The sequence below is a fragment of the Aegilops tauschii genome, chromosome 7 (genome assembly GCF_002575655.3).
Source record: "Aegilops tauschii subsp. strangulata cultivar AL8/78 chromosome 7, Aet v6.0, whole genome shotgun sequence".
Taxonomy (NCBI): domain Eukaryota; kingdom Viridiplantae; phylum Streptophyta; class Magnoliopsida; order Poales; family Poaceae; genus Aegilops; species Aegilops tauschii.
This window is the reverse complement of record NC_053041.3, coordinates 187,375,338-187,447,426: the sequence shown is the minus strand read 5'-3', so window position 1 is coordinate 187,447,426 and position 72,089 is coordinate 187,375,338. Positions and strand designations below refer to the sequence as shown.

Below are 72,089 nucleotides of genomic sequence, written 5' to 3'. Positions count from 1 at the left end.
TTGCAGAGAATACCTTGCTGAAAACCGCTTATCATTTCCTTCTGCTCCTCGTTGGGTTCGACACTCTTACTTATCGAAAGGACTACAATAGATCCCCTATACTTGTGGGTCATCAGGCCCCTCGCAGCTCCACCGACCTACTTCTTTCGCCTATATATACTCATATACCCTGAAAACATCGAGGAGCACCACGAAACCCTATTTCCACCGCCGCAACCTTCTGTACCCGTGAGATCCCATCTTGGGGCCTTTTCCGGCGCTCCGCCGGAGGGGGAATCGATCACGGAGGGCTTCTACATCAACACCATAGCATCTCCGATGATGTGTGAGTAGTTTACCACAGACCTTCGGGTCCATAGTTATTAGCTAGATGGCTTCTTCTCTCTCTTTGGATCTCAATACAAAGTTCTCCTCGATCTTCTTGGAGATCTATTCGATGTAATACTTTTTGTGGTGTGTTTGTCGAGATCTGATGAATTGTGGGTTTATGATCAAGTTTATCTATGAACAATATTTGAATCTTCTCTGAATTCTTATATGCATGATTTGATATCTTTGCAAGTCTCTTCGAATTATCGGTTTGGTTTGGCCTACTAGATTGATCTTTCTTGCAATGGGAGAAGTGGTTAGCTGTGGGTTCAATCTTGCGGTGTCCTTTCCCAGTGATAGTAGGGGCAACAAGGCACATATTGTATTGTTGCCATCGAGGATAAAAAGATGGGGTTTATATCATATTGCTTGAGATTATCCCTCTACATCATGTCATCTTGCCTAATGCGTTACTCTGTTCTTATGAACTTAATACTCTAGATGCATGTTGGATAGCGGTCGATGTGTGGAGTAATAATAGTAGATGCAGAATCGTTTCGGTCTACTTGACACGGACGTGGTGCCTATATACACGATCATGCCTAGATATTCTCATAACTATGCACTTTTCTATCAATTGCTCGACAGTAATTTGTTCACCCACCGTAAAATATGCTATCTTGAGAGAAGCCACTACTGAAACCTATGGCCCCCGGGTCTATCTTCCATTATATTAGTTTCCCGTCAACTAGCTATTTCTATCGCCATTTATTTTGCAATCTTTACTTTTCAATCTATACAACAAAAATACCAAAAATATTTATCTTAGTATCTCTATCAGATCTCACTTTTGCAAGTGGCCGTGAAGGGATTGACAACCCCTTTATCGCGTTGGTTGCAAGGTTCTTAATTGCTTGTGCAGGTACTAGGGACTTGCGTGTAGTCTCCTACTGGATTGATACCTTGGTTCTCAAAACCTGAGGGAAATACTTACGCTACTTTGCTGCATCACCCTTTCCTCTTCAAGGGAAAACCAACGCATGCTCAAGAGGTAGCAAGAAGGATTTCTCGCGCCGTTGTCGGGGAGGCTTACGCCAAGTCAAGTCAAGATTTGATCTCCCGACAACTAGCCATTTCTAGCGCCGTTGCCGGGGAGATTTACGCACAAGTCAAGACATACCAATTACCCATCACAAACTCTTATCCCTCGCATTACATTATTTGCCATTTGCCTCTCGTTTTCCACTCCCCCACTTCACCTTTGCCTTTTCTTCGCCCTCCTTCCGCTCGATCTTGTGTTACCATGTGCCTTCTTTTTTCTTGCATCTTCGCTTGATAAAAGTTTATGGATCCTCATCCCCTTGCTAATATTTTTAAGAGATCCAATTATGATGAACCAATTTCTAGTGATTTGAGTGCACTAGATTATCTTTATGAGGTTTTACTTGAAATTCGTGAATCTTGTGATGAAGAAATTTATGAAGAGAATCACGATAGCCCCCCTCTCTTTCCTTCTCCCTCTCCTACTCCTTCCCTATATCCCCTCTTGGAAAAGGAAGGGGACTCCAACTAGGATTGGGAATCCTAGTTGGACTCCCCTTATAGGCGTGTGACAACCCACAAGTATAGGGGATCGCAATAGTTTCTGAGGGTAGAGTATTCAACCCAAATTTATTGATTCGACACAAGGGGAGCCAAAGAATATTCTCAAGTATTAGCAGTTGAGTTGTCAATTCAACCACACCTGGATAACTTAGTATTTGCAGCAAAGTATTTAGTAGCAAAGTAGTATGGAAGTAACGGTAACGGTAGCAAAAGTAATATTTTTGGGTTTTGTAGTGATTGTAACAGTAGCAACGGAAAAGTAAATAAGTGAAGAACAATATGTGAAAAGCTCGTAGGCGTTGGATCGGTGATGGAGAATTATGCCGGATGTGGTTCATCATGTAACAGTCATAACATAGGGTGACACAGAACTAGCTCCAATTCATCAATGTAATGTAGGCATGTATTCCGAATATAGTCATACATGCTTATGGAAAAGAACTTGCATGACATCTTTTGTCCTACCCTCCCGTGGCAGCGGGGTCCTAATGGAAACTAAGGGATATTAAGGCCTCCTTTTAATAGAGTACCGGAACAAAGCATTAACACATAGTGAATACATGAACTCCTCAAACTACGGTCATCACCGGGAGTGGTCCCGATTATTGTCACTTCGGGGTTGCCGGATCATAACACGTCGTAGGTGACTATAGACTTGCAAGATAGGATCAAGAACTCACATATATTCATGTAAACATAATAGGTTCAGATCTGAAATCATGGCACTCGGGCCCTAGTGACAAGCATTAAGCATAGCAAAGTCATAGCAACATCAATCTCAGAACATGGTGGATACTAGGGATCAAACCCTAACAAAACTAACTCGAATACATGATAGATCTCATCCAACCCATCACCGTCCAGCAAGCCTACGATGGAATTACTCACGCACGGTGGTGAGCATCATGAAATTGGTGATGGAGGATGGTTGATGATGACGATGGCGACGGATTCCCCTCTCCGGAGCCCCGAACGGACTCCAGATCAGCCCTCCTGAGAGGTTTTAGGGCTTGGCGGCGGCTCCGTATCATAAAACGCGATGAATCCTTCTCTCTGATTTTTTCTCCCCGAAAGTGAATATATGGAGTTGGAGTTGAGGTCGGTGGAGCGTCAGGGGGCCCACGAGGCAGGGGGCGCGCCCCTACCCTCGTGGACAGGGTGTGGGCCCCCTGGCGTGGATTCTTCTTCCAGTATTTTTAATATTTTCCAAAAATATGTTCCGTGGAGTTTCAGGTCATTCCGAGAACTTTTGTTTCTGCACATAAATAACACCATGGAAAGTCTGCTAAAAACAGCGTCAGTCCGGGTTAGTTCCATTCAAATCATGCAAGTTAGAGTCCAAAACAAGGGCAAAAGTGTTTGGAAAAGTAGATACGATGGAGACGTATCAACTCCCCCAAGCTTAAACCTTTGCTTGTCCTCAAGCAATTCAGTTGATAAACTGAAAGTGATAAAGAAAAACTTTTACAAACTCTGTTTGCTCATGTTGTTGTAAATATGTAAAGCCAGCATTCAAGTTTTCAGCAAAGATTATGACTAACCACATTCACAATAACTCATAGGTCTCATGTTTACTCATATCAATGGCATAATCAACTAGCGAGCAATAATAATAAATCTTGGATGACAACACTTTCTCAAAACAATCATGATATGATATAATAAGATGGTATCTCGCTAGCCCTTTCTGAGACCGTAAAACATAAATGCAGTGCACCTTTAAAGATCAAGGACTGACTAGACATTGTAATTCATGGTAAAAGAGATCCAGTCATACCCAATATAAATTAACAATAATGGATGCAAATGACAGCAGTGCTCTCCAGCTGGTGCTTTTTAATAAGAGGGTGATGACTCAACATAAAATTAAATAGATAGGCCCTTCGCAGAGGGAAGCAGGGATTTGTAGAGGTGCCAGAGCTCAATTTTAAAGCAGAGATAAATAATATTTTGAGTGGCATACTTTCATTGTCAACATAACAACAAAGAGATGGCGATACCTCCATGCTACACACATATTATAGGCGGTTCCCAAACAGAATGGTAAAGTTATGCTCCCCCTCCACCAACAAGCATCAATCCATGGCTTGCTCGAAACAAAGAGTTCCTCCAACTAGCAACAGTCCCAGGGGGAGTTTTGTTTGCAATTAGTTTGATTTAGTTTGCATAAAGCATGGGACTGGGCATCCCGGTGACCAGCCATTTTCTCGTGAGTGAGGATCGGAGTCCACTCCTCTTGAGAATAACCCGCCTAGCATAGAAGATACGGACAGCCCTAGTTGATACATGAGATATTCGAGCATACAAAACAGAATTTCATTTGAAGGTTTAGAGTTTGGCACATAAAAATTTACTTGGAACGGCAGGTAGATACCGCATATAGGAAGGTATAGTGGACTCATATGGAATAACTTTGGGGTTTAAGGAATTGGATGCACAAGCAGTATTCCCGCTTACTACGAGTGAAGGCTAGCAAAAGACTGGGAAGCGACCAACTAGAGAGCGACAACAGTCATGAACATGCATTGAAATTAATAGACATTGAGTACGAGCATGAGTAGGATATAATCCACCATGAACATAAATATCGTGAAGGCTATGTTGATTTGTTTCAACTACATGTGTGAACATGTGCCAAGTCGAGTCACTTAAATCATTCAAAGGAGGATACCACCCCACTATACCACATCACAACCATTTTAATAGCATGTTGGCACGCAAGGTAAACCATTATAACTCATAGCTAATCAAGCATGGCATAAGCGACTATGATCTCTAATTGTCATTGCAAACATGTTTATTCATAATAGGCTGAATCAGGAACGATGAACTAATCATATTTACAAAAACAAGAGAGGTCGAGTTCATACCAGCTTCTCTCATCTCAATCAGTCCATCATATATCGTCATAATTGCCTTTCACTTGCACGGCCGAACGATGTGAAAATAATAAGAGTGCACGTGCATTGGACTAAGCAGGAATCTGCGAGCATTCAATAAACAGGAGAAGACAAGGCAATATGGGCTCTTGGTTAAATCAACAATAATGCATATAAGAGCCACTTTAACAATTTAATCATGGTCTTCTCCTATCGACCCCCAAAGAAAAGAAAAGAAATAAAACTATTTACACGGGAAAGCTCCCAACAAGCAAAAGAAGAACGGGAAATCTTTTTGGGTTTTCTTTTTAATTATTACTACTACAGCAAGAAAGTAAACTAGCTAAAAGCTACAACTAATTTTTTTCTTAAGGTTTATCAAACACACAAGAAGAAAGCAAGAAAAAAGATAAATAAACTAGCATGGATATTACAGTGAAAAAGTATGAGCACCGACATCTAGCAATGAGTGTGTGAACATGAATGTAATGTCGGTGGGAAATACGTACTCCCCCAAGCTTAGGCTTTTGGCCTAAGTTGGTTTATTGCCACGGATGGCCTGGTGGATATCCATAGTTGTAGTTGGGGTCGTACTGCGATGCGGCAGTTATTGCCTCCTGGGCTGCAGCGTGGCGGCGAGCTGCCTCCGCCCTACTACAAAAACGGCTATAGCTAATATGGACATTAATGGCGCACCATGTATGTGGTGCGCCGTGCGCCATTAGTGGCCATATTACTAATGGCGCACCTGGTGTGTGGTACGCCATTACAAGTTTTGTCCTGGCCCCACACCCCTCCCCAGACTTAGCAGTGGTGCACCAGGGGAAAGTGCGCCATTACTAGTTTTAACTAGTAATGGCGCACCAGTAAAAGATGCGACATTGCTATCTATACGTATGGAGCACCCCTACCAGTGCGCCATTGCTATCACCCCTTATCCCCTCCCTCTCGTCACGGTCTCTCCCATCCCCTTCCTCCTGACACACCCACCCACCTCCCTCGACTTCGATCTAGATCGGGAAGCCCCGGCCGCCCGCCTCTTCCTCTCCCTCCCGACCACGGCGAGCCCCCTTCCCCCTCCCTCACACCAGATCCAGGGTATGGAGCCGTGTTGAGCTCCTTCCCCAACCCTCCTCACCGGATCCAGAGGAGAGCTGGTGACCACGTCCTCCGGTGAGGGCGTTGCTCCGGGGTGTGGAGGCCGCCGAGCTACATGAGGAGGAGCTCCCCGCCACCCCAAGGCCCCAGATCCAGCCGCCACGGCCATAGCCGTGGTCGGGCTGCGGCAACCAGTAGAGGAACGCCACCTTCTCCACCACGAAGCACACCTCCTTCCACCCCTCGCCGCTGTGTCCAACCTGAATCCAGCAGCAGCACGGGATCCCCTCCAAATCTGAGGAGCATCTGACGCACGCGTGAGTGCCTTGTCTTCTTCCTCCTCCTCTGCTGCTGCTTCTTCTTCTTCTTCCCCTGATCTGATGCGTTCGTGCGTGCGTGTGGTTGTGTGCAGGCAATGCAGTTGAAGGAAGGGGGCGGGCCATGAAGAAGCTGCTCCGACACTGACCAGGTAGATTGGTCTCACACGGCCAGGCCCGCCAGAGGAGCCTCTCCAGCGATGGGGATCCAACAAGGAAGGATTCCTTCCGCCTGCAACTATACAGCCAGGCCACATGAACTGCAAGTAAAACTGCACGGTCGAACCTAATAATTTGATTAAAACTGCAGCAGCAGCATAAAGCAATCCCTTTTCTATCTTCAGTTTATATTGTATGACGAGTACTAATGAACAAGTTTTGTTCACCCACTCATTCTTGCTTCAGCTTCACCACTTTTGTTGGTGGTGCATAATCACAACCACCACCAGCAGACACTTGTTGGACCTACCCTCAAACTAGTTCCCCAAATATGCCTCACTGTACCAACCTTGTACAGCAGTGCCAAATTAGTCCAGTCATGCCAATTTAAGTATCATACAGAAGATACTGATTTCTATATGATTTAGCCAATCGAAATTCACATTAGACTGTGCCTGTCTCGCTGAAGCTGTCAGTCTGAAAAATAGTTTACTGAAGTGCAGTTGATTGGCTTTAGTTAGGACTTAGGACTTGATAATAACTTTAGCCAATCTGCTTCATCAGTTACGAATGGTTTCATTAGATAATAATGAGTAAGTGAAGAACTTGAATGGAAATAGTCGATATTTGCATTGTGGCTGTTGGATTAATCAGCCTATGTAGTATGTACAGATGCTTAGAAGGTGATCCGAAGTTTAGTTGGTTGTCGAAGAAGAATAAATTCATAAATCAAATGTGCAAAATTAGTCCAGTCATCTCAGTTTCAGGTTCATAGAGAAGATACTGATTTCTATATATGATTTAGCCAATTGAAATTCACACTGCACTGTGCCTGTCTCACTGAAGTTGTTTGTTACTTGGTTTGAAAAACTGTGTACTGAAATTGTTGGTCTGGAAACACTTTACTGAAATTGCAGCGAATCTACTTCAGTTAGGACTTAGGATTTGACAATAAGTAAGCATGCAAACTGACGGCTTTAATTTGATGCTAACGTGCTTTCATTCAGATGATTCGGTTCTTCAGTTTAATACAATATGCTACTAATGGAAAACTTTGGAACTTATAAAAATCTAAATAAATTCAGTCTGCCTCATAGAGAAGATAATTTCTACTGATTTTTTTAGCCTACCATAATATTGTTTTCCAGTAGCTTTTTTCTGCACCTTTTTCTTTCAGTTCTTAGTGCTGCTGCCCCATGAACACATTTTTTTTAAATTTGACTATACATTCAAATGAAGCCTTTGTTAAGTATACACTCCAAAATTCAGTTAACAGTAGCCTAACTGAATTTTCTGTTTCTGAATTTATAAACTCACTTTATATTCAGTTTATAAATTAACAGTAGCTTCAAAATTAAGTATCATTCGCATGGATCAACTGTTATTTTATTTTGTGGAGGATGAAGTTCAGATCATGAATAATGGCATTACAAGTGAACTTGGCACAATTACACATGTCCTGAACCTCATAGAATCTGACACTAGCAAGTCTTCATTGGCATGCAAGTACTACTTTTACATTGTCATGACATGAACAATTAATTTGACATGTATCATTGGTACTGCTAAAAAATTCCGTTCATGTTTCAACAAATTTGGTGAAGACCACTTCATATGTATTTTGCATATATGAATTATCTCCTGTTGCTTTCTAAGATGTTAGTTCTTTCAGTTCTAGCCCTCATAACTTTAATTCCTGGCTATTGGACTACCTGCAGGACAACGAGTTCATCTGCGGCAGCTATCGCTGTGAGCAGTCCGTCCGCGACGCGCTCTGCAGCGTCTTCGCCGGGCACAACGAGATCCTCAACGTCTGGAAGTAAGTCGCCGGCCATCTGTTTCCTGATGAATTTTCTTTCTAGCTCAATGTGATCGGATCTGACTAGTACATTCAGATTTGCTCTTGTTTTCTTTTCAAATAGTACTAGTAGTCTATATTCCAGCTGTGCGACTACCTATAGCCACTTGAACCGATGAGAATTCTTCAAGCCTACCTATAGCCACTTGAACAGATGTCTATCTCAGATCTGCTCATCTAAAAAATCCAAGTGCAGTAGTATACTAGTAGTATAGTATAATAATATTATCAAAAGGTAAATGCCCTGATTATTTAGCTCTGTCAGATAAATACTCGTCGAAAGTGGGCTCCTATCAAAATTCATTTCCATTAGAATCTTACTCATACAATATTCACACCATGTAATTCTGGAAATATATGCTCATATCTAGTTCTGCATAAAAAATGACAGTATTGACATGTTATAAATAGTTTGTTTGTCTTTCTGTTTTTTTGTTACATTTTGCAGGGATAAAGTGAAGAAAAAGAAGAAAAGATTAGTTTTAGGATTTTCTTTTATTTCCTTGCAATTTTCCTTTTTATTGGATACTTGTAAAGACATTGTAATATTCTTACTATAATAAAAATTATGATTCTATTTCATTTTTTGTTTTTAAATTACTTTTCCTTATAGGTTGTTTTCTGTAAATTTGGACTTTTTTGTTTTCCAAATACATTACTAGTGGCGCATTTAAGCCCTTATTAGTGGCGCACCTTCCTTTATTACTAGTGGCGCACCTATAAGGCTATTAGTGGCGCACCTGGAGGGAATACCAGTGGAGCACCTAAGGGTTAGTAGTGGCGCACCATGTGGTGCGCCACTGGTATTTGGATTACCAATGGCGCATCAAAGGTGCGCCATTACTAACAATTACTAATGGCGTGTTAATAATGGCGCACCCATAGTGCGCCATTAATAGCAATATGTGGTGCGCCACTAATAGCCTTTTTTCTAGTAGGCCTCCTCTCGTGCTCATATGCCTCCTCTCTGGTAATAAAATGTCTTCCTTTTGCCTGATAATCAAAGAAGGCAGGAGCAGGGAGAGTAATACGGACAGCACGACGTCTGTCAAAGATTAAGCGATACCGGAGAGGTGATTCATTCCTCTCGACAAACTGGTGGTGAACCATAGCATTAAAGTCTAAATAAGTAGGAGGCAATTCAATATCATCATTACGTATGGTTATACCAAGAAAATCAGCTAAGCGGGTTGCATAAATTCCGCCAAAGAAATCTCCATTAAATCTATTATGATGCAACCTACGTGCAACAATGGCTCCCAAATTATAAGATTTGTCTCCTAACACAGCACTCCTAAGAATACTGAGGTCAGGGACACACATATGACATGCTTCATCTTTACCATTTATGCACCTACCTATGAAGAGAGCAAAATAATGTATAACAGGAAATGAATGCTCTATGGTAGCTTGTGCTATATCTCTAGATTCCCCCACAGTTATACTAGCAAGAAAATCTCTAAATTCAGATTTGCGAGGTTCACTAGCACTACCCCATTGTGGAAGTTTGCAAGCAGCGGTAAAATCCTCTAAGTCCATCATATAAGATTTTTCATAAAGATCAAATAGGACAGTTGGAGAATTGCGTGAAGATGAAAATTCAAACCTCCTCACAAAGGAACTAGTGAGATAGTGGTACTGGCGGCACTTTTTCCTCCTCGAAGCTCACAAGATCAGCATTACGCAAATATGCGTTAAATTCTTCCTTGATTCCCGCTCGATCCATAAAGTTTTCTGAAGGCCATTCACAAGGCCGCACTGGAGTGTCCCTTGGTGGCTCATCGTCAGCATCACGCATTGCAAGCCTGGGTCCTTGCTTCCTTGAAGAACCACCTTGGTACATTTTCCTAAGCATATTTCTTCCTCTGAAAATTTTCTGAAATTTTTAGGAACTTCAAATAAAAGTGAACCAAGCTCAACAAAATTGATAGCAACTACTCCTACAAGTGCCTAGAGACTATATCATGCATTAGAACTACTTGGAACCATATAAATTTGACATGCAAGCTCAAGAACATGGTCACCTAGGCAGCACAAATTTGCAATGAATAAAGCACTAGAACAAAAACTAATTGGACCAATGGAGGAGTCACATACCAAGGAACAATCTCCCCAAGCAGTTTTGTGAGAGGTGCTTTGAGCAAGGAGATCGAAAATCGCAGCAAAATGAGCTAGAACTCGTGCTTGAGCTGGATAGTGATTTTTTTTGGGAGGAAGAAGAAGTGTGTGGATGCAGGAATAAGTGGAGGGGAGCCACCGTGGGCCCACGAGGCAGGGGGCGCGCCCTGGACCTACATGGCCAGGTGCTTGCTCCCCCTGCTGTGTTCTCAGTGCCAGATATTCTCAAATATTCCAGAAAAAATCATATTCCATTTTCAGGGCATTTGGAGAACTTTTATTTTGGGGGTATTCTTATATTGCACGGATAATTCAGGAAACAGACAGAAAAAATACTATTTTTACTTTATTTCAACTAAATAACAGAAAGTAAAGAGAGGGTACAGAAGGTTGTGCTTCTAGTTTCATCCATCTCATGCTCATCAAAAGGAATCCACTAACAAGGTTGATCAAGTCTTGTTAACAAACTCATTCCGAATAACATGGAACCGGAGAAATTTCGAATAACACTATCTTACCTCAACGGGGATATGCACATCCCCAATAATAAGAATATCATATTTCTTCTTGACAGTAGGAAGAGGAAATTCAAAACCTCCAAAAATAATTGATGGAATTTTTCCAATAGAATTGATACTGTGGACTTGAGGTTGTTTCCTCGGAAAGTGTATCGTATGCTCATTACCATTAACATGAAAAGTGACATTGCCTTTGTTGCAATCAATAACAGCCCCTGCAGTATTCAAAAAGGGTCTTCCAGGAATAATAGACATACTATCGTCCTCGGGAATATCAAGAATAACAAAGTCCGTTAAAATAGTAACGTTTACAACCACAACAGGCACATCCTCACAAATACCGACAGGTATAGCAGTTGATTTATCAGCCATTTGCAAAGATATTTCAGTAGGTGTCAACTTATTCAAGTCAAGTCTACGATATAAAGAGAGAGGCATAACACTAACACCGGCTCCAAGATCACATAAAGCAGTTTTAACATATAGTTGGTACTCCTGGATCTCCAAGTTTCTTAGGTATTCCACCCTTAAAAGTATAATTAGCAAGCATGGTGGAAATTTCAGCTTCCGGTATCTTTCTCTTATTTGTAACAATTTCTTTCATATACTTAGCATAAGGATTCATTTTGAGCATATCAGTTAATCGCATACGCAAAAAGATAGGTCTAATCATTTCAGCAAAGCGCTCAAAATCCTCCTCATCCTTTTTCTTGGATGGTTTGGGAGGAAAAGGCATGGGTTTCTGAACCCATGGTTCTCTTTCTTTACCATGTTTCCTAGCAACAAAGTCTCTTTTATCATAACGTTGATTCTTTGATTGTGGGTTATCAAGATCAACAGCAGGTTCAATCTCTACATCATTATGATTACTAGGTTGAGCATCATCATGAACATTATCATTAACATTTTCATTAGGTTCATGTTCATTACCATGTTGTGTTTCAGCATCAGAAATAGAGATATCATTTGGATTCTCAGGTGGTTCAGCAATAGGTTCACTAGAAGCATGCAAAGTCCTATCATTTTTCTTTTTCTTCCTTTTAGAAGGACTAGGTGCATCTATATTATTTCTCTGAGAATCTTGTTCAATTCTCTTAGGGTGGCCTTCAGGATACAAAGGTTCCTAAGTCATTTTACCGGTTCAAGTAGCCACTCTAACAGCATAATCATTATTCTTACTATTTAATTCATTGAGCAAATTATTTTGAGCTTTAAGTACTTGTTCTACTTGAGTGGTAACCATAGAAGCATGTTTACTAATGAGTTTAAGTTCACCTTTAACTCTAGACATATAATCACCCAAGTATTCAAGCGTATCGGAATTATATTTCAATTGTCTACCAAAATAAGCATTGAAGTTTTCTTGTTTGACAATAAAATTATCAAACTCTTCTAAGCATTGTCTAGCAGACTTATAGTGAGGAATATCACCTTCATCAAATCTATAGAGAGAATTTACCTTTACTACCTGTGTCGGGTTATCAAAACCATGTGTTTCTTCAATAGGTGAAGGATTAAGATCATATGTTTCTTCAACAGGTGGTAAATTAAGACCATGTATTTCTTCAATAGGAGGTAAATTCTTAACATCTTCAGCTTTAATACCTTTTTCTTTCATAGATTTCTTTGACTCTTGCATATCTTTGGGACTGAGAAATAGAACACCTCTTTTCTTCGGAGTTGGTTTAGGAATAGGCTCAGGAACTGGCTCAGGAAGTGTCCAATTATTTTCATTTGTCAACATATTATTCAGTAGAATTTCAGCTTCGTCCGGTGTTCTTTCCCTGAAAACAGAACCAGCACAACTATCCAGGTAATCTCTGGAAGCATCGGTTAGTCCATTATAAAAGATATCAAGTATTTCATTTTTCTTAAGAGGATGATCAGGCAAAGCATTAAGTAATTGGAGAAGCCTCCCCCAAGCTTGTGGGAGACTCTCTTCTTCAATTTGCACAAAAATTATATATATCCCTTAAAGCAGCTTGTTTCTTATGAGCAGGGAAATATTTAGCAGAGAAGTAATAAATCAGTACCTGGGGACTACGCACACAACCAGGATCAAGAGAATTAAACCATATCTTAGCATCACCCTTTAATGAGAACGGAAATATTTTAAGGATATAAAAGTAACGAGCTTTCTCATCATTAGTGAACAGGGTGGCTATATCATTTAATTTAGTAAGATGTGCCACAACAGTTTCAGATTCATAGCCATAAAAAGGATCAGATTCAACCAAAGTAATTATATCAGGATCAACAGAGAATTCATAATCCTTATCAGTAACATAGATAGGTGAAGTGGCAAAAGCAGGGTCAGGTTTCATTCTAGCATTAAGAGATCGCTGCTTCCATTTAGCTAATAATTTCTTAAGATCACTTCTATCATTGCAAGCAAGAATGGCTCTAGCAGATTCTTCATCCAGAACATAACCCTCAGGTACAACAGGTAATTCATATTTATTAGGGGGAGAGTCTTCATCATCACTATCTTCAATATTATCAGTTTCAATAATTTCATTCTCTCTAGCCCTAGCAAGTTGTTCATCAAGAAATTCACCAAGTGGCACAGTAGTATCAAGCATAGAAGTGGTTTCATCATAAGTATCATGCATAGCAGAAGTGGCATCATCAATAACATGCAACATATCAAAATTAATAGCAGAAGCAGGTTTAGGTGTCGCAATCTTACTCAAAACACAAGGTGAATCAAGTGCAGAGCTAGATGGCAGTTCCTTACCTCCCCTCGTAGTTGAGGGATAGATTTTTGTCTTAGCGTCTTTCAAGTTCTTCATAGTGACCAGCAGATATAAATCCCAAGTGACTCAAAGAATAGAGCTATGCTCCCCGGCAACGGCGCCAGAAAATAATCTTGATAACCCACAAGTATAGGGGATCGCAACAGTTTTCGAGGGTAGAGTATTCAACCTAAATTTATTGATTCGACACAAGGGGAGCCAAAGAATATTCACAAGTATTAGCAGGTGAGTTGTCAATTCAACCACACCTGGATAACTTAATGTCTACAGCAAAGTATTTAGTAGCAAAGTAATATGATGGTAGTGGTAACGGTAGCAAAAGTAACAGTAGCAAAAGTAATATTTTTGGTGTTTTGTAGTGATTGTAACAGTAGAAACGGAAAAGTAAATAAGCGAAGAACAATATATGAAAAGCTCGTAGGCATTGGATCGGTGATGGAGAATTATGCCGGATGCGGTTCATCATGTAACAGTCATAACATAGGGTGACACAGAACTAGCTCCAATTCATCAATGTAATGTAGGCATGTATTCCGAATATAGTCATACATGCTTATGGAAAAGAACTTGCATGACATCTTTTGTCCTACCCTCCCGTGGCAGCGGGGTCCTAATGGAAACTAAGGGATATTAAGGCCTCCTTTTAATAGAGTACCGGAACAAAGCATTAACACATAGTGAATACAAGAACTCCTTAAACTATGGTCATCACCGGGAGTGGTCCCGATTATTGTCACTTCGGGGTTGCTGGATCATAACACATAGTAGGTGACTATAGACTTGCAAGATAGGATCAAGAACTCACATATATTCATGAAAACATAATAGGTTCAGATCTGAAATCATGGCACTCGGGCCCTAGTGAAAAGCATTAAGCATAGCAAAGTCATAAGAACATCAATCTCAGAACATGGTGGATACTAGGGATCAAACCCTAACAAAACTAACTCGAATACATGATAGATCTCATCCAACCCATCACCGTCCAGCAAGCCTATGATGGAATTACTCATGCACGGCGGTGAGCATCATGAAATTGGTGATGGAGGATGGTTGATGATGACGACGGTGACGGATTCCCCTCTCCGGAGCCCCGAACGGACTCCAGATCAGCCCTCCCGAGAGGTTTTAGGGCTTGGCGGCGGCTCCGTATCGTAAAACGCAATGAATCCTTCTCTCTGATTTTTTCCCCCGAAAGTGAATATATGGAGTTGGAGTTGAGGTCGGTGGAGCGTCAGGGGCCCACGAGGCAGGGGGCGCGCCCCCCACCCTCGTGGACAGGGTGTGGGCCCCCTGACATGGATTCTTCTTCCAGTATTTTTAATATTTTCCAAAAATATGTTCCGTGGAGTTTCAGGTCATTCCGAGAACTTTTGTTTCTGCACATAAATAACACCATGGAAAGTCTGCTGAAAACAGCGTCAGTCCGGGTTAGTTCCATTCAAATCATGCAAGTTAGAGTCCAAAACAAGGGCAAAAGTGTTTGGAAAAGTAGATACGACGGAGACGTATCAAAGGCCACTAGTTTCAAGATAAAGGTCAAGGGAAAGAAAGGGAAACTTCAAAAGGAATGACAAAAAAAGTTGCCACTCCCATGAAGAAACCCAAAGCTAGACCCAAGCCTGGAACTGAGTGCTTCTACTGCAAAGGAAATGGTCACTGGAAGTGGAACTGCCCTAGATACTTGGCGGATAAGAAGGATGGCAAAGTGAACAAAGGTATATAGGATATACATGTTATTGATGTGTACTTTACTAGTGTTTATAGCAACACCTCGATATTTGATACTGGTTCAGTTGCTAAGAGTAGTAACTCGAAACGGGAGTTGCATAATAAACAGAGACTAGTTAAGGGCGAGGTGATGATGAGTGTTGGAAGAGATTCCAAGGTTGATAAGATCACCATCGCACACTCCCTTTACCGTCGGGATTAGTGTTGAACCTAAAATAAATTTTATTTGGTGTTTGCGTTGAGCAAGAATATGATTGGATCATGTTTATTGCAATACAATTATTCATTTAAGTCAAAGAATAATTATTGTTCTATTTACATGAATAAAACCTTCTATGGTCATACAATCAATATAAATGGTTTATTGAATCTCGATCGTAGTGATACACATATTCATAATATTGATGCCAAAAGGTGCAAAGTTAATAATGATAGTGCACCTTATTTGTGGCACCACCATTTAGGTCATATTGGTGTAAAGCGCATGAAGAAACTCCATGCTGATGGGCTTTTGGAACCACTTGATTATGAATTACTTGATGCTTGCGAACTATGCCTCATGGGCAAGATGACTAAAACTCCGTTCTCCGGAACAATGGAGCGGGCAACTAACTTATTGGAAATAATACATACTAATGTATGCGGTCCAATGAGTGTTGAGGCTCGCGGTGGGTATCGTTATTTTCTGACCTTCACAGATGATGTGAGCAGATATGTGTATATCTACTTAATGAAACATAAGTCCGAAACATTTGAAAAGTTCAAAGAATTTCAGAGTGAAGTGGAAAATCATCATAACAAGAAAATAAATTTTCTACGATCTGATCATGGAGGTGAATATTTGAGTTACGAGTTTGGTCTTCATTTGAAACAATGCGGAATAGTTTCGCAACTCATGCCACCCGGAACACCACAGCATAATGGTGTGTCTGAACGTCGTAACCGCACTTTATTAGATATAATGCGATTTATGATGTCTCTTACTGATTTACCGCTATCATTTTGGGGTTATGCATTAGAGATAACTGCATTCACGTTCAATAGGGCACCATCTAAATCCGTTGAGATGACACCATATGAACTGTGGTTTGGCAAGAAACCTAAGCTGTCATTTCTTAAAGTTTGGGGCTGCGATGCTTATGTGAAAAAGCTTCAACCTGATAAGCTCGAACCCAAATCGGAGAACGTCTTCATAGGATACCCAAAAGTAACTGTTGGGTACACCTTCTATCATAGATCCGATGGCAAGATATTTGTTGCTAAGAATGGATCCTTTCTAGGGAAGGAGTTTCTCTCAAAAGCAGTGAGTGGGAGGAAAGTAGAACTTGATGAGGTAATTGTACCTACTCCCGAATTGGAAAGTGGTTCATCACATAAATCAGTTCTAGTGATGCCTACACCAATTAGTGAGGAAGCTAATGATAATGATCATGAAACTTCAAATCAAGTTACTACCAAACCTCGTAGGTCAACCAGAGTACGGTCCGCACCAGAGTGGTACGGTAATCCGGTTCTAGAAGTCATGTTACTAGACCATGACGAACCTACGAACTATGAGGAAGCGATGATGAGCCCAGATTCCGCGAAATGGCTTGAGGCCATGAAATATGAGATGGGATCCATGTATAAGAACAAAGTGTGGACTTTGGTGGACTTGCCCGATGATCGGCGAGCCATAGAGAATAAATGGATCTTCAAGAGGAAGACGGACGCTGATGGTAGTGATACTATCTACAAAGCTCGAATTGTCGAAAAAGGTTTTTGACAAGTTCAAGGTGTTGACTATGATGAGATTTTCTCACTCGTATCGATGCTTAAGTCTATCCGAATCATGTTAGCAATTGCCACATTTTATGAAATCTGGCAAAATGGATATCAAAATTGTATTCCTTAATGGATTTATTAAAGAAGAGTTGTATATGATGCAACCAGAAGGTTTTGTCGATCCTAAAGGTGCTAACAAAGTGTGCAAAGCTCCAGCGATCCATCTATGGACTGGTGCAAGCATCTCGGAGTTGGAATTGACGCTTTGATGAGTTGATCAAAGCATATAGTTTTATACAGACTTGTGGTGAAGCCTGTATTTATAAGAAAGTGACTGGGAGCACTACAACCTTTCTGATAAGTATATGTGAATGACATATTGTTAATCGGAAATGATGCAGAATTTTCTGGAAAGCATAAAGGAGTGTTTGAAAGGAGTTTTTCAATGAAAGACCTCGGTGAAGCTGCTTAAATATTGAGCATCAAGATCTATAGAAATAGATCAAGACGCTTGATAAGTTTTTTCAATGAGTACATACCTTGACAAGTTTTTGAAGTAGTTCAAAATGGAACAGTCAAAGAAGGAGTTCTTGCCTGTGTTGCAAGGTATGAAGTTGAGTAAGACTCAAAGACCGACCACGGCAGGAGATAGAGAGAGAATGAAAGTCATTCCCTATGCCTCAGCCATAGGTTCTATAAAGTATGCCATGCTGTGTACCAGACCTATTGTATACCCTGCCCTAAGTTTGGCAAAGGAGTACAATAGTGATCTAGGAGTAGATGACTGGACATTGGTCAAAATTATCCTTAGAGGACTAAGGAAATATTTCTCGGTTATGGAGATGATAAAGAGTTCGTCGTAAAGAGTTACGTCGATGCAAGCTTTGACACCGATCTGGATGACTCTGAGTCTCGATCTGGATACATATTGAAAGTGGGAGCATTTAGCTAGAGTAACTCCGTGCAGAGCATTGTAGATATAGAAATTTGCAAAATACATACGGATTTGAATGTTCCGATGACGATTTGTATTATGAGTTATATGATTTGATGACTGAAGTTTGTTCGGAGTCCCGGATGAGATCATGGACATGACGAGGAGTCTCGAAATGGTCGACAGGTAAAGATCGATATATTGGAAGGCTATATTCGGACATCGGAAAGGTTCCGAGTGATTCGGGTATTTTTCGGAGTACCGGAGAGTTACGGGAATTCGTGGGGGAATTAGTGGGCCTTAATGGGCCATACGGGAAAGGAGAGAAGGGCCTCAAGGGGTGGCCGCGCGCCCCCCATGGCAAGTCCGAATTGGACTAGGGAGGGGGCGACGCCCCCCTCTCTTTCCTTCCCCCTCTCCTACTCCTTCCCTCTCTCCTCTCTTGGAAAAGGAAGGGGACTCCAACTAGGATTGGGAATCCTAGTTGGACTCCCCCTATAGGCGCGCCCCTCCTAGGCCGGCCTCCTCCTCCTCCCTCCTTTATATACGTGGCCAAGGGGGCACCCTAAAACACACAAGATAATCTCTTAGCCGTGTGCGGTGCCCCCTCCACAGTTTTACACCTTGATCATATCGTCATAGTGCTTAGGCGAAGCCTTGCGCCGGTAACTCCATCATCACCGTCACCACGCCGTCCTGCTGACAGAACTCTCCCTCGGCCTCAGCTGGATCTAGAGTTCGAGGGACGTCACCGAGCTGAACGTGTGCAGATCGCGGAGGTGTCGTGCGTTCGGTACTTGATCGGTTGGATCACGAAGACGTTCGACTACATCAACCGTGTTACTAAACGCTTCCGCTTTCGGTCTACGAGGGTACGTGGACACATACTCCCCGCTCGTTGCTATGCTTCTCCTAGATAGATCTTGCGTGATCGTAGGCAATTTTTTGAAATACTACGTTCCCCAACAACAATTGTATTTGTTTCTCATGCATTTAGTACAGCCAAATTCGATTTATTTCTCACATGGTATGCAACAACAAAATGCACCCACAACAATTCAACATCGCATTGCAGAATCGAACCAAACAGTTAAAAATATCGGCTCGGTTCAATGGGCTTGAATTTCATCACATCGCTCGAGAGAGTAACCAGGCAGCGGACATACTCGCTCGCATGGGCGCCAAGCGCGACCCCGTCCCGCCTAATACCTTTGTGGAAAGGCTCTTCAAGCTATCCGTGGTATGGCAGGACGAGAGCAGAGACGCCAGTACGAACCTGATCACGCCCCCAGCAGCCGAACACAATACAGATATCATCGGAGGTCTGGATACTGAAATAACACCCTCTGCTCATGAGATCATGGCCGTTATTGCTCCTTGGACCGAACCCTTCCTGGCCCACCTTAATAGGCAGGAGCTTCCTGATGATCAAAATGAGGCACATCGCATAGTTCGGCGTTCTAAAGCCTACAAAGTTCACGAAGGTGAGTTGTACAAGAAAAGCACTACCGGAGTTCTCCAAAGGTGCATCTCCGAAGAGGAGGGACGACAACTATTGGCCGAAATACATGCTGGTCTGGGCGGCCACCACGCCGCAGCTCGGGCCCTCGTAAGAAAAGCCTTCCGGACGGGATTTTTCTGGCCAACGGGCCGAGCATACGCACAAGCAGCCCTTGTCCAACGTTGTGTGGGATGTCAGCTTTTCGTCAATCAAAGTCATATGCCTCCCACTGCCTTAAGAACAATCCCCATCACTTGGCCCTTCGCGGTCTGGGGGCTTGATATGGTCGGACCCCTTAAAGGGGGAAGCCACAAAAAGAAATTTTTACTGGTTATTGTGGATAAATTCACTAAGTGGATAAAGGCCAAACTAGTAAGAACGGGTGAAGCAGGACCAGTGAGACTTTATATCCGGCGTGGTACACCGCTACGGTGTCCCGCATAGCATCATCACTGATAATGGCTCCAATTTTACGACCGGTGAGGTAAAAAACTGGTGTGCTAAATTGGGCATTGAGCTCGACTATGCATCTATCTACCATCCTCAAACAAAGGGTCAGGTCGAATGGGCCAATGGCCTGATAATGAGCGGCATTAAACTCTGACTGGTGCGCTCCCTACGGGAGTCAGACAAGCACTAGGTTGAGGAACTCGATTCCGTGCTCTGGGGGCTTCGGACTACACCTAACCGAACAACCGGATACACACCTTTCTTCATGGTTTACGACACAGAAGTTGTCCTGCCCTGCGACATTATTCACGACGCACCTCGAGTGCGCATGTACGAAGAGCGAGAAGCAAAGCTCGATCGGCAGGATGACCTAGACGGCCTCGAAGAGGAGCGCGATATTGCACAAGCTCGTTCCGCATTTTACCAACAACATGCCATGTGATATCAAAGCAGAGAAGTGCGGGCCAAGACATATAACGTTGGTGATCTCGTCTTGCGTCTCCCTGAGAAGAAAAAGGATAAGCTCAAACCACGATGGGAGGGCCCCTTCATTGTCGATGAAGTTCTCACAGGAGGAGCCTATCGCCTTCGTAATGCATTGGATAATCGCCTTGAGCCGAATCCATGGAATGCTGCTCAGCTCCGACGATTCTATGGATAGTTCGGTAGCACCTTTTTTTTACTTTGACTAGGTTCCTTCTTCTCCTCTCCTTTTTATTTTTTCCTTTTAATATCACATGGTGCGTTCGGATCTACCGAAATGTTAGGGCTACACATCTTTAAATGTACACACCCCACCGTAACCGGGGGCTTCTTTGACAAAGCTTATTACTAAAAGCTTGTGGCTTACATTGTTTACGTCGTTTGTTCTATACACTTTTTGCCATTATATGCACCTCTATGATTTATGTTTTTTGCCAAGCTAGGTTGCCTTGCTCCTGTGTTTATACCCTACGTTCCCGATTGTTCGGCTAGGGTGTAAAGGGAGCACCTCTGCAATTGTTACAACCGGGTAATCCGGATTTGTACCTCAGACGGGTGAAGCCGAAAGCTAGCGTTCTTAAGGGAATAATTGGTTGGCAAGCAACGACAGATTATTTACGTTTATGTAATTCTCCTAACAAATAAGAGATAGGCTTCCCGTAATTCTATCTTTCGGATCAAAGCCTAGGCATGCATAATTAAGCATGCCGACCCAAGGAAAGGAACCCTTAACGGAACTATTTTCCTTGGAAGATGTTTCTTACGTTAAATAGTAATATAACATAACTCCCCGAACAATTTTTGTCTTCTCGAGCAATATGACCGGATTGCCTGGTTCCCGGACATAATGAATGTTTATTACATTTAGCACATGGTATCCGGAAACACTCCAACTTCTTGGTTCGGAGGTTGAAGCCGAAGGCCTGCGATGAAATTTTTTGACAAGTTTAGTTGGAGATAAGTTCAATGATAAAGTACATTGATACATCGAATCGAACGCCTACTCTTTATCTATGTCATCTATAAGTCTGTTTAAGCTACAGTCTTCTTGCGAATATTTCGTAGCTATCATCACTTGGTCATATACCAAGTTCACGGGAATTTCTTTTCCTTCCGGTCCCCGAGGTCCAACTCGGGCCATACGATTCGGATCGAGCCCAGTGTAGCATGTTTTCACCATCGCCCATGCCTCTCGTGCACCTTCCTGGAATGCTGACGCCTTCCACAGTTCAAAACGGCCCCGGGCACCTTTGAACAGGTTCGCCAACTCCTCCATACTTCTGGAGGGGCATCGGATGGCCATAAGGCTTTGACCATACTCCTCATGGCTTTCCGGGCCCGCTCATGCACTACGGATAGCTCTTTTAGAACATCGCCTCGGAATCCGGATACTTCTTCTTCATGACGCCCGGTTAACAGACCTGCAAGAACAACACTATAACACTCCGAATTACGGGATAATATGAGTCCCCTGGATGGTTCAATGGTCATACTGAATACGCCGCCTTTCAGCCTTTTATTCTCTTTTTGTGCGTCCGTAATTGAGCCTTTAAGCTCTTTATCTCTTCGGCTTGCTTGTCCTTTTCCTCCTCCAGTTTGTTCTTTTGATTAATGGTCATCGTGAATTTCTTCATTTCCCCTAGCTCTGTGGTGGCGGCATTGAGCTCTTTCCGGCTAGTTTCAAGCTCCTGGGACAGCGCGTTGTTCTTCTCTCTGAGAACCTGCGGTCATAACGATCCTTAAATCGGTTGGTCCAATCGCTTCAAGTCTCGGGGGCTACTGGCATATATCTATTAAATTTACACAAATTATTACTTGCATATCTTTTGAAAACAGGTAAGCAACTCCAGCAAGTCCGTCCTGGGCGGCTCGGATATATGCATCCACGGAGCTTAGGGCAGTGAATTCCTGCTCAGTAAAAACTGGAGCACGCATGGTATCTTTTAGTCGTTGTTGATTCATCACGCTCTCCACTTCGGAATTTGTGACGGATACATCATCTGAATCCTCACGAGGTGGATGATTTGGCGTTGTATCCGTATTAGCTCTCGTCCTGGTTGATGAGCCCGGTGTCGGATTAGCCGATGCTCGGCTAACTGGGCATTTGGACACGGTTCGCCGTGTGCTCCTTCTGAAATAAGACGGGAGGAGAAATATGGCAATCTGGTTTTATGCCTAGGCACATGTCAAAGGTTATACCTCTTTGATGAAGGAGGGGGCTCGACGGCGCTCCCGGTTTCCTTTCGTTTTGAAGGCTCGCCCTGCGTAGATGCTACCTTCCTATAAGCCCCCCTCGATGGAGTGCGGCTCGCTGAGCGCCGATCCTGTGAAGAACGATTCAGTGTGATGGGTGAGACGCAAGTGGGGGGCTTCATTTTTAAGGATGATTTCCGAGTACTTACAATAGAGAAAGGGAGAAGGCCGGAGTAGTCGGCCATAATAGCCACTTCCGAGCCGTCAAGGCTTGCTTGATAAAAGACTCCATCATCAAACTCTATAAATATATCCGGATCGTCGCGGAAGCCGGGGTCTTCATTGCGAGCATAATCCTCTGGCTATGGGGAGGGGCAATAAACATTTTTGACCACCTTCCTCCATGTCTGTTTTAAGACGACCAGAACAATTTGATTAGCGCACCTCGATAATGAGGTAGGACAATGCTGATAATCAAAAATTTACCCATTCAATGGGGTTATACATGGAGAAACCTACCCGACAATTTAAACGGGTGAATTCTTCTTTCTCTCCCTTATAAAGATCGGCCAGAATGGCGGCCAGAGCGGCCGGGGTATCCGGGCCCTCGCGCTTATAACGAGATGCGTCGTCCTTTCCATTGTAAAACCATAAACTGAAGGGGTTGGATGCATCGCTTTATCGCGACGGCCATGACTTCGATTGTCGAGGGTTCGGAATGGGCAAGAAACCTGGCCTTGCTGACCAACCTCTTTACTTCCGCACTGTCTTCTTGCTTGGGGCTTCGGGGGCGCCAATTGAGGCGTTTCTTCAAAGGAGCACTGGAGAATTCGGGAAGTCCACGTCGAACTGGGTCCGGAAGGGGAACGTCCTCAATATAAAACCATTCCGAAGTCCATTCTTCGGATCCCTTTTTGGGAGTTCCGACGAGGTAACCTGATCCGGCTATGCGCCATACTTCGGCGCCGGACACTACGAATATAGAACCCCCTTGATGACGAGGGACGAGGCAAAAGAACTTTCTCCACAGTTCAAAATGAGCCTCGCAGCCTAGAAACAGTTCGCAGAGAGCGACAAAACCTGAAATGTGCAGGACGGAACCTGGTGTGAGGTTGTGTAGCTGGATCCCGTAGAATTCCAATAGACCTATGAGGAAAGGATGGATTGGGAATCCTAAGCCCCTCAGAAGAAACGAGACGAAGCACACCCTCTCCTCCTTATTGGGGTTGGGAAAATTCTCTGCTAGCACATCATTGCCAATCGAGGCCAATCCCGCCCGCACGGATACTAGATCTGCGGGAGGGAGATATCCCTGCGTCTGAAGTCGATTCAACTGGAGGTGAAAACTAAATAAAAATAAAAGAAATAAAAAAACCCAGTTAAATCAGGAATAAAATAAAGAAAAACCATGACAAAAACAAAGGGAAAAAAATAAAAAATACCGATGAAACCCATGAAGAAAAAAATAGAAAGAATAAACAACAAAAAATCAAGCGAAGGACGCATCATACAGCAGCAGCAAAGGAGCGAGGATGCACAACAACAGACTGGCCAGTACTGTACATACTCTCGCTTTAAGCAAGATATAGAGGTTCCTGTCAAGGTTATTCTTCTTTAGACCTCTAGAGGCTTGTCCTATTTGGCGCGTACTGCACTGGATACATCGATACAAATCCAGTCTATACCCCCTCCTGCGCTTTACCGCTAGGCACACTTTAGGCCAATCCAATCAGTCCCCGTCCGGTTTTGGGAAGGTTCTATATATTGATCGGCGTTTTGTTGTTGTTTCTTTTCATCTTTGTTTTGTCCATTAATTTTTCATTTCGTTTTTTATTCTTTTTTGCTTTCATTTTTTTCATCTTCGTTTTTCTTTCTTTTTAATTTATTTATTCTTTATTTTTGCAAACATCTATCAAATTCGTGAGAATTTCTCAAATCGGGAATATTTGTTCGAATTATGAAATCTTTTGAATTCATGAATATTGTTCATAAATTTTTTTGAACATTTTTTGATTCGCAAACATATTTTAAAAACTCGCAAACATTTTTTAAATCATAACATTTTTAAAATTTGTGGGCAGTTTTTGAAACCATGAACAACTTTTGAAATCCTCAATACTTTCTGAATTAGTGAATAATCTTGAACATTTTTCTAATTCACAAACACTTTATAAAATCATATACATTTTTCAAGTTAGTAAACATTTTATTTAAATTGTGAACATTGTTGTGAAACTCTGTACATCTTTTTGAAACGTCTTGAACATTTGTTTGAACCAGTTAACATTTTTTGAATTTGTGTAACAATTTTTGAAATTCACCATCCTTTTTTTATTTTCACAAACATTTCTTTTGAAATGCATGATTTTTATCGAATTCATGAACATTTTTTGAATCAACGAATTATATTGAATCAAAGAAATTTTTCGTGAACATTTTTATGCAAGAATTTTTTTTGAGTTTGCAAACATTTGGTCAAATTCACGAACATTGTGTAAGTACGCAATCATTATTTCAAAGGCAGGAATAGTTTTTGATTTTCAGAACATTTAAAAAAACCATGAACAGTTTTTGAACATGCATTTTTTTGAAAAAATATCACGATTGTATTGTATACGCAAACATTTTATTATTTTTTAATATTTTTTCTTCAAATTAAGATTTTTTTGAAATTTAAAACTTTTCTGTAATCTTGAATTATTTAAAGAAGAAAAAAGAGAAAAATATAAAAAGCAAAAAGGAAGCAAAATAAAAAACAAAAATAATAATGAAAAGGGGCGTACTGCGCCGCATGGGGTGGTATTACTTCCCGTCGACATTTTTCTCAAAAAAAAACTTTCTATTGACATATGTATGGGTTTCCTCCTGCTCTATTTTATTTTTTGAGGTGACCCTCCTGCTCTATTTTCGTTGACCTGGATGGTTTTTGTGTTGGTTCGGTTTTGCCTACACTTATGTGTTGTACGTGTTTCTAAAACTCATGATCATTTTTTTAACCGATGAAGATTTTTAATATTTGGGGAACAAATTTTGAAATTCATGATCATTTTTTTGTTTTGAAGAACTTTTTTTGAAATGCATTATTTTTTGTTCGAATTCATGAACATTTTCTGAATGAACGAGTTTATTGAATCAACGAACTTTTCTTGTGAACATTTTTAATATTCATAAACTTTTTTTGAGTTCGCAAACATTTGGTCAAATTCTTGAACATTGTGTAAATACGCGACCATTTTTTTCAAAATCATGAACTTTTTTTATTTTTGGAACATTAAAAAATCGTGAACAGTTTTTGAATATGCATTTTAAAAAAATCACAAATTTTGAATCCGCGATTTATGAATTTTTTTTCAAAATTCACAATTTCCTTGAAATTTTAAATTTGTCTGTAATCTCGAATTATTTAAAGAAGAAAAAAACAAAAGCAGAAAATCTAAAAAGCAAAATAAAAAGAAACGAAAAAAACTCCGAGATGACAAAAGGGTTAATCCCGCCCCGCATGGGGTCGTATTCACTTCATGTCGACATTTTTCTCTAAAAAAAACTTTCTATCGACATATGTATGGGTTTCCTCCTGCTCTAATTTTGTTGATAGGATGGTTTTTGTGCTGGTTCGGTTTGCCTACATTTGTTGTGTGTGTGTGTGTGGGGTGGGGGGGGGGGGGGCTTAATACTCCTAGATAGTCATAAGATAGGTATAATTCTTTTGCTAAAAAAGGCATAATTCTTTCCACCGATGCATCGAGACGCAAGCTTTGCGTTTTATATCAGCAAAAAATCCTCTGAGATTCCAAGCCGCCGCTGTCTGCCACTGCCACCATGCGCATATGCAGAAGGTAGGGCTTGAGCATTCACACCCAAGTGGTTGTATCGGGAGCCAGATTTCAAAGCGACCAAAGAGGCAGGCCGTGCGTGCCAACATTTTCCTTTATTTTTTGACCGGCTGTGCCAACATCTTTTCTTAATCAAGGGAATACGAACACTTTAAGCTGGCGAAATGTTAAAAACAAACATATTAATCTCACCCAGGGTAGATGTGCTATGCAGAGCAGAGCAGACATGCCCAATTGCCAACTGTGCTCGGCCTGGCCTTTGGTCTGTAAAATATGTTCCCCACTGGTTGACTAATCCTCCTATCGCCATCAAACCATCGGGTGATGGATTCCCAATCAGTGAGCTCAGCCAACGGGTTTAAAAAAGAAAATGTAGTACAAGAAGAAACACTATAATCTACGTTTGAAATTGGAGACTTGCACAAGTTTTATAACTTGACAGCAATTAGTTTAGCTTCTATGGAAATCGGCAAATATTCATGCACCCAAACAAGTATCTGCTTCGACAAGGGCCCACGCCGCCCTCTTTGGCATAGCGAGAGAAACGCAGGTGCCAGGTGTATAACCATCTGACCCGATTACCATGTACCCCTACAAAGCCACAAAATGAGTAATGTTTTCTGCATTACATGATTTCATCAGTGATACCATCAATATATGTAGGACATATCACATACTTTGCCAGATGTATACTATGGAAACACGACTTATTTCTTGTTTTCCAAACAGTCAAAACAGAGGTGCCACCAATTGGTACGAACTTTGTCTCTTTCGCAGTATAGCCCAACTCTGACAAAGATCAACAAGAGATGAAGGCACGTTAATTGTTATAGCCCTCAATGCACAACCCACAGAACTTACTGAGTATCTATCTAAGGGTCAAGCAAATAATAAAAGATCAGTGGATTCATTAACTCCACAGAAGACATAATTCACATATTTCTGAGCCTTGGCAACCCCTGCTGTTAAGGTTGTGTTTAGTCCAACTCTTATTCATCCTTAATTACCAGCCAAACACACAATTTGATTACCAGCCAAACACTGGCCGGGACAGGAAAAACATAAAAACTATACAGGGGGAACTTGGAGGGGAAAATAGATCAATCGCTCGAGAACTCCTGCTATCTTCCAGATTTTGATCTTGTCTTGAATCTGATTGGAAATCGAGAGCGCAGTTGCACATCTCCCAGTGGAGAGAGAATCAATGTTTTGGATTGAGAAATATCAGGGCAAAGTAGGAAACAGATCAAAGGCCAGGTAAAAAATGCTTCAAACTTGTATTGGTTCACCAAACCAAGCATGTCACTTAACTCAAACAACAGGGCAAACATGGGTACATTTTCAAGGGGACTCGTTGGCAAGGTCGTCGTCAAGCTAATCCAGAGCAGATGGAACATGCATGCTACATCAACAAGGGTTAGTATAATCTCTAACGCAAGTTGAACAGTATAAAACCTCCAAGTCACGTCTTCCAAAATATTCATGAGTCATATTCACGCTCGTTTTAGCGGCTCGTTTTAGCATCGGTCTATTGACTATGCATATCCCGTCAAATTTAAAAGCTTATGTCACAATTATCATTATGGAAGCTGATGCCTAAACAGTTTTTTTCTCAGTATCATTACGTTTTGCCTTGTCGCCATGCTGATGAGGAGCTGCGCAGCTAGCATTTTCTAGGACAGGCTCAACCGTTCAACCTCCGAGTTCCACTGTCGTCAGATAAAACCGCTAGCGCTATATATCTGAGGGGGCTACAGACCATGTCTTTCACCGGAGAGTTGAGCCTTGAGGTGCGATTTCCTGTAGACAACGAGCAAATGGTGCCTCCAGTTCCTACCACTGAGCCAAGCAAGAGTGATGGCCTGCGCAAGTACCTCCTGGTGATGGCTATCCTCGCGGCAACGGTGACCTACGTCGCCGGGCTCAACCCGCCTGGAGGATTTTGGCTGAGCAGCAAGGACGGCTACCTCACCGGCAACCAGATCCTCGTGGTGACGGACCACCCCCGGTACAACGCCTTCTTCTACAGCAACGCGGCCGCATTCATGGCGTCGGTCGTGGTAATCCTCCTCCTCCTCCTCGTGGAGCGGAGGGAGAATGCCGAAAAAGACGCCTCGCCCCGCTTTATAGATAAAGCAACAACCACGAGGTGGAGGAAGAATCCCAAGCCGCTCATCCTCCTCGCGCTGAGGGTGGTCATGGCGCTGGACATGCTCGCGCTCATGGTGGCATACGCCGCAGGGGCCAGCCGTGGAATGGTCACAACTGTCTTCTCCTCCGTGCTGGTATCTGTTGTGTCCATCTATGCTGTGTTTCATATGATCAAGTATATCAGCTCAGAAAAACTGGAGGAAAATTCTGAAGCCGGTGGCGAGGATAAAAAACATGAGCGGGCACGTCAGATTATGATGTTGTTCGCAATTTTTGCCGCAACAACCACCTACACGGCGGGGATGAGCCCACCAGGTGGCTACTGGCCGGACACCCAGGACAGCCACCGTGCCGGTGATCCAGTCCTGCTAGACGACCACTCAAGCCGGTTTGTGGCCTTCTTTGTCTGCAACACTTTTGCATTCGTCGCATCCCTGGCTGCCATCATGCTACTTACAACCGTCGCCAGCAAGCTCAAGAAGGGCTCTTTCAAGAGGTGGTGCCACCATGCGCCATACGTGTGCGTCAACGTGGCGTTGCTTGGCCTTTTCGTGGCCTACGCCATTGGGAGCTGCAGGAAGACTCGCTCTACCGTCTACTTATTCAGTCTGGTTCTCCCAGTTCTCATATACACCATCGTCCAGTTCATGATCCAGAAATTCCTCTGGGAGGGAATAGAAAGGTATGTAGCTGAACCAATTACTAGTATTACTATGTGTGCGTGTTCTGTTGGCTTATTTATCTCATGGTAAGCATTTCTAATCTGCGCTGCAGTCTTGTAAGATCCTGCCCGATTATCAGCAATGCTTTAAGATCATGCTGGGGGAATGATGATGGCCGTGCGACAGAAAACCGGCTGAAGAAGGCTCATTCTCTCGTACTGCTACTTGCAACTCTTGCCACGACCATCACCTACCAAGCGGGGATGAACCCACCAGGTGGGTTCTGGCCTGACGAGCGCGACGGGCACAAGGGAGGTGACCCGGTGCTTGTAACCACACATGCTAGACGCTACAGGGTGTTCTTCTACTGCAACTCGGTCGCCCTCGTGACTTCCATAGTTGTCATCGTCATGGTCCTGAGCAAGCATGTGACATCAAGCGTCGTCCACAAGCGACATGCCCTGGAGGCTGTCATGATACTAGACCTGCTCAGCCTCATGGCTGCGTATGCAGTCGGCTGTTGCCGGGATGTGACCACCTCCCTCCACGTCATCGCTCTGGCTGGTGCAGTCTTGGTCTACGTGGTGATCCACATCGTCTTCTTCACGCTAGATCCTAAGGTCAGGCCGGAGGAGGAGATGAACAAGAAACGCAAGCTGTTGCTGCTGCTAGCCATCTTGGCCGCAACCATCACTTACCAAGCTGGGTTGACCCCACCTGGCGGCTTTTGGGGTGAGGACGACGAGTTTGGTCATAGAGCAGGTTATCCTGTCCTCTTGAGTAACTACCCTCGCCGTTACACGACGTTCTTCTACTGCAACGCCACGAGCTTTATGGCATCCATAGCCATGATCATCCTCCTTGTGAATCCGAACCTCTACACACCCGGCATAAATTGCTATGCACTCTATGTGTGTGCTCTGGCGGGCTTATTTGGCCTCGTGGGTGCCTACGTCGCAGGAAGCTCCCGGCATGTGCGCACATCCATCATTGTGGTTGCGTTGGTTGCTGTGGTCTTCTTGTTCGTGATCTTAGTGCTTATAGCGTTGAACACGGCAGACAAGCACCAAAGCACGGAGTCTCAGAATGAAGATACCGAGCCTGAGATCCAGGAAGACGAAGAGCATCCAGAAAAAGAAGAATACACCACGGGAAAGTATTTGATGCTGGTGGGCATCTTGGTGGCGAGTGTCACCTATCAGGCTGGCCTTACTCCACCAGGCGGAGTGTGGCCAGACAGCAGCAATGGGCACGTGGCCGGCGACTCAGTCCTGCACGACAGCAACAAGCACCGGTACCGTTTGTTTTTCTACAGCAACTCCATTGCCTTCCTAGAGTCGACTGTCGTCATCCTCCTTCTGCTGCTGGGCAAGTCACTGTTTGACAGACCAGAGGAGAAACTACTAGGCATGAAGAGTAAGGAGCTGCTCCGGGTGGCCCAGTCTTCGATTGTGCTGGCCCTGCTTGGCCTCCTTTGGGCGTATGCCTCCGGCTGCAGCCGGGAGTGGGAGACATCTGGTTACATCGGTGCACTCGTCATCGCCGCACTGCTCTACATTGCCATCCATGTGGTACTATCGTGCCGTGACAAGAAAGGTGAATCTCCTGCCATGCAATGCAATTGCAAATGCACATGTAAAGCCGGTGGAGGAGCGCTGGAGGGAACTAAAGTTGGGGCTAACACTGTTTAGGGATCTTCTGCTCACATGCGTATCTCCTTTGTATGTACCTATATGTTGAGTTGTTAATTGTTACTTCACACAAGGTTCTATGTAACATTTTGGATTTGATCTTCTTGTTCAGATCCAAAATTCAGAATTTCTATCCTTGGGAAAAAGAGGACAAAAGAACACTCTAAACTAACAACACGAAAGACACATGCGATTGTAATATGTTCTTTGAGTTAATCAAAAAATTCCCATCAGTAGTGCAAACCGCCTGTAGTGCCCACATGCTGTACACAAGACAACTGGAGCAAATATATTTGGTGCTTCATCAAGTCCAGTCTATACTGTAGGGTTACCCATAACAGTGGTGTATCTTTGAAATAACGATGGACTTGCATTCTTGTTAACCATAAATTCTTAAAATTAGAATGAACATGTTCATGCAAATTCTTCACCAGCATTTGTGACAAAAGGTAACTAGACACGCACCTGGAGCCTTTCTTAGGCATCATTCCAACCAAACCAATCCAAAACTCACCAGGTTGCCTTTCCCATGGCACCTGACCCTGCAAACATAGCGTTACAACCTATGTAGTATCACAAGGGCAATTCAGCGATCACCAACCTTGCAGTCGCACAAGGCAATTTTGTTGAAAATGATCTGGACAACCTCCACAGGGGTGCTATCTCAATTCATAGACCAGCCTGCATCCAAGTGCTCCTGAACATATAATTATACATTAGCATGAATGCATGATGTAACATTGCACTGCAACTTAGACAAGGCAGTTAAATCATAAGCATCGGAATAATTTTTGGAGTCACCTTATATTCAGAGGGGAAATGTTAACATCCAGTAGCTGGTGCAAGTTGCACTTGAAAAAAAAAATATTAGTAAGAGATGTGCCCACATATTTAGTTGACTTGAGAATCATATCACAAATTCTATATTACATGTTTACAAACTAGTCCTCTGTCTTATGGACACCAAGTCAAGTCTTCATAGAAAAAAATATCAAGCCCACTATCTTTCTGTTCACGCGGCCAGTACACCACTTGCAAGTCTCCAGTTCACGCTGACATATAAACCACTATGCAAGTCCATCTCTGATCTTACATAATCCCTCCGTCCGGATTCCAGAATTACTTGTCGCGGAATCCAGACGTATTTTAGTTCTAGATACATTCATTTTTATCCATTTCTGCGACAAGTAATTCAGGACGGAGGGAGTACTATGTTAGGCACTAAACCCTTGCACATTACTTGGTTCATTGTCCGATGCCTGTTAGTTACAAACAACTTGAAAGGAGGTGTATGAAGAGAAGATACGATCTCAATTTTTAATCAACATAATTCAACAAAGTCTGTCAGAGATCCACTTATTCTGCCATGCCAATATCCAGAACTGCAATGGCCAAGCAGGGCAACTATATAGGAACGGGAAAGAGATAAAACCGCTAAACATTAATTACATCCTTGACAGTGTAAGGAGACTCTTTCCCTGCACTGTCAAGCAAATGGAGCCTGAGAATCCAGTTGACAAGCCATTGGAGTGTAACTTTGGGAAGTACCTCCTGATGCTAGCCATTTTGGTGGCCGCTGTAACGCCTGTTGGAGAGTTCAACCTGCCAGGGGGAGTACGCCATCGGAAGCTGCAGAGAAGCTGACAATACCATCTAAGTGTGCAGTCTGGGTGGTATCATTCTTGCATAAATTTTCTTCCACGTGGTGTTTCATGGATGTGTCATGGAAGTTGAAGCGACTCAGACCAACAGCGGGTACTGAACACATAATTCTTCTGCTTCCTAAGATTTCCTTTTCATCCTTCATGACTCAACTGATCAAACATGTTTATCTGAAAAACATAATGCAGCTTCTGTACTGCCCTTGGAAACTCCGAGCCTGATATCCTTTTCATCCTCCTATCGTTCCTTTGAAGGACGTAAACTCTAAGAAGTTGACCAAGTGATTTACGTTTGGAATTACAGTCTTGCAGATACACTTAATGGCATCGAAATTTGAGTTATAGCTGGGGACCGGGTTCCTGTAATGGGCTCATGACTTTGTGCCTACCTATCCTAGGTAAGAGTGGGCGGCCCAAACAGGTGGAAGATCCTCAGGTGGAATGGAAACCGACATAGAATATGGTCCTAGTGCAGTTTACATATTCACGGTGTTTACTAGTAAAATGTAGGAACACACATGAGGTTCAGGCAACACACCCAATCTGGCATCATAAGGTCCATAGTATAACATACTATAAAGTGGGAGCCATAGAACAGGAGGCACACCTGGAATTACGTCTGTCCATTGCAGAGAACTTCAGAGAAAGCATCGCCCCAGCTGCAGCGCCTGGCGAGCTGGGCGGGAGAAAAAAGACAGATCACAGGATTTGCCGGTTTCTTGCAGGCATTTCGTCGAGCACCAGTCCTGCATCCGTACGGGGGCATTTAGTCGAGCAGCGTCCGGGCATTCCGACGGGGGCATCTCGTCAACCATCATTGGTGCGCTCTTTGAGCCGAGCTCGGCCTGCTTCAGTCACCTCCTGCGGCTTCTCGCAGCCCGGCCGCCGCTTGTCTCCCATAATATAGTGCATCAGCACCGGCGGACTTGGCGCTGCGATATGGCAAGGAACTCCGATCTTGATTCAGGCAGTAAATTACGCCATGAGAGCGAGCAGGTCGAACGCGGGAATCCACTCCTCATGATCGCAAGCTGCATGTCGGCATGTGGCAGATTGGGTTCGCGATTGCTGCGGCAACTCCAACTGTACTAGACTCTGCAAGCGGACGAGACATATATGACACCCATAGGGCTGCAGAGTCTACCGTTCCACTCTTATACAGTTACGATGCAACAGGATAGAAATATTTGGCTTGTGATTTATCTGTCAATAATATGCGATTGTGTAAAAAAATATTCATCTTTTTTTTTTTTTTAGAAATGGAGGAGGACCACCGGCCTCTGCATCTGGACGATGCATGCAGCCACTTTATTAATTATTCACACAAAATCTTATAAAGTCATACAATAGTAAGACTAAAGCCACCGTCTAGGCAAAAGAAATAATATAAGGAAACTCTTAGATGAATCGGGAAACTGGGTAGAAGAAAAGGAGTTGACGGATCACATCACTAAATATTTTTCAAAGCTTTTCACTTCGGAAGTTCAGCATCCGAATCAAGAGGTTTTATCACTTGTCCGTAGGAGAGTGTCAAATGAAATGAACAGTGCTCTACTTGCCCCTTATACCGCGAAAGATGTTCGCAAGGCTTTATTCGATATTGGGGACTTAAAAGCTCCAGGGCCAGATGGTCTCCATGCTATTTTCTACAAAAGGTTCTGGCCTATGCTGGGGGAGGACCTAATTGAGGAGGTTCTGAAAGCAGTCAATACATATATTATCTTGACCGGTTGGAATGATACGGCGATCGTGATGATTCCTAAGATTAATACACCAGAAAAGGTAACACAAATTAGATCGATCAGCTTATGTAATGTGGTATACAAAACAATTGCAAAAATGGTGACTACCCGTTTGAAGGTTTTTTTTATCAGAAATCATTAGCCCAACACAGAGTGCATTCGTACTGGGAAGACTGATAACGTATAATATTTTAGTGGCCTATGAATGTATTCACACAATTAAGAACAGAAGAGAAGGTAGAGAGGGCATGTGTGCCATAAAACTTGACATGCACAAAGCATACGATAGAGTCGAGTGGCCTTTTTTTGAAAGAGATTATCTTGAGATTAGGTTTTCGTCAAGAATGGGTGAATTTGATTATGCAATGTGTCTTAACTGTCGAATACAGAGTAAGGATCGGTGCAGAGGAAAGTGAGAGCTTCAAGCCTACTAGAGGGTTGAGGCAGGGTGATCCGCTTTCACCATACCTCTTCTTGCTATGCACCGAGGGGTTGAATGCATTGCTGACACATGCCGAGGAAAACGAAAACATATCAGGAGTTAAAGTATGTAGGGACGCCCCGCCAGTCACAAATCTTCTCTTTGCGGATGATCCATTGATCTTGATGAAAGCCAATCAGCATAGTGCAGCGGCGTTGAAATCAGCATTAGATTTATATTGTGTGGCGTCGGGACAACTGGTAAGTGTGGAAAAGTCTAGCATTTTCTTTAGTCCTAATACAACGGTTGAGATCAGAGAACAAATGTGTACAACGCTGAATATAATGACAGAGGCAATGAATGATAAATACCTGGGTTTACCAGCCAACGTGGGTGCTGACAAATCAGACTGCTTTAAAATTCTGATTGAACGAATTGTTAAGAAAATTAATGGTTGGAAGGAAAAATTACTGTCCGCCGGGGGGAAGGAGATCCTACTCAAGGCTGTGATCCAAGCCATACTTACCTATGCAATATCGGTCTTTAAAATTCCTAAAAAAATTGTAAAGGAATCATTGACGCGATAGCGCATTTCTGGTGGGGTGACAAGGAGAACCAGAGGAGGATGCACTGGATGGCCTGGTGGAAAATGTGTGTACCAAAAAACCAAGGTGGAATGGGATTCCGTGATATCCACTGTTTCAACCTGGCTTTGCTCGCCAAACAAGCATGGCGTCTTATTGATAATCCTGATTCCTTGTGTGCCACTATTCTGAGGGCCAAGTACTACCCTGATGACGATTTGCTGAAGTCTAACCCAAAGTGTGGAGCTTCTTTAACCTGGCAGAGCATTATGGCATGTATAACTACTCTGAAACGTGGCTATATTTGACGAGTGGGTAATGGACATAACATCAATATCTGGGAAGATGCCTGGATCCTGAACAGTGTCACTAGGAAGATTGTGACCCCTAGGGGGAGCCATTTGCTATCAAAAGTGAGTGACCTGATTGACCCTGCTTCCAACAATTGGGACGAGGAACTGATTAGACAAACTATGTGGCCCATTGACGCACAACGAATTCTTTCAATCCCACTTTCGCAATATGATATGACATATTTCATTGCCTGGAGTTACACAAAAAATGGTATGTTCTCGGTAAGGTCTGCTTACTCGGTGGAATGGAATTATCAGTATGGGAGTAGACTCAAATATTCTAATGGGATGGGGCGAAGCATACCAAATCCTATTTGGTGTCAGATATGGAAGTTATCCTGCCCAGCAAAAGTAAAAAAAATTATATGGCGTACATTACATGGCACTCTCCCATGCCGGGTAACACTCGCTAATAGACACATGAAGGTCTCGCCCTCTTGCCCGACTTGCTCTCGGGGTTTAGAAGATACGAAACACATGCTTTTCCTCTGTAGTAAAGCAAAGGAGGTTTGGAAGAGACTAGGGATGGATGTGATTATTGATAAATCTTGTGAGGTTGATCTTGCCGGGAGGCAATATTGGAATACCTTCTACTTCTTCCAGACCAAGACTTGAGTATTATGGGGTACCAAAATGTACGTGAAATGATAGCTATTTCAGCTTGGTACCTATGGTGGGAAAGACGAAAGTTAGTGCATAAGGAATTAACTCAGAATGCAAATCAGATAGCAATGGGGATCATAGCTCTCACATCCAACTTTGTAAATGCATCATCTCCAAAGGAAATGATGAAAAAGGGGGGTTGGTACTGTCCTCCTAGGGGTTTTGTGAAACTTAATGTTGACGCCTCTTTTGATCATGATATGTTGAAGGGTACAATGGGGGCAGTTTTAAGAGACCACAAAGGTAGGTTCATTGCAGGAGGAAATGGAAATATTGACTATTGTGCGGATGTTTTGATGGCTGAACATTTATCTCTCAAGTTTGGCCTAACAATGGCGCAAAGGGCGGGGTGTAACCACCTAATCATCAACTCAGACAACATGGAGGTGGTAGAGACCATTGATACGTCTCCAACGTATATATAATTTTTGATTGTTCCATGCTATTATATTATCTGTTTTGGATGTTTAATGGGCTTTATTATGCACTTTTATATTATTTTTGGGACTAACCTACTAACCGGAGGCCCAGTGCAAATTGTTGTTTTTTTTGCCTATTTCAGTGTTTCGCAGAAAAGGAATATCAAACGGAATCCAGACGGAATGAAACCTTCGGGGGAGTTATTTTTGGAACAAACACAATCCAGAAGACTTAGAGTGGACGTCAAGGAAGCAACGAGGCGGCCACGAGGTAGGGAGGCGCGCCCCCACCCTCATGGGCCCCTCGTGGCTCCACCGACCTACTTCTTTCGCCTATATATACTCATATACCCTGAAAACATCCGGGAGCACCACGAAACACTATTTCCACCGTCGCAACCTTCTGTACCCGAGAGATCCCATCTTGGGGCCTTTTCCGGTGCTCCACCGGAGGGGGAATCGATCACGGAGGGCTTCTACATCAACACCATAGCCTCTCCGATGATGTGTGAGTAGTTTACCACAGACCTTCGGGTCCATAGTTATTAGCTAGATGGCTTCTTCTCTCTCTTTGGATCTCAATACAAAGTTCTCCTCGATTCTCTTGGAGATCTATTTGATGTAATACTTTTTTGTGGTGTGTTTGTCGAGATCCGATGAATTGTGGGTTTATGATCGAGATTATCTATGAACAATATTTGGTTCTTCTCTGAATTATTATATGTATGATTTGTTATCTTTGCAAGTCTCTTCGAATTATCAGTTTGGTTTGGCCTACTAGATTGATCTTTCTTGCAATGGGAGAAGTGCTTAGCTTTGGGTTCAATCTTGCGGTGTCCTTTCCCAGCGACAGCAGGGGCAGCAAGGCACGTATTGTATTGTTGCCATCGAGGATAAAAAGATGGGGTTTATATCATATTGCTTGAGTTTATCCCTCTACATCATGTCATCTTGCCTAATGTGTTACTCTATTCTTATGAACTTAATACTCTAGACGCATGCTGGATAGCGGTCGATGTGTGGAGTAATAGTAGTAGATGCAGAATCGTTTCGGTCTACTTGTCGCGGACGTGATGCCTATATACATGATCATGCCTAGATATTCTCATAACTATGCGCTTTTCTATCAATTGCTCGACAGTAATTTGTTCACCCACCGTAAATTATGCTATCTTGAGAGAAGCCACTAGTGAAACCTATGGCCCCCGGGTCTATTTTCCATCATATAAGTTTCCGATCTATTTTATTTTGTAATCTTTACTTTCCAATCTATATCATAAAAATACCAAAAATATTTATCTTATTATCTCTATCAGATCTCACTTTTGCAAGTGGTCGTGAAGGGATTGAAAACCCCTTTATCGCGTTGGTTCACTACAAAAAAAAAGACACTTCCGTGATGATACGTGTTCGTCACAGTAGGTCGCGTTTTTTGTCATGCATGTACATCCATGACAAATTTATGACAGAATCAAGATAGTCATACCTGTGCTGTCGTAGAAGTGTTCCATGACATTACCAAAATTATCATCACGGAAGTGTCCACTTCCATGACGATAAATCGCGCGTCACAGAAGTGCTTTCGTCAAGGGTGACCGACACGTGGCATCCACCGTAACGGAACACCGTTAAGCTATCGGGTCCGGTTTTGGATCCGATAACACGTTAACAACCCCGACCAATGGGGATTTTCCACGTGTAAAATCATCATTGGCTGGAGGAAACACATGTCGGCTCACCGTTGGGACAGATGTCATCCACTCATTGGACCCAAAGCGCCTATGATACGTCGACACGTGGCACGGCCCAACAGAGGCCCATTCCTGTGAAAAGGCCGGCCTGTTTGACTTGGTCAAAAGGTGGCGGGCCGGCCCACGGCAAGCCTGTTAACGGCCTGTTCACATATAGCCCATTTACAGCCCGCTAACCCAGGGCCCGTTTATGGCCTATCCGAATTAGGCCCAGTAGCGTCATCTGGGCCGTCCAATATAATTTCAGCCCGTTTTAACTTCCGGCCCATGTATGGCCCATGACGTCTTTTGGCCCATCTGAGGCCCTTAGTAACCCTTGGCCCGTGGTAAAACTGGCCCGTAATGAACAGTGTATCACTTTATACCCATTAACGGCCCATTATTCCGTTGGGCCGTTTCCAGCCCATGTTATCTTTCGGCCTTCTCAGGGCCCATTTATTCTTGGGCTCATTTCCAGCATTCGGTAACTTACGGCCCGTTACTGTCATTTTCTGCTTGTGGGCCAAATTCAGCCCGTGCTTACAGTCCGCCCGTTTGTGGCCCGTTAATACGTTGGGCCATTTTCATAGCGTCATCAAATACGAACGATTAACGATGGCCCATTATGGTCGACCCATGAACGGACGATTCCAACTCTAGCCTGTTTACGGCCATAAAGCGGTATGTTATTGGCCCATGTTTGGGCAATCGATGATACGGCCCGTAGAAGGCCCATTGATAATACGACCCGTAGAAGGCCCATCGATGATACGGCCCGTAGAAGGCCCATTGATAATACGACCCGTAGAAGGCCCATCGATGATACGACCCGTAGAAGGCCCATTGTTTCTACGCCTCGTAGAAGGCCCATTGTTTCTACGACCCGTAGAAGGCCCAGTGTCACTACAATGAAAATGTAGCCCATGGTTATTGTGGCCTAGTTTTAAAAAAAAGGTTATTGCGGCCACTAGCAAACCGCGGAAAAAGAACAACACTGACTACAAGCAAACAAATAAACAAGACAACAAGGAAATAAATAAGCAAGCAACTTACGCTAGGCTATCACGGCTATTACACATATTACATCCACTGGGCATCAAAGTTCGCCACCAGTGCAAATATAGGGAACAAAGCAGCATATCATATACACTAGTTGTCAAAGTTGGCGACCAGTGCAAATAAACGCTGCAGCAAAACATGTCCAGAACTGAAACCACTTCAGAAGATCTCAAGAAACAATATCCTGGGTACCCATAATGCTGGCAAGATGCTTAGCAAGCTTATTAACTTTCTCTTATTTGGCGCTTAAATCCTCCAGCGCTTGCTGTTGCACCAGAAAGTATGCATCTGAATTCTGCAGGGACTTCCTCAGTCCTTCAGCTTCCTGTCGCAACACATCTGATCAATGTCTTTCAACTTGAAGCTGAGACTCAATAAGACGAACTGATTCAGGCAGCGAGTTCGAAGAGCTTGTGCCAGCGGTAGTGGCCAGTAACTCGAACACTACATCAAGACAGGACTTCTGGGTTCTCTCACTGTCGTCAAGGTAGTTTTTATCAGCTTTCTTGGAGACCAACAGGGATGTCTCACTATCTTGAACCTTATCTGCATTACTTCCTTCACCATTGCATAACGGGGTACTGTTCTCCAATATTTTGTCCGCATTCTAAAAGAGAAACAAGCAGACACATCACAGGTTTACCATGTTGTATATGAAACTCATTTTGGTAAATCAGTTCAGTAGTAAAGTGTACAGGATAACAGCATGAAACAAACATATATCTATGTACCATGGTCACTTTATGGTCTATATCATTCTAGTTTTTGTTGCCAAATCAAGATAGAGACACAGTTCAAATAATATTTGTTCAAGACAAAGCAGAATAGACAGAATATAAGTGTGGGAAACTATAGAGACACTTGTAATGTGCATGACATGAGAACATAACTGTTTATTCAATTGAAACTGAAATCAATATAGAGCAAGTTACAACAGCAAACCAGTTAAAGAAACAAGTTTAAAACATACCTGTTGCGCCATTGGAGTTTCAATTCCATCCTTCAAATTTGAAAATAGTTGGTCTGAGTAAATACAGTGATGCAAGAGCAAAGGAGTATGAACCATAGCTACAGAACCTGACCTGAGAACAATTCTTCTTCTCCTTTAGCATTGAGTTGGGATTCAGAGTGGTGGTCCTCATGCTTTGGGCACTGCAGTTCCCTTACTAACTGCTCGTGTTTGGGTGCTCTGTGGTGGAGACGGTGCTGTGTCAACTGGAACTGGGTTACTATGTGCTAGGGTTGGGGTTAGAAGGGGTGTACCTGGTTCTCTGTCCAACTGGGTAGGGGTACAATCTGCGAGAGTCTGGGTTATGTGTGGTGGGGCTGGTTCTTGGGCAAGTACAACCGTGGTTCTATCTGCATCAACTGGTAGCACTATCTTTTCTGAAGACCGTGTTGTTAATCCCTTAGATACTGCCATCACCCTCTCCAATTCAAATGGCTGATAAACAAGAAAAGTAATTGAATGTACAGACATTGTATGATAGACAGGTGCAATGGATAGTGGGGAATAAAAGAGGGTATGAAATAATTCACATTTATGTTGTCTAACCAAACAGGATAGCATGACACATTTTCACATATATGATGGCTAACTAAACAGGATAGCATGATACAATTTCACATTATGATGGCTAAAAAAGATGGAAAGACATAGTTCAAAATATGATGACTATGTAAACAGGATGACATGATATAACTATATAATGTGTTTATTAAATAGGTTGGCATGCCATAATTCACATACATGCCGCCTATGGAAACATGATAGCATGATATAATTCCCGGATAGAATGACATAATTCAAAATATGATGACTGTAAACACTAAACAGGATGAGATGATATAACTATATGATGTCTTTATTAAATGGGTTGCCATGCCATAATTCAGATAGATGTTGTGTATGTAAACATGATGGCATGATATAATTCAAATTTATGATTTATATAGTAAGCAAGTAAGCAGATGGCAATCCATATATGATGTAAAAACTAAGCAATGCAAGACAACATGCATGACATGGGTAATATAACCCTGCCAAGTTTGAGTATAGACCTCAGGGGGGAAATAGGACTGGTCATCAGTCTCTGAATCCTCCTCCGAGGAGCTCTCTGTATCCAACAAGATGTCTGCTTCAGCAGGTAGCATTGTCTGCTCTGAATACCTTGTTTTCACTCCAGATACTTCCATCACCACTTCAAATGGCTGATGCAGAGGAAGAGTAGTTGAATATACAAACGTTGTCGACAAATGGAACACGTAATACAAAAAAATGATAGCATGATATAATTCACATACATGATGATTGGCTCAACAGCATGGCATTGCATAATTCACATATATAATGCCTTTGCAACAAGATAGCATTGCATAATTCACATATATAATGTCTTGCAACAAGATGGCAATGCATAATTCACATATATGGTAATTAGACACTAAACAGGTGGCATTCACACAAAGCATGTCTAAACTAATCAAATGACATCGCAATGCAAGACACCATACGCACGATATGAGCAACATAACCCTGCCAAGTTAATTAGAGCATACACCTCGGGGGGGGGGGGGGAATAGGACTGGTCATCTATCTCTGAATCCTCCTCTGAGGAGCTATCCGTAACCAGCGAGATATGCGCTTCGTCAGATAGCATAGTCTGCTCTGAAGACCTTGTTTTCACTCCAGAATTTTCCATCACCGTGTCAAATGGCTGACGCACACGAAGAGTAGTTGAATGTACTAACATTGTTGACAAATGTAATACGTGACGAAAAAAAGGATGGCCTGATATAATTCACATATAAGATGACTGGCTAAGCAGGATGGCATTGCAAAATTCACATATATGATGCCTGGCTAAACAAGATGGCATTGCATAATTCACATAAACGACGAATAAACTAAATAGATGGCATTCACACAAAGCATGTCTAAACTAAGCAGTTGACATATTTGATGTATAAAGTAAGCAATGCAAGGCACCATATGCATGATATAACCAACATCAGCATGCCAAGTTAGAGCGAAGACCTCATGGGCTAAATAGGAGTGGTCTTCTGCTTCTGAATCCCCCTCAGAACAGTTATCTTCCTCTTGATTACGATCCGAAATGGGTGGACGGGGGGCTGCCTTTGCGCCCACCATGGAGCGACGTCTGCATGAAATTTTATTGCCACGCAAGGCTCGTCTCTTTTGCTCTACATGTTCAGTTCCATTGTGTACAATAACTGACATGCATAGGAATAAAACATAGTGAGATTATGTAAGGAGTGCATGCACAAATCCAGAGTGATGGTAGCAAACTGTGGATAGACCCAAAACCAATGATAGCAGGCAGATAATAGCTTTAGTTAAAAAATACAGATAATGGCTCCTTTAATGTTTGTTTGCACCCAACATGAAACTCATAGTAGACACCCGAGATTAACTAGATAGTAGACAGATAGTACTGATTGCTGCCCCAATATGCACCCCACAACCATTTAAAAACTCAAGTTTCAGCATAAGTTTGGACCTGACTCAGAGTCTAATAGGTGAACACGACGATAAAGTAGCATGTCATCATATTAAGCGATGCATAACGTAAGCAGACACGGAAGAGTGCGACCTCTCTTGCGTGTAGTCCTCAAGGTCATCTGCTCAGTTGATGATGGTAATGCAGTTGTCGTGGTTGCCGGCGGCGGGGAAGAAGATCTGAGGCGGCGAAAGACAGTCTAGAGAGCGGATCCCTGCTGTGGTGAACCTTTCCGTCGTTGGAGCAGCTGAGCTGGGGTGGAACACAGCACCGCAGGAGCAGGGCAAACCACACAAGGTTTTCTTTGACACATATCTGTAATAGAAGTAATTGTGTAAGGGCTTGTTTGAATTTGAGGATTCTAACAATGCAGGGATAGGAAATAGACAGGAATATGATAGGAATGCACGTGCAAAATAGAGAATTAAAAAAAACAGGATTTCTGCCAATCCGGGTGTTTGGTTCACAAGAATTGGAAGATCACAGGATGCAAAGAAGCATGGTGAGATTAAGTCAAACCACAAGAAAATGTACAGTTATAATGCTATTATGCTACTATCTCTTAGTCTTGTGCTTCATGAATAGGAATTTGAAAAGGAGGACAAGTGGAAATTAAAATTCCTACGGTTTTTCTTTCAAGGAGACACTAAAGGAACAAATCCTACAGTTTTCCTTTGCTCCGTTCCTTTGCACCAAGTTCATGAAAAGTAGTAACATACGAAACTTTCCAATTCCTATGTTTTTCATTCACTTTTCCTTTCAAGCACTGGCGATTCTAGTAGGCGGGCTTGAGCAAGGAAAAGCCTACACTAAAAAAATGTTTTGTGCTACTTCTATTACTTTGGACCCAGGCCACTGCCCTACTAGCTCAACTCCCAGGGCCATCGACAAATGCACAGCTCAAACGTGCAGAGATAAATAATGATGGTGTTCAAGAGAGTCCATCACAGATAGCTAAGTTGCCTGGTACCTCACTGCTTTTCATATAGTAGGATAAAATAATCGTATTTCCCGTTACTCCGTGTGCTCAGTGGACAATATATATAACATGTAGAGTAAAAAAGATATGCAACAAGTGTACAACCTCTTTGGCGAAGCCATGTCGATCTCAGCGTGATTGGGTTGGCCGGAGAGGATGCTCCGGCTGACTTGGCTGTCGGAGGAGGGGAAGAAGATCTTAGGCGTCTGGAGATGGAGCCCGAGGTACTACTCCGCTGTGATGGAGGGTTTCGTCGTTGGAGCAGCTCCGGTGAGTTGTACGACGCCGAGGCTGAAGCAGGACAAGAGAGACAACGTTAACCTGAGTGGAATTCTAATAGCATCTCCAATAGATGACGTAAAATACATAACCACAAAGTGCTAGATGTATACATCAGCCGCTCATCTCTGAACTTAACTGTCAAAACTGAATTTAACTGTCGAAACTGAACTTAACTGTCGAAACTGAATTTTGCTGTCGAAACTGAATTTTACTGTCGAAACTGAATGCACTAGAGGTGAGGCTACACGTCAGTCGACTGACTTTTTCATCTCTGGTCAGTCGATCTTGCAGCCGTTGGATACGAAATCAAGGGCCTGCAGTTCATCTTCAACCTCCACCCCCCTGAGCCTCCAGCCACCACCGGCCAAACAGCCGCCCCGCCCGCCCCGAAAACACTCCCCACCGCTGGTCCGCCGCCGCACCGGCCATCCCTCTAGCCCCCCCGTGCCGAGCTTTTTCTCCTGCGATCCCCACGCCACCGCCCCACCACCGCCCCCACCCTGAACCCTAAGATAGATAGTGGGGTACTTCTCCGGCGAGCCCCCCTCCCCGCTGCGGCTGGTTCTTCCTTAACTCCGGCGAGCCCCCCACCCCCTGAAAATCGACTGACCCAAAAGTCGATTCAGTCGACTGAAGTGTAGCTAAATCGGAGCAGCATCGCAAGCAAGAGCAAGAGCGAGAGCAGCAGCGCGAGCAAGAGCAAGAGCAAGAGCAGAGCAGCAGCTCCTACTGATGTGGACGTCGCTGCCAAGGGAGCGACGCCATGGAGGAAGTGGCCGGCGACGCCGCGGTGGATGGAGCCGCGCCATGTCGGCTCGGGACCGAGCGCCGGCAGCACCGTGAGATCGAATCAAGAAGAAAATGCGGCGATTAGTGTACAACCTCTTTGGTGGCGCCGATTAGGCCGCAGCTTCATCCGAGGAAACGGTGATGCTGATGCTCTTCCGGTGGTGTAGGTGAAGACGGCGGTGTGGGAATGGAGGTGGCGCGAAAGACGATGGGAACGTCGGGGCAGCTCCTTGGAGGTGGAGGACAGGGTGGCTGAACCTCCGGGACGACCAGATCGACGACGGATCCTCATCCGGTATGGTGGATGAGGGACGTCGAGGTGTTGCTGTGGACGACGTCGTCGGGGAAGAGGCTCCGGCTGGGTGGCGGACGGAGGAGGGTGTGGGGCTTCGCAGGTTTTCCCGGCCTCGGTGTACGAATGGGTGGGCGGATGGGATGGGAGTGGGGAACCATGGCTTAGGGACGCACTTGTCCGAAATGTGGGGTAAGTTACGAAAGTACCCCCACCGATTTGAGGCGGTTCTTTCGGTTCAGGGGTATCACGGGCATTTCGCGTGTCGAGATTTCACAGGAGGTGGGAGTTTTTGCGCGCGTTGTAATTTTGGAATAGCAAGGCGCGGGTTGAGATGGAGGGAGTTGTCGGAGCACAACGAGACAAAGATATATCTTAAATATTTCGGGCTAACAAGGCGCGGGTTGAAGAGGCGGGAGTTTCGCAGCACGATAGACAGAGACGCTAGCTTGAAATTTCGGCATAACAAGGCGCAACTTGAAATTTTGAAAGAACAAGCTTAACGTGTACCCAAAAGAAAAAAAGACAATTTAGACTAGTATGATATACTACGTACAATGTGTTTAACACGCACAACACACACATAGACACCATTTAGAATAGTAAGGTACACGTGTATTGCACGCATGAGATTTGGCAACCAAATTATGAATAAATACCACATTATAGCATGTAAGCTTTGAGTCATATATGCATGATGTAGATGTTCGTTTAATTCTTATAGTTCATTTCATTCAAAATCATCTAGTTTTTATAAGAAAGCTAATCTATTTCAAGATTCATGGAATTGTGTGTTGTAAGGCATAAAGTAAAAACAAATCATGTAGAAAAACATTTGGGCAATTCTGATACGGAAGATTCTAGAACAGAGAAGAAGTGCTTGTGTTTTGAGGTTTGTGCATTATGCTTAAGTTCAACCATAGAGACTTCTAGATTGTACATGTGGCAAAATCTGGTGGAATCTAGATGATATCCAACGGCCAGTAGTGCTCAAATTTGCCAGCTCTGCACCATCGGATTGGCCTCATCGAGCGACCATCTTTCAAAGTTAAAGTTATCCGCACACTATATAAAAAAAATATAAAATATAAAATATATAGGGGTATAGATATATATATATATGTGATGCGAAAGCCACCCATCATCTCCAGTTAGAATAGTTTGTCCATGCACGGATGCAATGTGGCCAAACGATGTCTGCCATTGATATCTCAAATTCAAACCAATCTGACCTTGTTCAATGTGTATACATTGCAACATGCTCGTTTCCAAACCACACCGTACAGATCTCCGTTATATTCATGCATGCATGGGTTTCAAACATCATGATCTCCTATTCAAATATTTGAATTCAACTTTACATTGATTATGACCTCACCTAGTCTTTTACACGCACACATTGGTCTTCTCTTTATAATTGTACCACTAACTTTCTCTCGTGCATGCATGCACACACACTACCAGTCGGCATTATCCATCGCACACATGCAATCTTTTTCTTCAGGTCGGTCTCCCATGAAGGCACACACACACACACATCCCCCTCTCCATCATATCGGGCATTCTTTATTTCTAACATGCATGCGCAATGATCGATGTTCCTCTATGTGTGTGTGTATATAGCTAGGTCTTTCATAGTTTTCCACATAAACCGATCAATCTATATATCTAGTGAGGTCTCACCCTCTTTCCCACGTCCACATCGATCAATCTATACCTCTCTATATAGGATTACATATATAGCTAATACACCCACATTAATTATATATCCAACGCCCCCCTCTCATCATCCATGCCTTCTGCTTCATCTCTCAGACGCGCGCACAATGGCCAAGACAGGGGCAGCAAGGGCCCTGCCCCCCTAACATCACTATATATCGAGGCTAATATGAATGTGATCATTAGACAATTGCTGGTAAAAATGGTTTAAGTTGATGAATTGGCCCTCCTCGTAAAGGATTAGCAATACTTGGCCCCCTAGCTCATGGGACATTTTTCATGGCTCCGCCACTGCGCGCAACAGCGCACGTTCTCGCCCCCTCTCTCTAAATATCGATCTCGTAGTTGTGCACTCCTTCACAGTCTCCCTCCACTCGGCCCCTCGCACCATCTTCTAGCCCCCCACCCGATTTTGCCACATGTACAATCTAGCAGACTCCATGGTTGAACTTAAGCATAATGCACAAATCTCAAAACAAAAGTGGTTCTCCTTTGTTCTAGAATCTTCCGTATCGTAACTGCCCAAACTTTTTTTCTAGTTGAATTGCCATTCTTTGTTTGTACTTTATGCTTTACAACGCACAATTCCATGAATCATAAAATAGATTAAGGGCTTCTTTGATTCAAAGGATTCTCGAAGGAATTTTGGAGGATTCTAATCCTTAGGAATTTTTCCTATCTTGGTTGTTTGATTCGTAGGATTGTAAACCATAGGAATTTTTCCATACGATTCATTTGCACTAGATTTCATAGGAAACATCCCATCCACTCAAACCTCTTTGAAAGAATTCTGTGTTTTTTCTATGCACAATCAAACACTCGTACCATCCTGTAGGATTCAAGACGACATTCCACTCTAATCCCATGTTCTTCCTATTCCCGCGTTTTGGAAATCCTAAGAATCAAAGAGGCCCTAGGTTTTTTTTAAATAAAAACTAATTGATTTTGAATGAAATGAACTATAAGAATTAAACAAAGGTCTACATCAGGCATATATGACTCAGAGCTTACATGCTACAGTGTGGTATTTATTCGTAATTTGGTTCCAAAATCTGACGCGTGCAATGCGCGTGTACCTTACTAGTACTTCGAGTATGTGCAAAACACAATGGCACGCTACACAGTGTCTCTCTTATAGTTCATGAAGCCACGTGGGCACGTGGCACATGTGGAGGCATTGTCGCGACATCCTTGTGGGGATTGATCACAGTGACGTGCTGCTGGTTCCAGAAGAATGTACTCGTCCTCCCTGAGCCGCACTGGCGGTACATGCACGAAGCGAAGATGTGCACGCATGCCACGCACGCACTCATTCCCTCGCACGCACACGCGGGTACATGGGTGGACGCAATTTTGTACGAAGATCCACCCCATGTGATAATTTGACGCGTGTAAAGTCCTTCACTTCATTGATGGTCAATTAATACAGCGCATGCAAATTGAGTGGACGCAAGGGCGGAAGAAAGACGTTACTACTCCACTGCGCGCATGCGAGTAGTTAAATCATGGGTTGCTAGTAGTACTTCCATTGGTCTCCTTCGTATTTTGTGCCAATTTTTGACAGTAACATAAGATTTACGCATCTGAGCAGTGCAGTCTACTTGAAATTTATGTTACACTAAACTCATCGGGAGCCGTTTCGGGCCTCGAAACCAAAAACCATCAATTAATCTTTACCTTGTTCCCATCACATTCGAAAGTACTAGTGCTACAATTAAGTGCAAGCCTGATCACACCTACCAGTACGTACCAAACCTGAACGTGTTCCCACTATGCAGGTTTTAGTACTAGTGCTAGTACTTAGGCTATAAAAAGGGGAACTACCTAACCGAAAATTACTCTACCTTCCTCCTCATAAGTCCTGCTTCTTCGACAGTCCTTGCCATGGCCGGTGTGCAGAGCTCTAGGTCGAGAACTACTCGTAACAAGGGAGCGGCAACCAAGGCTGCGGAAAAAAAGAGAGGGCTCGCCGCCACGCAGAGACCTCGAAAGATCTCTCACGGGCAGGCGATGGCTCCCAGGAGCGCCCTAGACGCGGAGGCGAACATGCCGAGCTGGCGGCGCTGGAGTCGTTATCCCTCGACGGCATGCCCGATCAGCTCAATAAGCACCTCAATAAGCAGAAGGAGTTCATCCACGGCTTGGTGGAGCTGCTGAAGGAGAGCCTCGACGACATGCCCGCTGAGCTCAATGAGCAGGGGGAGTTGACCGCCGGCTTGGTGATGCTGCTGAAGAATAGCATTGCCTCGGAGAAGAAGGCGACCGGCGAAATCCTGCAACTTCAGGAGGACAACGCAAAGCTCTGCCACGAGCTCGACCTGCTGAAGGAGGAGAACGCCGGCTGGAAGAAGCTGCATGAGAATAGTAGTTCCTCGATGAAGATGTTGCAGGCCCTCGTCATGGAACCGAAGGAGGAGTTGGCAAAGTTCCGCGTCGAGCACCCGGCTGCTGTCAAGGTACGTAATGCCTCCGTGGAACAGATGATGAAGGCTCGCGTCGAGAAATCCCACGTCATGGACACAATGATGAAGATGGCGGAGGAGACGCGCAAGTAGATGGAGGTTGTGGAGGCGATGAAGAAGCAGTTACGACTCCGCGGCCAGCAACCCTTCATGTAGTGAGAGCAGCGCCCCAGACTTGTGTGTGCGTCTTCCTTCTTTTTTTGGGGTGATAATCCTCCTTCTTCTTTTGCTCCTGTGTTTCTTATTTTGCTTCGGGTGTTTCGCTGCACGTGTCACCTTCTCTGCGAGGCATGAATCGAACAATGCTAAAAATGAGATGACTAGCAAATTAGATCATTCTTTATCGCCAATAGAACAATGCCTCTTGCTAGTAATATATAATAAGAGTAGAGAGTAGAGGATATGGCACTGGGCTGTCGTGTTTCATGCTCCTCCGTCGTACTCCAGTGGAAAACTTGAGTATACAGCACGGTTCTTTGCTCCTCCTCAGGTCGTCGGCACATTTATATGAGCAGTCAAATCAAAAGGCCCCGCCTTCCAGCAGTAATGAGCCGTCAAATCACAAAGGCTCTCGCCTCTCGTGAAAAGGACCAAGCTAGACTGCCCCGCCCTCTAGCCTTTTAAAAATGTATACATTTGTACAGTAGTAGTATCGATGGATTGTGCCATGGAGCAAAACTAGTCTATAGCTCGCCACAAGGCTATTCCTGTCGAACGCCAAGCGTAAGATATGTATCCGACGGTGCCAGTTTTTGCACGTACACAGCAGTAGAAAAAGAACTAGTAGTACCATGGCATATGCTACACCACGGCCGAGAAAACGTGCCGACGTTACGCCATCCGGGAATAGTGCCGCACTTCGAAACTAGAACCGTCAATAAATCTTGAGCGCGTCTCGTCACATTCCAAATTACTACTACTACCACGCTATATTTAATTGCAAACCTGTTCACACCGATCACAACCTAAACGGTTTCCCACTTAGGAGCGTATTAGTAGTACTCGGTTATAAATACTACTATGCTAAGATGACTGCACATTCCTCCTCAACTCCTCATCCACAAGAAACAACCAAGCCATAGCCAGCGTGAGTTCTGGGTCGAGAGATTTCCACCGGGGAGAGGTGAGCATGGAAGAGGAAGCACGAGAGATGTCCCGCCTCGCCGCGAAAGCAGCCGACATGTCCAGCCGCGCAGTAGTAGCAGCACAGAGGTCCCGCCGCGCCGTCGATGTAGCAGACTGGTCCGACCACGCCGTGGAAGCAGCAGAGATGTCCCGCCACGCCGCTGAAGCAGCAGGGAGGTCTCGCCGCACCGCGGCGGCCTGGGAAAATTTCTCGCAGGCAGGCGAGGACTCTTACAGGCGCATGCATGCGATAGTCCATAGCCAGATGGATCAGATCTCCGGCTGGGCGAGGATGCAGGACAAGGCTACCGGCGTCATCCGGCAACTCGGGGAGGGCAATGCGAAGCTCCAGGGCAAGCGCGACCTGCTGAGGGCGAAGATCGCCGGAAGGGCGAAGCAGGAGGAGGAGACCGCTGCCGTGTTGCAGAGGACGGGCGTCATCATCAAGAAACTTATGGACAAGAATGCCATGCTCCGCATCGAGCGCAACAGGCTAGTGGAGGAATCCATGGATGCTGCCAAGCAGCGTATTAAGGACATGAAACTGATGAAAGAGATCATCGCCCGCCCGAGAACTAGTGTCCGCGACCTGCAGCGCATAAAGAAAGTAGAGATCAGCGAGCTAGATCGTTGTATGCGTCTTCCTTCTTCTTTTGCCCTTGTGTATTTCGGGCGTAGCCGCATGTGGCTTTTTTAATTATCTTCCTAGTTATGTAAGACAATTATTATCCACTCTCGTCGTCCTTATATATATTCATCAGTCTTGCTATAAGTTGCAGTAGATGCCATATAGGTCCGTCGGATCTTACATCAAGATCCGTGCAAAATTTTCTTTTCAGATTTTCTTTTTTTCTCTCTTAAATCTTAATCGAGTGAGACATTGCCATGCCATTAAACAGAGGCTCGGGCGCCATTAATGTTACCTTGGGACAGAGGTGGATGGCAGATGGAGGTCAAAGGGCTCTCCCCCCGATAAGCACGTGCAGGGGTCTGATCGCACGCCTCCCGTACTCAAATAGCTACCCTGCACGGCGCCTCCTAGCTAATAAAAAAAGGGGAAGCGTGGCGGCACGTAAATGGTAAATAGAACGCCCACGGTTTCAATAATACTTGTGTTTCCGATTGTAACGTGACAGCACTTGTTCCAAAATGACTTTGTTGATTGTTAATGTGTGTGCCTTTGCAAATCGGACAGCAAAATTACCACAGCATGTTGGTGCCATGTCATGGCACCAAGCCAAGTTTCATGATTTTCATGCGTGTTTTGGATTTACAGGAATTAAAAAACCAAGTTTCTCAATGTTTCCAGCCGAGCCATGACGCCCAGATGTTTGAATTTCATTCCCATTTCTGGCATGGGACCTAGAAATTTACCCGAGGACACACATGTGATTTTTTAACCAGCTTTGATGCACTAGAGCATGTGCTTGTATTTAAAATTTGAATTATGCACACAAAGGTGACACGTTCCCTCTCAAAACCACGAGCCTTCTTGACAGAAGCTCCGGTTTGCAAGAAACTTATACCAAAACTTGTTCCTATTCTGCATTTTTTACCACAGCATGGTAGTACCTTGACATGACACCATGCCAAGTTTCATGCTTTTCAGGCGTGTTTTGTATTTACAAGAATTTTAAAACCAAGCTTCTCAATGTTCTCGGCCGAACCACGATGCCCAGATGTTTGAATTTCATTCCCATTTCTTGCATGGGACCTAGAAATTCACCCGAGGACACACATGTGATTTTTCAGTCAACTTTGGTGCACGGGAGCATGTGCTTGTAGTTCAAACTTGAATTATGCACATTAAATGACCAGGAACTCAATTAATGTATAAAAAAGGCCAAACGAACCCAGAATAATTCCAAAATTTAACAGGGCACTCATATAGTTCTATGTTGCCTCTGTAAAGAAAATCTGGCGGTAGGCAGCGTATATTGTTTCACACACAAAGGTATAAAGAAATAAAGAAATTAGCCCTATTTAATTCTTGGGTTCTTATTATTTATGCCACTAGTTGTGTATCACTACTCAGTCTTGCCATTAGAAGTTACAACTACTCAAAAAATGCCATCGATCCGTGAGATGCCTGCTCAAAAATGCAATTAGATATCTAAAAAATGCCATCGTTAAGTTAGATGTTTGCTTAGAAATGCCATTAAACATTGTTATTTTCACGTCAAACCCCGCTGACCATGTTACATGACAAAAATAAGCCGATTCTCACAATGATAAGTTAATGGTGTCCAGCACAACACACCCCTCAAATAAAACTAAGCACCCTGGAATTCTTTGACAAAACTAAGCACCCTGAAAGTCTTTGACAACTAAACTGCTGGCTATATGATGTTGGCCATATATATTGTACGTATATAATGTCAAGAAACAAGTGGTAGTACTATACCAACTAAAAGATGAGATGTACAAAATATAACGAGAAGAAACATAACATAGTTCTGCTGGGGGCTCAGCACAACACACCCCTCAAATAAAACTAAGCACACCAGAAATTAAACTAAGCAACTAATCCGGTAGACACTGCATTAGAACCACCATGAGCAACGACACTGCCACCTTACTCGGAGTCCTCGTCCACATCCTCGACTTCGTCCTTGTCCCTCCTCCTCTTGGGCGATACTTCTTTGCTTGAACCGCACACTTGGCTCTTGATCTTCATCCAACCCTTGTAGATATTGAAACAAAGGTAGCCATCCATTGCAGCGTAGTGGATGTGGTCCATATCTAGTACATTCCACTGCCATGCATGACAATGAAACGTGTATGGAGGTTTCTCTAGTTTACCGTACGAAGGATGAACCATGGCTCCTGCCAGGGTCAGCATTGAAGGCTGATCAAGGGAGGGCACCAGCCCTTCCTTCTGGAGGTCGAAGGGGTCGCCTACAACGAGGCCTATCCGACCCAGGATTTCCTTGTCATTCGTAAAGTCTATAGTAACGAATTTGACTCGGCTGCCCTTGAGGAACTTCTTAAATTCCTCGCACTCAACGTCGGCATGGCATATGTGGTAGACCAAGCATAAGTCATGCACGCAAACCTGGATCACGACGGGCTTCTTCTTCTCTGCCTCCTTTAGTTTCTTCTCGCTTCCCAGGACTGTGGTGTACTCAACATCTAGCCCAGCGACCCACTCATCATTTGAGTTTTCGAACATGCGTTTGAAGCGAGCAAGGCATTCTTTCACCGTTGCGGAAGAACGGGTGTAGATGACGTCGAACTCATCGCCGGTGATGGTTCTAACCTTGTACTCACCGCCGATTATGGAGATTTGGGACGCCATGGATTTGGGAGGAGGGTTAGCATTAGTGGAATTGCCGTAATGTGAAAGGACGGGACGACTAGGAGCGGTTTATCGATTGTAAAAATGTCGAGTGGGGGGGCGCGTGCGAATGGCAGGGTAGTGGCTTGCCTGGTGGATAAATGGATTCATGCACAGTACTATGGGGGCCCAATTAGATGTCATGTCTACTCGACGCCCAATTAAATGGCTTTCGATGTCATGTCAAGCGTCGGGAAAATTACAGGTGATACGAAGCTTTCCATTCTCCCATGATACGGGCTTCTGAGAGCCCTTGGATCTGAGATCGAACGGTTGCATGGCGTGATTCTAGACCTATGGGTGAATATCCTATCCTGGAGGGTTATTCTGCAAATTTTCGACAACTTAGCATGCGACTGTTCGATCTCAGATCCAAGGGCTGCCGGCAGCCCGTATGATGGTCGCGCCTACCACCAAACTAGTCTATCATCTAGGTACACACGCTTAGCACCGTTTCTTCCTGGGGTCACCAAACTAGTCTCCCTCTTCTTAATTAACTTGCCACATCAGACTTTATGCCTATATGGCAGGCTTAGCACCTGTAGGATCAAGTACAATAGTGGGCTATAAGCCCGCTTTACATGGCATTTTTGCATATGTGGGGGAAAGAGGCAAGGAAAAAGTGGAGGAGTGGGGTCTCAAGCAAGAGCCAGCCTCTACATGGTGGAGCATCGGGAGAGGCACCTGTATGGAGGTGGTCAGGAATCGGGAGACTCAAGCCGGTCGTAGCGCCACAGTTAAAATGATAATGGCAAGTCAAATCACCGGGCCCCACTTGTCCAGCAGTAACTCATTGTCAAATCACACAGCCCTACGTTTGCAGCAGCCTACTCCCTCATCTTCTCGCGTCTCTGTCGAACCGACTAGGCGGAACTGCTATGCCTACCGCGCGGGAAAAGCCCTGCCCTCGACTTTTAGATAGTACAATATACTAATTTTGTATCCATGGATTGCGCCATGGAGCAAAGCCTCAAGAAAACGGCGGTACACATGTACGGAGTATACATCACGCCCGTCGCGTTCGCGTCGCACCACAGACGGTCGGTTGGTCTGGCACGCCGCTCTCCGAATGGAACGCGCGTCATATTGCGTTTGCACACACATGTGGGACCACAATTGAGAACCGACCATAGGCACACTCCCCGGCCCCGCAAGTCGGCTGAGTTAATAGAAGCACATACTCCACCTTGGTACCTGGACAATCCCTGCAAGACACGGAAGATCAGTTCGTCCATGCATGTGACCAGACTCCAGCAGACACGCCTGGATTGGCTATCGTCTACATATCATGCAGGCTGTGTTGTACAGGGCTGTAGTTATGGTGAGAAATCTAAAAAAAGGTTTCTTGTCATCTCGCAAAATTAGGTGTCATGTGCTTCGGATCACTGCGAGGGTTAAACAGCGACAACTAAGTTGGGCTAGTCATTGGGGGCACATGCACGAAGACTACTATTGACGGACCCCTTTTCTACGAGTTTATCTTTAATTTGAGCTTTGATCCTCGTCTAATTTATCCGTCGGGATTCATCTTGTCTCCTTTGGGCAGTGAGGTTATGATTTCTTGTCATGTGGCATTTTTTCATGTTATATGTTATAATCCGGTGCTTCAGATCAAAATGACGACAACTGCGCCTCCGGGGCACGTGCATGAAGACTTCTCGACAGTCATTGCCGAGGTCAAGCCGGCTCCGGCCGGTAGACAAAAGAAAACTAGTACTCCACTATATAGGCAGGAGCCTCCGCGCTTTCTTGCTAGTGTTGCTCTCTTCACACCGTCTCGTCCTCTCCAGATCTAAACACGACAGCGGTGGCCACACTCTCTCTCTACTCACTGCTGGTCATAGATCCAGCCGGATCCTCTCCGTCGGGGAAGGTGAGAAGGTGCAACGTTCACACAGTCGTCCTTGGCGACGGCTCTTACCCATTGCCGGCGCGTCCTGATCAGTGTGCCTTGCCGTTCTCTCCCAAGCATCACTGGCGAGGGAGGGCCTCCCACCCCTTCTTCCTCACTGCCGTAGTGTGGGCAGATCCGGCCTCCCGCCGCCCACCTAGCGACATCCCGACGACCCTCAGGTATAACTTCCTTCGAAACCGGCCTTGCTCTACTTCCCGAGCTCATGACGTCGCTGCATTTGTATCTTTTACTATTTCTCAGGCCCCCTCGTGTAGATAGGATCAATCGACTGTTCGAAAACCACCTAATTGTTTACTGTTAAGAGGTAAAACTAGTTCATGCACTCGAATCTAGTAGTACTTGGTTCAAACAAGGAAGAAAGGGGGTGGGGGTGGGGGAAGATTTTTTACCCGAATCTAGGACTTGGTCGAAAGAGGAAATAATGGGGGCGAAAAGTAGTAGAGACTGGCTATCAACTGGTCTCTAGGTCTATAGGGAAATAAAGGGAACGCAGTACAAACTCAATATAAACCTGATCTATAGGTTGAAAAGGGAAAGAAAGTGGGGACTGGGGGACAAGTCAGCAGAGTAAGTCCAGCACTAGATTTGCTAGCCTCACACAGTATAAGGTGGCTATATAACGAACAAAAATGGGACCAACCCAGATATCCTCTTCTGATGTTTGTTGCCCCGAGCCGCTCTTATGTAATGCCACTGGTAAAATGTAGCAGTCGCACTGTTAAAAGTAAGGACACGTTAAACCAATGTTGTTTTGAATGTAATGCCTCCAGTAATATGAATCAATGTCACTTTTTTTCATGTCCTGCTAAATTTCCCATCAAGATAAGTTGCTTCTTTTCATTAGAGATGCAACTGTCCTGGTCCGCGTACTCTCCAGGAGCTTCACAACCAACCTTGATGTTGCTCAATTTTATTGCAACTAATGAAAAAGCTGTGTGGGTTCCGTTTTCTGATGGAAATGGAACCAGGGCTGGAGCCCTTTTCTTAAAAAAAGAAGAAGAAGCTGCTAGCTCATGGGACATTGCTTCATTTTAGGTGAACTGCACCAAAAGGTCCCATGAATTGAATCATCCATGTTGGTGACTGGTGTCATCCCTTCTACGATGGCGTTGACTGCAGATATGGTTCCCATCACGAGGTATGTTCCTTTTTGGTTTGACCGTTTGCCAAAGATCCTGCATGTTGATCCTGCTCTTGTGCTACTGTTTTGGCACTGCCATGATAAAGCAGTAATGTTATTATTTTGCACCTTAATCTAGTGGCACTATTAATTTGAGGCAATGTTTTGGCACCACTAGAGCCACTGTTTTTTTTTATATCAAAAGAGGGGGTTCCCTCCGATTTCATTAAAGAAACCCAACCATAGAGAACCATTATTCGACAACATCTCAGTGTAAACGGGCAGTTATGCAACTACTACTAGAATGGACTGAGTACTAGCAGGAGAAAAGTTCGCCACATAAGCTAGGCAGGTAGGGGGACACAGCACTAGCTCGACCAAGTTTGGATTAGAACCCAAATGCTACCACAGAAACATCAGGGGGAAGATAGGGACTGAAAGAGCCAGCTTCAGCATCCCAGTGTAAGCACCCCCGGCCTTCATCCTTGCGACGCACAGTACACCTCGTTTGCCACCTACTCGACCCTAGTGTCACTGATAAAATGAAGTAATAATACAGTTAAAATAGAGCGAGTGTCCTCTCTATCATTTCATTTCCAATGTAGATATAGAAAGTGCTTCTCTTTGTTAATGTATGTTTCATCAACTAGTCCCATTGTTAATGTTTAAGCGTTTCTGCAAACTGGGGTGCTTAATTTTAGGTGATCTGCACAAAAATAGAGATTTGAATGTCTCAAGGCCCCTCCTTGTACTACCGTTGTACACTGATGTTCATCACTAGCAGAAGGTGTATCGGGGAGACTTGGGTCGATTTCCAGTATGATGTAATATTTTCTTCTGTTTATTAGTGTATGTTTCATCAACTAGTGCCACTATAATGTAATCACGCCTTTTCATTATCTGTGCAAACAGGGTTATTCAGCTGCATTTTGGTGGAACTGCACAAATGTACGGAAGGAACCGGCATATATGCAGAGTGCTAGGTGCCAAGTAAAAATTACCGACACCAACCCTGCTCCATCTAAGCATTGGCATCCACCACCATTAGTGGGATGTGTGGCGCTCACTGTGGACGGATCTTTCTCGGCAGCAAATCCTCTAACCAAATACTAGTAGCTTAGACTTAAAAAAATACCAGTAGCTTATATTGGCAGTTTTCTAGGGGTGTACTCTTTTCTGAAAGAAGCACCAATATATTTTTCTTTATTTGCACACAGTGTCACAACTTTGACCCAAAGGTCAAGAGCTATTTTAGGGTGATTGGCGTAGTACTCGGAGACTGATTGTAAGCATGATTTTTATTAGTTGTCACACTGATTGTAAGCATGAGCAGATGGAAGATTAGGTTAGTGCGAAGCTTACCTTAAACCCTACCGACGCCGTTGAAACGAGGCGAGCGTCGAGGGAACCGTGGAGAACGGCGGGGAAGCGACGGCGCGCCATCCGGCCTCCTCTTGCAGTGGGAGAACGAATACTCCTGTGGCTCCGGCTGGCTCTGCACCCTCACGAACGGCACACCATACTCGATCGATTCGTTATCCTCTGGGTGCTCGACCTTCGACTTGTACGCCCACCACCTCCGCCTGACTTTCGCCTCGGGCGAATCTGTCTGCTCCATCGCCCAGAGGAGATACTCGATGAACTCGAAGGACTGCGGCGTGACTGCCGCCAAGGAGTACATCGCCGCCCTCATCACCGTCGTCTCGCTCTTTCGCATACATTGCCACATGGCCCTCACCGTCCTCGAAATCTCCCACTCATTGTCAAACCAAGTAAGGATCTCCTTCAGCCTGGCTAACTTTTCCTGGTCACCGGCGGCGATCTGCCAGATTCGCTGCTGCATCCCCTCCATAGTTGTCCATCTGAGTGGTCCGGTGCTAGCTTTGGAAGATGGGAGGAGAGACGGTGGTCTTGCAATAGAGAAGAGGGAGCGGCGAGACGGTGGTTTTGGAATGGAGATGATGGAGAGGAGAGGTTCCCCTGCCTTTCGGTCGCTGACAGGTGGGCCCCGCACTTGGTGGGACCCATGTGTCAGTGTCTCAATGGTAGGATGGGCTACGTCAGGGGATCCTCGTCCGAGGAGAGAGGAGGTGGTTTTGCAATGGAGAAGAGGGAGAGGCGAGACGGTGGTTTTGGAATGGAGATGATGGAGAGGAGAGGAGGTGGTTTTGCAATGGAGAAGACGGAGAGGAGCGTGCGACAGCGATTTAGGATTGGACGAGAGGGCCAGCGCGCTGTGACTGGATCAAAATCAAAATCAATTTACCCTTCAATTAGGAAAGTGACCCCACATTAACTAGTCTCCCTTTTATTCTGGGTCATAATTGACCATGATTTTCGCAAATAAAATAGATGTTATATGTTACAAAAATAATATAATTTGAAAGTACATTCAGATACGAACCAAACGATACAATTTTTGGTGACATGCATTCACATTTTGCTTGTCAAATACAGTACGTGGTCAAACTTTGACCCAAAATACGCAAAACAAAAAAATACTTCCAAGACCAGCGCCGCTCTTCCGCTCTTCTCCTCTTAAACCACCGCCGCTCCTCTCTTGTTCCAATCTAAATCTAGCGCCGCTCCTCTCTTGTTCCAATCTAAATCTAGCGCCGCTCCTCTCCTCTTCCATTTCAAAACCACCACCCCTCCTCTCCTGTTCCAATCCAAAACCAGCGTCGCTCCTCTCCCATTCTAAACCAAAACCAGCGCTGCTCCTCTCCTCTTCCATTCAAAAGCCACCGCCGGCGAGTGAAGGTGCTGTGGAGAAGTAGATCGATGGAGGAGTACAACCGGTACGTGAGGATCGCAGATGGCGACCCTGTGAAGCTAGCTAGGATGTTGGAGATACAGTCTTGGTTTGACAACAAGGACCAACTAGCGGCGACGGCGACATCCATGGCCAAATATCTGCAACAGAGCGAAAAGGTGGCGATACTCCCGGAGGGAGTCACGCGGGAGTACATAGAGCTGCTCCTCTGGGCCATGGGGCGAACAGATTCATCGAATCCGATCGTGAGGGAGCGGTGGTGGGAGTATCGATCCCAGATGGAGCATCCACCAGAGATTGAAGGATCGAGCATCTACAGGGTGCTGTTTGTGAGGGTTACGTGCCAGAGTGAGCCGGTGGAGTCTTCGTCGACCGAACCCAACTGCAAGAGGAGAAAAACAGTTGGCCCGACGACGCTTCCCCGCCATCCTCTCCCTCGCCGTTCACATCGTCTCACGGGGCGGCTGTCTGCCGCCGAGGAATAGGAGGGATTTGCCCCCCCGGACCAATAGTCGGGCAGGTTGTGAATTGTGAGGAGGAGCTTAGGGTTGTTAGTATTTGCAGGTTGTGAATTGTGTTTTGTGTTGTGTATTTTGAGAATACTTTCAGATATGAATGTCTTTTGAATTTCAGATTTGCAGTATTGAGCATATGAAGTATTTTATGAATTCTAGAGATCTATTTTTAGCATTTAAAAAAATGTAGTATCATAGGAGTATAAAAGTGCAGACAATGTGATTCTCAGAGAAGAAACTGCAAAGTTTCAGTTTCAGATAAGAAACTCCAAGTTCAGTTTCAGATAAGAAACTGCAACTTTCAGAGGCAGAGCATTTATATTAACACGGCCTTTTCAAACAGTGTTAACATCATGCTGGAAGTTTTATTCATGGTCGAAACTGGAACTACCAGCCAGTTAACATCATGCTGATCAACATTCATGCATAGCACATCTTCATATGATGCGCAGTAAAAAAGATATGCTATTTTCAAAATGCCCACACAATGTCGAGTGTGCGAAAAGCAGAGAAAATGAGGGACGAAGTTTTGACAAGTGTAGGACGTGGTGTGCGTAGATGACAATTGGGACCCACATGTCAATAAAGGCAGAGGCAAAAAATTTGGAGATATTTTCTCTGCACAGGTGGAATCGAACCCGGGCGGAACAGCTGCCCCGTCTAGGCTTTCTTTTTTAACATGCGCAGCCCACGAGCTCGGATGGGAGGTCCATAAGGCTGTTTGTATTTTCTTGAGGGCCGTCATGTATCGACCAGCCTATGGACCTCCCATCCGAGGTTTTATTTTTCCTGAAACATTTGCAGCCCAACTTATGTATTTTTTTGAAGAAAACGCAGAGGTCTGTTCTATTTTTCTATATAAGAATAGGAACGCCTGGTCCAACTTATGTTTCCCTTCTAACTATATTATATATATTTAAATTATGTTATATGTTATTATATATTATTGTTATTGTCATCATATATTTAATAGATACTTATATATGTAAGAAAACAATATCCCACATCTTGTTAACTTATAAAAATAATTTCTTAACAATAAAATCCTAGAATTTTTTTGGCAACGAAAATCCTGGTGATTGTGTACAAAAGCTTGCTAAGATTTAAGGACCAATGTAATAATAAATCACTTATTATTTAAATATATATATATATAACAAAATGCTCAGCCCCTGTTTATTTTTTGATAACATTGCTGCGCCCACCCCAACATTATAATTAGAATCAGCCCAGCAAAATCGTGTATTTCAAGAAAGTGCAAATGGCCTGTAATTTTTTAGGAAAAACATAAATGGGCCGCATGGATGCTACATTATTTGTTCACCCAGCCCAGCTAATGGACTGTAATTCAAAAAAAAGAGATCAAATGGACTGTAAATTCTACCCCACAAAGAAAAGACTGTAAATTCTGGAAAATGGGTTGAATACGTGCCACATTTTTGGAGGCTGAAATGTGGGCCAATAGGCCGAAGCCAATGCAAGTCGTTGTCAACTTAGTCAAAAAATGATCCTGACATCGTTAGCCATTGGATTTACATCCAACGACCGGCATCCATCTTCAATCTCTCGTCTTCTTCCTCCAGCGCCGCCGGGACCACCTGCTCCCGCCTCCTGCTGCTAGCAGCTCCGCTTAGCACGCTTTGCTGTGAAGCGCTACTCCACCGTTGGCCAGGCCATCCTTCCACCCCTCCACACCTCCTGTTCTTCTCCACCGACTGCCGAACCACACTGCACCAGAACCAGCTAACCCTCGTACACCTCTCCGTCCGCGACTCTACTCCCGCGTCTTCCCATCTCCGGCTCGTTGCTGTCCGGGGCCTCGCCGTCGTCCACCACCTTGGATGCGCTCGGCGTGGAGTGGTCAACGAACGACACCATCGCAAGTAGACTATGCGTGGAGAGGCTGATAGCTGGGTCCACGGCTGCACGCAAGGAAATGCCTCCTTATTACGCGCAAAATAATGATTCCTCCACTGACAGCTGGGACCTACCAGAAGGGCCTCTGTATTTCACGAAAAAATGTTCCCACCGCTGACAGGTCAGACCCACCAGCTATATCTTCGCACGGAAGGAAGTGCCTCCTTATTACGCACAAAAAAATGAATACTCTCCCTGCTAGTTGGGACCCACCTTGGTGGGAGGCTGACTTGTGGGCCTACTAAGTTGACGGGGACGGAGTGCTTTGTCAACTTAGTCAATATGAACGATTCTAGCTCCTGTGACCATACGATGTCCATCCAACGGCTGTAGTGCTTCTTCAACCTCTGGTCTTGTTGCTCCAGCTTCCCAAAGCAGCGCCGGTCGTGCCGCATGCTCCTACCTCCCGTGGCCGGCTGTGTTGCCGCGGAGGCCTCACCGCCCCCTACTATTCCCACCGCTGGCCAGGCCATCCCTCTACTCACCCACACCCCCTGTTATTCTGCGGCGACGGCAGCCTCACACCGCAGCAAACCAGTGAACCCTCGTACTCCTCTACGCATGGGCATCCACTGCCGCGTCTTCCCCGGCCCCGCGTCGTACCCTTCCTAGGCCTCGCCGTCGTCCACCGCCCTGGTGCTCTCGGCGTGGCGTGGTCAACGTGGTCAAGGAACGGCTTCCATCGGACGTGGACTGTACATGGAGCGGCTGACAGCTGGGTCCATGGCCGCAACAAGGAAGTGCCTCCTTATTACGCGCAAAATAATTATTCCTCCACTTGACAGCGGGGACCCACCGGACGGGCCACCTATTTCGTGAAAAAAATGTTTCCCCCTGACTGGTGGGACCCACCAACTACATCTTCGCACGCAAGGAAGTGCGTCCGGGCAAAAAAATTGATTCGCCCCCCTGACTGCTGGGACCCACCAGCTACATCTTCGCCGGCAAGGAAGTGTCTGACAGTCGGGACCCACCTGGTCGAAGAGTACGTAGCGTTGTCATTCTGGTCGCGAATGTGTACGTACATACTGGTCGATGTAGAGGCGCGCACGTGTCGTAGTAGAGGCGCGCACGTAGCATGTACACGTACGTACATCGGCCAGTGTGCAAGAAAGAAAATACGGCCACGTACGTACATACGGGCAGGGTCTCGAATGCCTACTCGCGCATACGTACGGCTAGGGCTGGTGTACATGGCTGGGTCGGAACAGAGAAACAGCGTCAGCGTCGTGTTCATGGGGAGCCAACCGGCTGGGTCGGAACGGAATGCGTCGTCGTGTTCATCGGGAGGGATTGGACGGAACATCCGATGGAAACGAGGCCTGGCATACCGCAGAACGGAGGAAACGGCCTTGTGTTCGACCGGCCACGTTCGAAACGGGGTCCTGTTCATCGGGAGGGGTCTGGCGTACCGCAAAACGGAGGAAACAGACCTTCTATGGTCGAAACGGGGGTCCTGTTGATCGGCAGGGGTGTGGCGTACCGCAAAACGGAGGAAACAGACTTGTGTTGGAGCGCTACGGTCGAAACGGGGGTCCTGTTCATCGGCAGGGGTGTGGCGTACCGCAAAACGGGACTCCACGGGATACTGTTCATCTCCACCGTCGACCCCCTCCAGCCTCCACGGGCTACTGTTCATCCACCGTCGACCTCCTCCAGCCTCCACCTGCGACTGTTCATCCACGGGCTCCTGTTCATCCAGCTTCCACCGCACGCTACTCCACCGGCTACTGTTCATCCTGCCTTCCACGGGGTGGTCCTGTTCATCCTGCCCTCCATGGGGTCCTGTTCATCCAGCCCCAACCGGCTCAAACGATTGGGGTCCTGTTCATCCACCCCCACCGGGAACTGTTCATCCAAACCCCCCAGCAACGCTCACTGTTCATCCAGAGGCAACGCCACGGGGTCCTGTTCATCCACACCCACCGGGAACTGTTCATCCAACCCCCCCCCCCCCCCCCCGCAACGCTCACTGTTCATCCAGAGGCAGCATCGATCGGCTTCAGTTAGCAACACTAGCAAAGGAATCGCTCGATCGGGTTCAGTTAACAGCCATCGATCGATCGCTCAGGTTCAGTAACGCGTAGCCTGCAGTGCAATCGCTCGGGTTCAGTTAGAGCCCAACGCCTCACTCGGGTTCAGTTAGAGCCCAACGCCTCGCACACACACGCGTACGTACGAGAGAAACGCGCATTGCTCGGCCCCCGACCACCCACCGTAACCGGGGACTCCCCGATATTTTCCGCGCCCTCGCTTCTACCATGGTTTTTTCCGTCATGGACGACCCAAAGAATGTCATGCAGCTGCGTCTCTGGCCCGCCCAGGACGAAAAGCCCATTTTCTGTCATGATTTTTTGTCATAGAAGTAGGACCCCACCACATCTGTGATGATACCGTGTTTTGTCACAATTATTATCATAGAAGTGTCATAAGTATGACAGAAAAGATTTTTGTTCGGCCCAAAATGTCACGGATGTGTCTTTTTTTGTAGTGGTTGCAAGGTTCTTATTTGTTTGTGTAGGTACAAGGCGACTTGCGTGTAACCTCCTACTAGATTGATACCTTGGTTCTCAAAAACTGAGGGAAATACTTACGCTACTTTGCTGCATCACCCTTTCCTCTTCAAGGAAAACCAACGCATGCTCAAGAGGTAGCAAGAAGGATTTCTGGCGCCGTTGCCGGGGAGGCTTACGCCAAGTCAAGTCAAGATTTGATCTCCCAGCAACTAGCCATTTCTGGCGCCGTTGCTGGGGAGATCTATGCACAAGTCAAGACATACCAAGTACCCATCACAAACTCTTAGCCCTCGCATTACATTATTTGCCATTCGCCTCTTGTTTTCCTCTCCCCCACTTCACCCTTGCCGTTTTATTCGCCCTCTTTTTCCGGTCGTCTCTTTTCGCTTGCTCTTTGTGTGCTCGTTCTTTGTGCCTTTTGCTACCATCATGCCTGAAACTGGGGAGATTATCATTGATAAGGATAGTGGTAATAACATGGGAAACTTTGATGCTTTTGATGATCCTCATGAAGAACCTACTATTTTACACACTAAAAGGTTACAGATTGGTAGCGGTAATATTATTGGAAAATGAGTTATTCAAGATTTCTTTACTTGTGCCGGTGCCCTGCCCTCTATGGGTGGGTCTATTCTTCATAGAACTAGTAGTCTTGCAGATGCTATATCCTTGCTCGTAGTTGAACTTGAAAGACAATTTATTCATATGCATCCTTGCATACAAAGGATTTTTCTAGAGTTTTCCAATATCGAGCATTCTTCTGTTAAGCGAGCAACTACTATCTTTTTGGCACATGAGTTCAGATTTATAATGAAAGAAGGCAATGAAATTTTTGCGCATTATAGGGTGGACGCTGGTCGTCCTCCCATAGAAGCAGTCCTTTTTAATCAAGAAGACTTAATGCGTTTACGATCTTTAGATCATGTTGCTTACAATGAAAACCTTAGAAAGAAGGTTCCTACCGATGTTCTAGTTGATAGAATTTCTGAACTCAATAATGACTTTGCTATTCAGAACAACGGGTTTGGTTTTCTCTTGAACAAAGGCTCATGACTTATTGCCAAAAGAATGCTTATAATGATGAATTGGTTGTGCAATATAAAGGGCCAAAGGAGGAACCCATACCTCCCGAGCTTGATCTTGGGGACTTTTGTCCCATTAAATTTAGCCCTTTTGATTACTTTTGCTTGCCTCAAAGAAAACTTGCTGCTGAACGTAGGGAATATGATATGAGTTTTCGCAATTTGCCCTACCATTATTATGACAATGCCTAGATCTATTCTTGCCTTGATGCCTAGCTAGGGGCGTTAAACGATAGCGCTTGTTGGGAGACAACCCAATTTTATTTTTGTTTCTGTTTAGTAATAAATATTTCATCTAGCCACTGGTTAGATGTGGGTTTATGTTTTAATTAGTTTTTGTGCCAAGTAAAACCTATAGGATCTTCTTGGGTGATAGTTATTTGATCTTGCTGAAAAAGTTAGAAACTTTCTGCTCACGAAAACAATTGTTAAAAATCACCAGAAAGTGATAAAATACTGATTCCAATTGCAGTAGATCAATAATCAAATTATATAGGTCTTCCTATTTTGGTAGATTTTTATGAGTTACAGAAGTTTGCGTTTGATACAGATTACTACAGACTGTTCTGTTTTTGACAGATTCTGTTTTACGTGTGTTGTTTGCTTATTTTGATGAATCTATGGCTAGTATCGGGGGGTATGAACCATAGAGAAGTTATAATACAGTAGGTTTAACACCAATATAAATAAAGAGTGAGTTCATGACAGTACCTTAAAGTGGTGGTTTGTTTTATTTCGCTAACGGAGCTCATGAGATTTTCTGTTGAGTTTTGTGTTGTGAAGTTTTCAAGTTTTTGGGTAAAGATTTGATGGATTATGGAATAAGGAGTGGCAAGAGCCTAAGCTTGGGGATGCCCAAGGCACCCCAAGGTAAAATTCAAGGACAACCAAAATCCTAAGCTTGGGGATGCCCCGGAAGGCATCCCCTCTTTCGTCTTCGTCTATCGGTAACTTTACTTGAGGCTATATTTTTATTCACCACATGATATGTGTTTTGCTTGGAGCGTCTTGTATGATTTGAGTCTTTGGTTTTTAGTTTACCACAATCATACTTGCTGTACACACCTTTTGGAGAGACACACATGAATCGGAATTTATTAGAATACTCTATGTGCTTCACTTATATCTTTTGAGCTAGATAATTTTGCTCTAGTGCTTCGCTTATATCTTTTTAGAGCACGGTGGTGGTTTTATTTTATAGAAATTGTTGATCTCTCATGATTCACTTATAATATTTTGAGAGTCTTATAAAACAGCATGGTAATTTGCTTTGGCTATAAAATTAGTCCTAATATGATGAGCATCCAAGATGGGTATAATAAAAACTATCATATAAAGTGCATTGAATACTATGAGAAATTTGATTCTTGATAATTGTTTTGAGATATGAAGATGGTGATATTAGAGTCATGCTAGTTGAGTAGTTGTGAATTTGAGAAATACTTGTTCTAAAGTTTGTGATTCCCGTAGCATGCAGGTATGGTGAACCGTTATGTAATGAAGTCGGAGCATGATTTATTTATTGATTGTCTTCCTTATGAGTAGCGGCCGGGGACGAGCGATGGTCTTTTCCTACCAATCTATCCCCCTAGGAGCATGTGCGTAGTACTTCGTTTCGATAACTAATAGATTTTTGAAATAAGTATGTGAGTTCTTTATGACTAATGTTGAGTCCATGGATTATACGCACTCTCACCCTTCCACCATTGCTAGCCTCTCTAATACCGCGCACCTTTCGCCGGTATCATACACCCACCATATATCTTCCTCAAAACAGCCATCATACCTACCTATTATGGCATTTCCATATCCATTCCGAGATATATTGCCATGCAACTTACCACCATTCCGTTTATTATGACACGCTTCATCATTGTCATATTTGCTTTGCATGATCATGTAGTTGACATCGTATTTGTGGCAAAACCACCGTTCATGATTTTCATGCATGTCACTCTTGATTCATTGCACATCCCGGTACACCGCTGGAGGCATTCACATAGAGTCATATTTTGTTCTAAGTATTGAGTTGTAAGTAAAAAAAAGTGTGATGATCATCATTATTAGAGCATTATCCCAAGTGAGGAAAGGATGATGGAGACTGTGATTCCCCCAAAAGTCGGGATGAGACTCCGGACTAAAAATAAAAAAAGAGGCCATAAAACAAAGAGGCCATAAAAAAAGAGAAAAAGGCCCAATAAAAAAAAGAGAGAAAAAGAGAGAAGGGACAATGTTACTATCTTTTACCACACTTGTGCTTCAAAGTACGTAGCACCGTGATCTTCATGATAGAGAGTCTCCTATGTTATCACTTTCATATACTAGTGGGAATTTTACATTATAGAACTTGGCTTGTATATTCCAATGATGGGCTTCCTCAAAATGCCCTAGGTCTTTGTGAGCAAGCGAGTTGGATGCACACCCACTTAGTTTCTTTTGTTGAGCTTTCATACACTTATAGCTCTAGTGCATCTGTTGCATGGCAATCCCTACTCACTCACATTGATATCTATTGATGGGCATCTCCATAGCCCGTTGATACGCCTAGTTGATGTGAGACTATCTTCTCCTTTTTGTCTTCTCCACAACCACCCTTCTATTCCACATATAGTGCTATGTCCATGGCTCACGCTCATGTATTGCGTGAAGATTAAAAAAGTTTGAGAATATCAAAAGTATGAAAAAATTGCTTGGCTTGTCATCGGGGTTGTGCATGATTTAAATATTTTGTGTGATGAAGATATACCATAGCCAGACTATATGATTTTGTAGGGATAACTTTCTTTGGCCATGTTATTTTGAGAAGACATGATTGCTTTGTTAGTATGCTTGAAGTATTATTATTTTTATGTCAATATTAAAATTTTATCTTGAATCTTTCGGATCTAAACATTCATGCCACAATAAAGAAGATTACATTGAGAATTATGCTAGGTAGCATTCCACATCAAAAATTCTATTTTTATCATTTACCTACTCGAGGACGAGCAGGAATTAAGCTTGGGGATGCTTGATACGTCTCCAATGTATCTATAATTTTTGATTGTTCCATGCTATTATATTATCTATTTTGGATGTTTAATGGGCTTTATTATGCACTTTTATATTATTTTTGGGACTAACCTACTAACCGGAGGCCCAGTGCAAATTGTTGTTTTTTTTGCCTATTTCAGTGTTTCGCGGAAAAGGAATATCAAACGGAATGAAACCTTCAGGAGAGTTATTTTTGGAACAAACGCAATCCAGAAGACTTGGAGTGGACGTCAAGGAAGCAACGAGGCGGCCACAAGGTAGGGAGGCGCGCCCAGGGGGGTAGGTGAGGGAGTCCTGGACTAAGGGGTCCTCGGGCGTCCGACCTATTAGACATGGGCCAGACTGATGGGCTATGAAGATACGAAGACTGAAGACTCTTACCCGTGTCCGGATGGGACTCTCCTTGGCGTGGAAGGCAAGCTTGGTGTCCAAATATGAAGATTCCTTTCTCTGTAACCGACTTTGTACAACCCTGATCCCCTCCGGTGTCTATATAAACCGGAGGGCTTAGTCCGAAGGGACGATCATAATCATACACGCTAGACTTCTAGGGTTTTAGCCATTAGGATCTCGTGGTAGATCAACTCTTGTAATACTCATATTCATCAAGATCAATCAAGCAGGAAGTAGGGTATTACCTCCATAGAGAGGGCCCGAACCTGGGTACACATTGTGTCCCCTGTCTCCTGTTACCATCAACCTTAGACGCACAGTTCGGGACCCCCTACCCGAGATCCGCTGGTTTTGACACCGACATTGGTGCTTTCATTGAGAGTTCCACTGTGTTGTCGTCAAAAGGTTTGATGGCTCCTTCGATCATCTACAACAATGTTGTCCAAGGGGATGTCTTCCTCCGCGGACAGATCTTTGTATTTGGCGGCTTCGCACTGCGGGCCAACTCGCTTGGCCATCTGGAGCAGATCGACAGCTACGCCTCGGGCCATCAGGTCAGATTTGGGAGCTTGAACTACGTCACAGGTATCCGCGGGGACTTGATCTTTGACAGATTCGAGACTACGGCAGCCGCTCCCTGTCACCACGATGAACATGACCTAAATCTGTCATCGGACCATATTCAGGAGATAGCACCTGTAACTGCTCTGGCCCTAGAACCGGAGCAGATCGCGCCATCTGAGGACGGGAAGCTCAACCCCTCCACGGATGCCGCAGTCTCAGCGGCGTCGGAGCCGCACACAGACCCAACCTCGAGTGGAATCTGTGTCACCGGAGCCTCGGACTCGTTTCCGGCTAGAGGTTCCGAACTATGTGCGTCCGCGGGCGTCGAGCTTGATCAGTCATCGATCGTCGAATTCAGCTCCGCGGACATTTTTCAGCACTCACCTTTAGGCGACGTGTTAAACTCATTAAAAGCACTATCCTTAGCGGGGGGATCATAGCCGAATTATATCTGGTTCAAACTAGAGGTTGATGACGGAGAATTTCGCTTCCCACCCACCGTCCACTTGATAGCCACTGTCGAAGACTTAACCGACATGCTCGATTACGGCTCTGAAGACATCGACGGTATGGAAAACGATGCTGATGAGGAGCAAGGCCAGAACCCGCCGTTTACCGGACTCTGGACGGCCACCTCTTCGTACGACGTGTACATGGTGGATACACCTAAAGAAACTAACGACGATGACAAAGAAGATCCAGTCAAAGATAAACCTCCTGAGACACAGCCAAGGCGCCGGCGTCAGCGGTGCCGCTCTAAGTCACGTCGTGGAAAAGACAACAATACCAGCATGGGAGAGAACAATACTCCGGGCGATGCCGAAGACAATGAAGATCCCGTTGAGGCAACTTCCGAACAGGACGAATGGGAAGATGGGCAAGTCAGCCCTGATGAACAGGCCATACACGAAGACTCGGAGGACAGTAATTATCTTCCGCTCTCTGAGGACGAGGTGACCTTGGCAACGAGCATTTTATCGTGCATGAGGAACCTCTTGAGCAGGAGCGCTTTAAGCGCCGGCTAATAGCCACTGCAAGGAGCCTGAAAAAGAAGCAGCAACAGCTTCAAGCTGATCAAGATCTGCTCAATGATAGATGGACTGATGTCCTGGGAGCCGAGGAATACGGCCTCAAGCGCCAAGCCAAAAGTTAGCCGAAGCGCAAATAGCTACCTCAGTTCGATGATGAGGTGCTGGAGTCCGTACCATCATCGAGCAATGCGGCTGACCGACCACCACGTGGTCAGGACAAAGCGGCAACCCAAGCCGAACACCAGCCCGCCCTATCTCACCATACGGGCAGAGATAAAACAACTCGGGGTTATTGAGGGAGTCCTGGATTAGGGGGTCCTCGGACTGCCGGACTATATACTTTGGCCGGACTGTTGGACTATGAAGATACAAGATTGAAGACTTCGTCCCGTGTCCGGATGGGACTCTCCTTTGCATGGTAGGCAAGCTTGGCAATTCGGATATGTAGATCTCCTCCCTTGTAACCGACTCTGTGTAACCCTAGCCCCCTCCGGTGTCTATATAAACCGGAGGGTTTCGTCCGTAGGACAAGAACAATAATAATCATAGGCTAGCTTCCAGGGTTTAGCCTCTACAATCTCGTGGTAGATCAACTCTTGTAATACTCATATCATCAAGATCAATCAAGCAGGAAGTAGGGTATTACCTCCATTGAGAGGGCCCAAACCTGGGTAAACATTGTGTCCCCCGCCTCCTGTTACCATCCGCCTTAGACGCACAGTTCGGGACCCCCTACCTGAGATCCGCCGGTTTTGACACCGACATTGGTGCTTTCATTGAGAGTTCCACTGCGTCGTCACGTTAAGGCTTGATGGATCGTCTTGTTGTCAAGGGCAACATCACCTCTGGGGGAGCCCTAGCTGTAGGCCAAACTCTCCGACTAGGCAGCTTTGTCATGACTGCCCGTTCGGCCGCCGCGCCGACGATGACTTCTCAGGTCATCAAAAACAGCCTCCACCTCGGCTCGGGATTCACCGAGCAGATGGATCCAATGGAGCTCTCTTCCTTGAACGAGCTCTCGGATCGCATCGCCGCCCTAGGAGTCGCTACGGACAATGATCAGAGCAGGCTTAAACCCGACC

General features: G+C 44.5%; 1 protein-coding gene and 1 long non-coding RNA gene across 2 annotated transcripts; one reads left to right on the top strand and one right to left on the bottom strand.

Moving 5' to 3' along the window:
* Positions 1–26,590: 26,590 nt before the first annotated feature.
* On the bottom strand, positions 26,591–33,782 carry LOC120969976 (uncharacterized). Its single transcript, XR_006666455.2, has 3 exons — positions 31,612–33,782; positions 31,476–31,552; positions 26,591–27,295 (listed from the first exon to the last, which is right to left on the bottom strand). It is a non-coding gene; the product is annotated as an uncharacterized lncRNA (long non-coding RNA).
* Positions 27,294–31,200, top strand: LOC109733924 (uncharacterized). Its single transcript, XM_045230980.2, has 2 exons — positions 27,294–29,339; positions 29,432–31,200. The coding sequence occupies exons 1-2, from the start codon at positions 28,267–28,269 to the stop codon at positions 31,008–31,010; spliced, it is 2,652 nt and encodes an 883-aa protein (XP_045086915.1). The 5' UTR covers positions 27,294–28,266; the 3' UTR covers positions 31,011–31,200.
* Positions 33,783–72,089: the final 38,307 nt, after the last annotated feature.

What these genes read in the sequence shown, in the direction of transcription:
- LOC109733924 (XM_045230980.2), top strand. Translation starts at nt 28,267, where the DNA reads ATGTCTTTCACCGGAGAGTTGAGCCTTGAGGTGCGATTTCCTGTAGAC. An exon ending in CTCTGGGAGGGAATAGAAAG is followed by an intron (nt 29,340 to 29,431) that starts GTATGTAGCTGA and finishes TCTGCGCTGCAG; the next exon opens with TCTTGTAAGATCCTGCCCGA.